The sequence below is a fragment of the Miniopterus schreibersii genome, assembly GCF_964146895.1.
Source record: "Miniopterus schreibersii genome assembly, chromosome: 14".
Classification (NCBI taxonomy): Eukaryota; Metazoa; Chordata; class Mammalia; order Chiroptera; family Miniopteridae; genus Miniopterus; species Miniopterus schreibersii.
The window spans coordinates 37,609,396-37,679,903 of record NC_138114.1 but is presented as its reverse complement, the minus strand read 5'-3'; the positions used below and the strand labels follow the sequence as shown (position 1 = coordinate 37,679,903).

The window sequence follows — 70,508 nt, the reverse complement described above, 5'->3', positions numbered from 1 at the left end:
AGTGGTGAATGTCAGAGTCTTGCTGGCCCCTCCCTTTGGTGGGGCACAGCAAGCAGGGAGCCCAGCCCAGGACTGTATTTCCAGAAGGACACACAGATTGACTCTTTGGGGCCCCAGGGAGCCAGTCGTCCCTGCCCCCCTCCAAAGGCATTCCTAGGACCACTCCTTCCCCTTCCCTCTCTGCCTCTTCCCACTGCCCCTTCCCAAAGGGCAAAGGGCAGCACAGCAGAGGAAAGCCATCTGCTATCAGCCCCACTTATCCCAGCCTGTTTACTCTGGGTCTGCAATTAACAGAGTGTCCTTCCCAGATCAATTAATAGTGGGGGGCCCAAAGAGGGCCCCGGGAGCCCCGGCAGGCCAGGTTATTCGTGGATAAAGGATGAGGAATTGATGGGGGCTACTCCCTAATTCTGTTCTGAGGTGTCCCATCAGCCACCCTTTCCTGACTTCCACAGAGGCACTCAGGTTTCAAGCAGTTCTTAGCTCAGAAAGGCTGACATGGGATGGCACTAGAAAGCCTGCCTCATGGTGTGCAGGTCTGTGCAGGTCTGTGCGAGCGCAGCTGGGGTCCTGGATCTGCCTTCATCTGGGCAGCCCCTGGATCAGGCTAAAAACATTGTGTAGACTAGTGGTGGAGATCATGGGCCTAGGAAGGGACTGGACCCAAGTTCATAGACTCATCCCTTCCCACTCACCAGCTGTGTGACCTTGAGCAAGTGACTTAATCACTCTGAGCCTTAGTCTTCCCCTCTGTAAAATAGGGATGATGGTAGGACAGACCTACATCAAGGGCTGCTGCAAGGGTGGAATGAGTTAGCACACATAACACAAGTAGCACGGCAGTCACTGGCCACAGCTTCAGGCTCCTTCGGGGAACCTAGGCACCCTTCTCAGCCTTATCCTCCAGGCTGCCTCGGCTCTCCCACCGGGCACCCTCTGCTATCAGCAGGCACTTGGAAGTCCTGTTTCCTCACTTGCCTGGAAAGGTTCCCGAGGTGCTGGTTATCCAATACGGTAGCCACCAGGCACACAAGGCTGTTTAAATTTAAATTAGCTAAAATTAATATTACTCAGCCATTTGAAAGGAATGCAGTACTGATACATGCTACAAGGTGGGCGGACCTCAAAAACATGCTGTTAAGTGAAAGAAGCCAGACACAAAAGGTCACATGCTATGTGATTGCATTTATAGGAAATGTCCAGAAGAGGCAAATCCAGAGACACAGAGAGTAACTTGGTGGTTTCCAGGGCCTGGGGGAAGGGGGAAGGAGGAATGGGGAGAAACTGCTTAATGTGAACAGTCCCCTTTGCGGGGGACAAAAGTGTTTTGCAATCAGATAGAAGTGGTGGTTGTGTAACATTGTGAATGCACTAAATGCCACAGAATTGTTCACTTTAAAATGGTTAATTTTGTTATTTGAATTTCATTTCACTAAAAAAAAAAAAAAATACATTAAAAATTCCGTTCCTCAATAACACTAGCCACATTTCAAATGCTCAGTAGCCACCTGTGGCTAGCAACTACTGAATTGGAGAGTACAGATACAGAAAACTCACTGCATAGTTTTAGGAAACAAACGTGACCTTCAGGTCATCAAATAATAATAGCAATAAAGCCTCTTGATAGTCCTAGCTGGTTTTTCTCAGTGGTTAGAGCGTCAGCCCGTGGACTGAAGGGTCTTGAGTTCGATTCTGGTCAAGGACATGTACCTCAGTTGCAGGCTTGATCCCCAGCCCCAGTCGGGCTCGTGCAGGAGGAAACCAATTGATGTGTCTCTCTCACATGGATGTTTCTCTCTCCCTCCCTCCCTTCCACTCTCTCTGAAAAGCAATGGAGAAAATATCCTCGGGAGAGGATTAAAGAAACAACACCTCTTTATATACATGATCTCATCTGACCCTCTCAACAGGATGGCATTATTATTTTCCAGTAAGAGATGGAGAGATTGGGACCCAGAGAGGGTAAGTGCAACCCCAAGGTTGCACAGGAAGTGACAGGCCAGGGACTTCACTGGGTCTCAGGCATCTGGCCTTGGGTCCTTCCTGCCTCAGAGATGATCTTGGGCCCCAGAAGTAACAATCAAACTCTCTGGCTGGCTGGCCTGCCCACATATCTCACTCTCAGTTTGCTCTCAGATCTGCTTTCTCCTAAATGGGCCCTGGCACCAGTTTAAAGCAGGAAAGAGTGTGAAAGTGTGTGGTCTGGAAGCTGAAGGGTACTCGATTCCTATTTGTTTGCAAAAACGGTGGGGAAGAGTACTTATTGCCAAGTGATTTGGAATTTTAACAAAAATTCCAGGAAGCCAGAGGCCGGGTAATGTGAGTGGAGGGGAAAGAATGCACCTTTTCCTAACCGGAGTTGCCTGGCCACATAAGTCGGTCAAGAGGGCATGGGCCTCTTTGTCTCTGACCCTGACTTGTCTGCAGAGCCCACCTTTTCCTGACCTTGGCATAATCCAGACTCACTGGGCAGTGGAAAAGCATGGAATCTGGGCAGAGCCAGAGCCTTGTTCAATTCCAGCTCCATCATTACTGCCTGGGTGGCTTTGAGTAAGTTACTTAGCCTTGCTGAGCCTCAGTTTCCTCATCTGTAAAACGGGGACTGACTGTGCACACCTCCCTTGGTTGCTGTAAGGATGAAACAAAATAACAGATGTGACTCCCAAACACCCGTAAAGGTGAATCGTTCCCATCAGGACCCCAGTGATTCCCAGCTACATGAAGATCTCTCCTCAAGCACAAGGCCCTGGGAAGTCTTAAGACTCAAGTCCTCATTAATAACAACACTAATAATAGCAGCATGTCAGACTGACTGAGGGAGATTATGAAATCCCAGATGGAGAGACGGCTGGCTGTCCTGCCTATATTCGGAATGTGTGCGGTGGAGTCAAATCCCTCTGGAAGAGTCCCAACTACTTGACCTTGGGCAAGTTCCTCAGTCACCTGATTTCTCATCTGTACGTGGGGGTGACAATAACGCCCAGCTCTCAGCATTGTGGAGAGGTTTAAATGAGATAATAAAGCACTTAGCACAGTGCCTGGACACAAATGTCTGCTAACATCACTATCAATCAGAGTACTGAGCTGGGTGCTGGGCAAGGTAAGGTGGACATGAACCCAGACGTGAACCACAGCCCCAGGCAGAGGGGACAGGCTGTGTAGAGATTCCAGAAGAGAGAAAGTTCTCACTTCAGCCTCAAGGAGGCCCATGAGCTTTGGAGAGTGGCTGTGACCAGCAGGGGAGGCCTGCAAGAGGAAAGTAGGCACAGCGCCCTCTGAAGCCAGCATGTCTCATCCTGGTCCCCAGACCACTGCACCAGAGCGACCTGGGAGTGACACATGTGGAACTAGAGTCCGCAGGTGGCCCAGCATTCTGAGTGTGTCTTTTATCCGGCTTCCAAGGTGATTGCTTCACTCTGTAAATTTGGGGACCTCCTTCCTCTCCTGGCTGCGAGGTGCGCCCTGTGATGCCAAGTCAGCCAGCCTACCCAGGTAGGTCCAGGAGGCCAGGGACAATTCACAGCAGCCACGGAACGTTAACCCCAAACTTCATCTGCCCATCACACCTCTAACAATTAAAGAAAAACAAAAATACATGGGGTGTACACAGGGTGAAGAGTAACAACTGACACAGCACAGCCACTGACAATTTCAGCAGATGTCCAATGTATCAGGACAGACGCAGCCAACCAAACAGAATGCCCAGAACAGCCATACAGGGCCCAGTCAGCTGCATGAGGCCCTGGAGAAAGCTTGCACTGGTCAGGGGCCACTATGGATATAAGAATGCTAGGGGGCCCTAGCCGGTTTGGCTCAGTGGTTAGTGTCAGCCCAGGGACTGAAGGATTCTGGCCAAGGCCTGTACCTCGGTTGCAGGGTCAATCCCCGCCCCCCGCCCCCCGCCCCCCCAAGTCAGGGAGCGTGTGGGAGGCAACCAATAGGTGTTTCTCTGTCTCTCCCTGCCCCCCCCCCCACTCTCTCTGAAAAGCAATGGAAAAAATATCCTCTGGTGAGGATTTAAAAAAAAAAAAAAAAAGAATGCTAGGGGTTAGGGCTCTGGGCCCCACCCCAGCCTAACCACACTCACTCCCCTCTCATCTGTTTTATCAGCTGAGTTCCCACAGGCCACATCATTTGAAAACAAGATCCTCTTACTTTAAAAACACCAGTGGTGAAAAGCATTGATCTATGAGCACTTCTCAACAGGGGCTCTATTGGCCTTTAGGGCAGGGTAACTCTTGGCCATTCGGGGCTGGGCTGGACATTGCAGGAAGTTAGCATCCCTGGTCCCTGCCCACTAACAGTCAGTAGCAGCCCAGTCTCCTGATGACAAAACCCAGCTGTGAAGCATTTCTAGCTCAACTCTCCTCATTTTTGGGGTCGAGCAGCTGAGACCCAAGAAGCCAAGCAACTGGCCCAAGGCCACAGCACAGGAGGGTGAGTGGAGAATCAGACAGCCAGAAAAAGTAAGCTGAGCTCCAGTCTCAGACCAAGCTAACCAGGGCCTCAGTTTCCCAGAAGTGGGCAGGAGGCAAACAGGGTCCCTTTTCAGAGGGCTTCTTGTGGGCACCCACACCCTGAACCACCAGTTGGAAAAGCTAGGACCAGGTAGCCCCTACTGTGGCCTGAACCCTCAGCATGGATCACAGAAGAGCCATTCTGGGGCCAAAGAGGCTGCGACCACCGTTGTGTCCCTCAGGGCAAGAACCCAGCAGTTCCCAGGCCGATGCCTCAGCTCTCTCCCAACAGAGGACAATTGGTCCATTGGCTTGGGTAGGGGGTAGTAGATTCACTGGGTGCAGCTCTGCCCAGCCCCTCCCCACCCGCACCCTCTCTTTAATGAGGCCATTGTTTGCCCAGGGATCCCCCAACAGCTGGCCCCCACCCCTACCACTCCTGCCCCGGGTTTCCCCTCCAGAGTCCTGCCCTCTGGAACCTCCTGGGGACTTCCTGACTTCCTCCCCTGGGGCCTCTCTGACCTACCCTTCCCCTTGCTAGGCCACTCACTTTCCTCTCCCAGCCTCTGTTTTTAAAATTAATCAAAGCTGCCTGGACTGCCAATCGACTTTTGTTCAGCATGAGAGAAGGAGAGCGTGTAATTCCAGCCAAAAGCAAAGAAATCTGCTGCTTTATTTACAGGCGAATGAACCATTCTGTGTTGATTTGGGGAAACATGGAGAATAGTTTATGAACCCTCGGTAGTGCCTTCACAGATCCTGGGTGGTCGAGAGTCACCAGAAAGAGGATAGCTTTCAGCTGAAACAGTTGATAAATCTGGGGTCTTGAGGCGCCCGGCCACAGCTGGACTGAGTGTGGGGGCCGTGCACTGGCTGCCTCCTGTGGCGGCACAAAACTGTTTGAACACTTACACTACAGCAGGTTTAAGCATCTTCAGGTACCTCTCATTCAACCTTACCAACAAATCTGCAAAAGAAAGTCCGTTTTCAGATGGGGAAACTGAGGCACGGGAAGCTATGTGCACCGTTCTAAGTCTCATCTGAGTTCCCACAGCCCAAGGCTAGTAAAGGCAAAAGCCTGGTAATATGTGCCTTTGACTCTGAGTTCAGGGCTTTCTCCTTTCCACAAAGAGGAGGCTTTGGGGCACCTCTACACCCCCCAACTGGGAAGACACTCTAGTTGTGATTATAAACCCTGTGTTTGTTCATCAGCTGACTGGCTCTCTAGACCTTGAGCTCCCTGAGGGGAATGGCCCAGACAACCAAAGTCAGACCTGCTGCAGCCTCAGTTACTTGAGTCCCAAGGAAGTATCTGCTCTCACCAAGGGCCCTCCTCCCCTGCAAAGCAGTCTGAGTCAAGGCTTAACAGGATGGAACTCCCCCAGCCACTTCTCACATGTAGGCAGGAATCCACAAGCCACAAAGTAAATTCTTGTGTTCAGTTCCTGGCTCTGCTTCTTGGCTGTGTGACTCTGGGCAAGTTACCGAACCTCTCTGGGTCTCAGTTTCCTCATATTAAATGGGGATAACAATGCCTCCTTCACAGTGCTATTGGGATAATTCCACACGATGACGTATGGGAAAGCACAGACATAATGCCAGGCACCTAGGACACCCTAAAAAAATGTGCAAAGATGAAGGGGCAGGAGGGAGGGAAGTCAACATGAGCTTAGAGGGCAGGTCCATCACCCCCAGCCTCTCAGGAAGCATGATATACCACTCAACTTACTCCACCCAGTACCCACCAGCTCTGCCCACAGTCACCGTATAACCCTCCTAGTCTCACCTGAGCCTCCCAAGAATTCCAACAGGGCCCGAAAAGGAGAAAGAAACCTGGCTTCAGCCTGAGCCCATCTAGCTTCAAAGACTCCTTTCTTCTGCCACTTCCTTCCACCACATATCCATTTGTCCATTCATTCATTCATTCATGCAATATTTATGTGACTGAAAGTGTGCTAGGAGCAAGTAAAACCTAGATGAACAAGACAAGGTCCTGCTTGCCCTTGTGGAACTCAGTCTACTGGAAAGCCAGAAATTGAGAAAATAAACTCAGTGAGTGATATGCTGAGCCATATGATGAGGGCTGCAAGGGGAGGTTTGGAGTTCCACAAGCATGCACAGCGAGGAAGCCTGGCCCACCTGGGGCCTGGGTAAGAACTTGATGCTAAGAGCAATCAGAGCAACTGAGGGTCCCCAGCTGAGGGTGAGGCTTTCAAGTTAGCAGTTGAAATGATCACTTTGCTCCTGCAGAGGGAAAACAATGAGACCAGAGTGCTGCCCAGAGCAGTGAGGCAGGACAGGAGTGAGCGGGGAGAGCATAAGTGCACTTAAGAGAAATTTAGGAGCAAGAAGCCACAGAATTTGGTGACAGTCTCTAAAGGCCACTGTCACACCAATCTTCAATAGTATTAACTAACAATTATATAAATAGCTCCTCCTGTGTGCACCATTCTAAACAATTTTTAAATGAACTCTGGTGCTCTCAATAATCCTCTAATGAACTATTGTTACCATCCTCATTTTACAGATGAGAAAACCAAAGCGCAGAGGTTAAATAACTTGCCCAAGGTGAAGTAGCATTGCTGAAATTAGAATCCAGTCTTGCTCTAGAGTTCATGCTTTTAACCAAAACATTGGACTGCTTCTCTGATAAGCTTTTAGCCGGGGTTGCCCACTAGCCACAGCCTCAGATTCTCAGTTGCGCTGGGGACCCAACAGGAGAGCATTACTCAGCCTTTACTCCATCCCTGTCCCTGTCCAGAGAATACCAGCAGTGCCGACCCCCATCCCACTTCCTTTTGCGCTTCCCACAGGCACTCTTAGAGCTAGACCAAGCCCCAGGCCCAACACAAGTGGGCCTCTGCTTTTGTTCCAGAGCCATGTGAGATCCAGTGTCCAGGCTCACAGAAGGGAGGGCTAAGGCTTGCCTTTCTGGCCACTTAAGTCAGTGACAATGAGCCTACCTCCAGCCCCTCCACTACCAGGCCCACTGATACCAGGGCCCAAAGAGATCCTGAGCAGGCCTTCTTGAACTGCTGTCGAGAGCACAGCACACAAGGGGCCTCTGGGACAGATGTTGACTTTGCAATCAACAAAGCGAAAACACTGGAAAGTAAAACAGTGCGTAGGTGTGATAGGAAGAGCAATGAATTGGGAGTCAGGAAAACCAAGTTCTAGTTTCCTCTTACAGAAAATGATGGGGGATGGGGGATGTTGGGGGACAACAGCAATGGGTCCCTGCCTGCACTAATAGTTCTCTTAATTACACAGATCACTCACCCTGGTTTTTTGCTGAGCACTCAGCAGCAGCTGCTAGGAAGACAGGTGTCCTGGCAGAGGAACACTGAGATTGTAAAAGGCAGATAATCCAGGAAACTATAATAAGGATAAGATTTGATCACACAGCTTCTGGCATCCCAGCTGTGAAATGGGAAGGATTGGGGGGGGGGGGGGGAAGCATACCAAGAGGAGCTCCTGGTGGTTAATTGGGCTCAAACTTAAAAAGCAAAGCTTAGCAGCCATTTCTGCACAGGGACCTCTCAAGCAAACGTAACTTCACAGCGAAGCCTGCGCTGAGCTCCCTGCCTGCGCTGTGTTTCGGCCTGAGCCAGCCCTTATGAAGGTTTCCCGGAATCCTATTTCAACCAATACGGTTGAGGCTTTCCCCATCTCATTAGAGCCTGACCAATCAAATTAGCGGTATTCTGACCAATCAGAATAGTGCCTTTTGGGCCACTCACACTGTGAAGACTCAGAGCTCCCAGGAACCAGGGGCCGGGACTTCTGTCCATATAAGCCGGGTCCCCTCTAGCTGAGGAGCACCTCTCATCACAGACTGAAGGCTGCACCTCCTGGGCTGGGCTGACACGTGCAGAGGGAAGCAGGGCAGCACAGAGCCGAGCAGCCCGGTGGGCACAGAGCAGACTGGCACAGAGCAGCGAGCACCCATCACAGAGCAGAGCTGTCCAGCCAGAGGGGCCTGGCCCCAGAGTTGCTCCACAGCCATGCTGTATCACAATTAAGCTGTTTGGCATTGAATAAAGTTTTCTTCTTCACTGTACCCCAAACTGGGGGTTCCTGTTGGCATTGAATCGGCACCAATGACCATCAGTTGACACAAGCTTCCTGGGAGTCAGGCAAGTCTGTGCTGGCAGGACCGCCTCACAGCAAGGGACAGAAGTTCCCAACCTCAGGTCAAGGACAAAGTCAGCCTCACCGCCATCATCATCCCAACCCTCTTCTTTTTCATTGTCACATTTGATCCTCAAGGCAGCCTCGTGGAGAATGGAAGTCAGAGGTGGTCCTCCCATTTTACAGATGAGGAAACAGGCTCAGGGGTGCGGGGGAGGACTTGCTTTACGTTGAAAACACAACTCAGATCTTCTGAATGCAGGCTTGGTGCACTGTCCACTGCCACACACTGCCTCTCCCGGGTGCTCTGTAAAGAGGCACGAATGGGGCAGATCTTGTGGCTTATGGCTCTGTTACAGCACTGGTCACAAACACCAGGCACTCTGCCAGGTACTTCTCTCATTCCTTATCTCAGTAAGTTTTCACTATCATATAGTAAATGAATGTTATTAACCCCATTTTACAGATGAAGAAAGTAACATTCAAAGTCCACCAGACATATGCCCAAGGACACACCGCTAGGAAATGGTCAGAATTCACCGCCAATCAGTCTGACTCAAAGCCCAGACTCTTCCTGCTGCACTGCGTTGCCTTTGTGTGCTCATTTCTCCACGTGGACAGGCACGGAGGCTCTTTCACGTGTATGCCTGGCCCATAGCAGGCTCTAGTTAAATGTTGGTTTGTAGAATTATCATTCCCAAGACTAATACCTTAAACAGAACAAAGAAGGCTAGGTCATACAGATAGAAATGACAATCCAACCAGGACATACAATCATGAAACTTTAAGCCCCTAACAACACAGCTTCAAAGTATATAAAGCAAAACAGATTCAAGGGGGAAAAAGGGAAAATTAACAAACCCACAATCACAGTAGATTTATTACGCACCTCAATCAAAAATGAATGGAATAAGTAAACCAGCAATTCTTAAACTTTTTGGTCTTACGACCCCTTTACACTCTTAAAAATTATTGAGGTTTTTAGATTAAAGAGCTTTTGTTTATATGGGTTTACACCTATCAATATTTACCATGTTTAAAATTAAAACTAAGAAAAATTTTACTTACTAATTTATTTAAAATAACAATAATAAACCCATTATATGTTAACGTAAATTTTGTGAAAAATAATTGTATTTTACCAAAAAAAATAGAAGAGTGGCATTGTTTTACATTTTTGCAAGTCTCTTTCGTGTCTGGCTTCACAGAAAACAGACTTTCATATCTCCTTCTGCATTCACTGTGTTGTTACATGTTGTTTTGGTTGAAGTATATAAAGAAAATATGGCTTCACACAGAAATGTAGTTGGAAAGGAGAGTATTTTAATAGCCTTTTCAGATATTGTGGATATTCTTCTTTGATACTACCAAAAAAATTGACATGTGGCTGTTCCTTAAATGTTGGTTGTAATGTAGAATCTGAAACCATATCAATAAACTTTTCTTACTCTATCACCTTAAAACCCACTGGTGTATCTTGTACTTTGAGTGGACCTCAGAATTATGGACCATTTTGGCCTTGTAGACCTCTGAAAGGGACTTGGGGACCTTCAGGAGAATCCTGATCACACTTGGAGAACCACTGACGTAGGCAATAAAAAAATAGAAAACTGTAGGATTTGATAACATGATTAACAAGTTTGAATGACGAGGTATCTACATAGGACTTTGCTCACAACAAACCAGGAATAAACATTCTTTTAAACAAACAGCCCCCTCTGTCAGCTGGGGGAGATGTGTGCCTGGACAGGCCGCAGACACTCCAAGGTGGGCAGATGCCCAGCATGCCAGGTGTCCCACTCAGCTGCCTGGGCCCTGGAACAGCTTCGTCAGGAATGGGCACCACCCTGCAGCGCCGCCTCCTCCCTTCTCAGGCTGCAGAGCCAGGATGACCAAATGGCCTGGCCTCAGCGGGAGAGGTTCCCTGAGCGGCTGCCCCAGGGTGCAGCCACCACCTGGGCACCATTCTCATGAAGAGCTTCCCTCCTGGCTCTCAGCATGGGTTCCAGGCCAGGGAGCCTCAAGGTTTCCCCAGGCAGAGCTGGGTGAACACTGCCCATCCTCCTGTTCCAGGAGGCTGCCAGCCTAATCCCTCTGCCCCTCAGAGCCCCTGGAGCTGCCAGGTACACATTCACTCCGCTCTCCGACCATCTGCAGTTCTTACATAACCAGCAGCAGGAACAAAGCCTCCGTCTGTCCAGACCAGGCACTGGAACTCCAAGAACAGCACAGGTGACCAGCTGCCCAGGGAGCCAGCACCTTGTACAACCACCTGGGGAGCTCCAACACCCCTCCCTCCCCTCAGCCACACCTCCCCTGGAGTGCCAAGCCGAGGGGGAGGCTTGGGGATGAGCTGGAGCGCAGGAAGCAGAATCCCAAACCGGAGCCAGGACCAAGGTGTCCAAGGGAGCTTTCGGAACACACACCACATTTTTACACATCCCTTGGAGATCTAACATTCCTAGGTGCTATTATGTGCTGGCGCTGTGCAGGGGGCTTTCTTTCCATGCATCATTTTGTTTGCCCCTCACAATAACTGCTGAGGAGGTTTCAGCTTACAAGGAAATGGAGAGTCCAAATGGCTAAGTACTTGCCCAAGGTCACTCAGTGAGTATGCACTTGGCTTCAAACCTGACTTTCTGTCTGCAGAGTCCAGACTCTTGCACGATTACTATACTGTGCTTTCTGACCCTGTGGGGACCAGACCTTCACCTCCTGAGTGGTCATCCACAGAATCTCTCTTGCTGGGGATTGGGAGAGGGAAAGGGGAGGAAATAGCCTCAGCTTGTTCCACCTGGACCCAACTGGGTGATCCTGGACATCAAAAGATATTCTGTCCCACCCCTAGTTCTGTCTGCTGAATTCTCTTCTGCCTCCTCTGCCTTGTGTCTTCTTCTCACGACCAGATCAGATGAAGCAGGGCCTATGTCTTTTGCATTTCTGTACCCCCTTCTCTGTGTGTAGGGGCTCCGTGTGTGGTGAATAGTGAGAGGAGTGGTCCTGTGCTCTCTCCACTACAAGGACAGATCCACGGGAAGCCAGGCGGCTGGGAAACATTCAGGAGGAATGGGAGGCTGAGGGATAAGGGAGCTATGGAGGGGGCAAGTGCGCCAGCACTGCTGCCTCCCAGGGAGCCAGCTCCCAGAGCACCCCAAGCCCTCCTACAAGACACCTCCCCATGGTACCCTCCCCAGCAAAGGTTGGGAGGTCAAGTCCCAGCCATTCTACCCACAAGCCTCTCAGCCAAAGCACCTCCCACAGGAAAGCCAATGGAAGGCAGGACCCAGACAAAAGAAAAAGACCCCAAACATACTCCAGAGGCTGCCTCCTCTCTGATGCCTCCCTGGATATCCTTCTCAGTTCCTTCCTTCTCCCAGCTCCCAGGGGAGGTAAACTCTCCTCCCTCTGCATTTCCTACCCTGGGTTGGAATTTATCTTAGGGCAGAGTGGTTAAGCCCTGGCCTTTGGAGCCCAACACCTGGATTTGAATCCTGGCTCCTTCACCTATTAGCTATGTGACCAAGGACCAGTTACCTCACCTCCCTGAGCCCGGCCCCGCCCCTCCCCCTCCCCCTCCGCCCCAGCCATTAAGCCTGCGGACTCAGAATCCAGACCTCCAGGTGCATCTGGGCTCTGACTCTGCAGCCGACTACCTGGGTTCAAGTCCCCACACCAGTGCTTACTTAACCTCTCTTAACCCCTTTCAGTACCTATACCTGTAAAGTGGGGTTATTAATAGTACCTACCCACCTTATAGCGTTACTATGTGAATTAAATGAGATAATTTACACAATGTGCTTAGAACAGACTTGGCTCACTGTAAGCCCCCAGTAAGTATCCACTTACTTTAGGAAGAGTAGTTGATACCTTTATCATTAGAAACAGTAGTTGATAAGGTTGTAAAGTGCTGTGCAGTGTCTTTGGCACTTAGGAAGAACTCACTAAATAGCAGTTACGGTTGTCTTCGCCCCGCTAGTTCAGGACGGTTCTGGAGGTGGGTTGGGGTCACATCCATCTGTGACTCTCCAGCAGCCAGCACATTGCCCAGCACCGAGCAGGAGCTCGGAAAATGCTTGAAGACTGAGGGGTAAAGAACTGCCCGCCTGCACCAGGAGGGTGTGGGGGCCGGGAGCCTCCTGCAGGGAGAAGGGAGACCCGAGGTGTCGGGGAAGAGAAAACAGAGTGGAGGGGGGATGGCCGAGACGGAGAGATAAGCGAGCGAAGTGAGTGGGAAAGGGAGCAGGAGAGGGTGGGGCGGCGAGAGATAAGGAGGGAGGAGGGAGACGGTGGGGGGCGAGGAAAATGCCGAGAGAGGCGAGGGAGCCTCAAGAAGAGGCGCGAGGCGAGACCCGGGCCGTGGCGAGGGCGCAGGCGATCCGAGAGGGGCGCGGGGCCGGCGCCCAGCGGGAGGTGCGGGAGCCGGTGGGAGGGGCCTGGGGGCTCCTCCCCGCCTCCCTGCTGCCCCGGGGCGGGGACCCGGTGGCCGGAGATTGGCTGGGGCTCGCGCCTAGGCCGGGGCTGGAGCCCCGAAGTGGGAGGCGCCAGGGTCCCATTTGGTGCGCCTCGGAGGGGAGCGAAATCAGCCACCCAGTCGGACGACTTCGGCTTCGGCGGCTGGAGGGGAGCGTCGTGGCGGCCGGAGCACGCGGGACAGCGGGGGGCGCCGCGCGGCGAGCGGCGGGGACTGCGCAGCCATGCGGGCGGGGGCGCTGGCGCTGCTGCTGGCGGCGCTGCACTGGGCCCCGGCGTGCGCGCAGGAGTACGACTACTACGGCTGGCAGACCGAGCCGCTGCACGGGCGCTCGTACTCCAAGCCGCCCAAGTGCCTCGACATCCCCGCGGACCTGCCGCTCTGCCACACGGTGGGCTACAAGCGCATGCGGCTGCCCAACCTGCTGGAGCACGAGAGCCTGGCCGAGGTGAAGCAGCAGGCGAGCAGCTGGCTGCCGCTGCTGGCCAAGCGCTGCCACTCGGACACGCAGGTCTTCCTCTGCTCGCTCTTCGCCCCCGTCTGCCTCGACCAGCCCATCTACCCGTGCCGCTCGCTGTGCGAGGCCGTGCGCGCCGGCTGCGCGCCGCTCATGGAGGCCTACGGCTTCCCCTGGCCCGAGATGCTGCACTGCCACAAGTTTCCCCTGGACAACGACCTCTGCATCGCTGTGCAGTTCGGGCACCTGCCCGCCACCGCGCCTCCAGGTAGCGCTGCCGCCGCCGTCCCTGCGCGCTCCCATGGCCTCGGTGCCCGCGAGCTGGGCCCCGCACGGATGCCACCCCCACCCCCTTAGCACAGCTCTGCGAGCCCCCAGAGGTGTCAACCCTGTACACACACACACACACAAACGCACCCCGGGGATCGTCTCCCACAGCCTTCCAGCCTTCCCTCCTCCCCCGTGGATGCCAGAGCAGGACCCCCCTGCGGCTCTGGACATTCCCACTGGTTCTCCCCGTTTCAACTCTGTTCCTGACAACCCCCCAGGCTTCCCTTGCAGCGCCCACCTTCCCAAACCGTTGGAATCCCTGGGGTGGCCCCAATACTGTCCCCTCATCCTAGGGCATCCTGATAAAAGCCTCAATCCCTCTCTCAGCCCGAGTTCTGGGGGTCGCTAAACAATGCCTTTCACCTCCCCCACAACCCTGGACCCCAAGGCACAAGGCAAGGATCCCCACCCAGTTTGGTGGGGACCTTGGGAGGGGAGGAGGGTGAGGGAGGGGATATAGTGAAAGACGGAGGACTAAGTGCACACTTGGGCTATGATTTCCATCTCCCTATTTTCTATTCCTGGGAACCCTAAATTTTCCCTCTCTCTTCCCAGTCCCCCAGACCGGGAGACCTTGGGCAAGACCCAATGCAGAAAAAAGAGCAGATTGCCAGGCTCTGCCCCTTCAGGGAGTTGCTTAACTTTGAGCATCGGGTTCCCCATGTGTGACATAGAAAGAGACCCCAAGTTCCTATGACATCCCAGGTTCTGCCTCCCACCCACCTCCCAAGTCCCATTACCCCTAATTCCTCCTTGGTCTCAGCCCCCCTTCACTGTGCGCCCCCCTCCCCCTTCACCCTGTCTGCCCAACTCCTTTCAGGCAGAATAGCCCACAGCCGGTGCCCAACAGGAGGGTAAACCCCTGCACTGAGCAGAAAGCTTTGCCTAGGAGGCTGAGTCTAAGGAGCCCCAACGCTGGGACTTCCCCATAGGGCATCACAGCTCTCCTTTTTTCCCATCTGACCTGGCTCCCCAGAACAGCTGGGCCCCAACAGGCCCCCCACCCATCAGGGCTAGCCTCGCCAAGGAACACACCACCGCCTCTCCTGTGACCGGAGTGTCGGAGGGTCTCAGTGTCGGGAGGAGGGAAGCTCCCCACCCCACGGGATGAAAGGGCTGAAAGTGGGGCAGGGAAACGGAGAAAGAACAGCTTGCACAGAGGCAGCATAGTCCCCAGCCGGGATCCCAGCTGGCTCCTTTTCTGGTTTTCTTAGAGCCCAACCATTAACAGTGCGGAAGGCAGGGAAGTCCGAGGCTTGGCATCCACCTGGCCCCTACCCGGCCCCTACCCTTGCACTCGGCCCTCCCTGGGTCCCTCTTTACCCCATGCTGGGGGCCCACCTGGAGACAGAGACATGGGGTGCAGAGGTCAGGTGCTACGTGGTGGCCCCAGGACCAGCAGCCTGAGTGTAACAGACAATACTCAGAATATTTCATAGAAAAATTAAGAGTTTGGGCTTCCTTTGAAAAATCAGAAATCCTGGCAGGGCTAAGGCTGCACACTCTAGAGGGGTGGGTGCTCCTCTACCACAGTCCTGGCCCTGCCAGCATCACTTGTCTACCCACATGCCTGGACCCTGTGTTCCTAGTGGGACCCCACAAACACCCCCACCCCAGCACTAGCCTGGGAGTCACAAACCCTGAGTTCTACACTCAGTTTTCATGGCTTTGCAGACTTGGGTAGCCACTCTGACCCTCAGTTTCCTTTTCTTTAAAACAAATACCTACTTCATAGACTGAGGATTAAATGAAACAAAATTTAGAAGACAGTGCACGTCATGGCTGCAGCTGCCAGGGCCGTGGGCAGTCGTGCCCACCTGGGCAGCTTTGTCCCTGCACAGCCTTCTCTTTTCATGTTCACCGCCACTCAGTGAGCAGGTCCTGTTACCACTACCATCATCCCATTTCCTGATAAGGCAGCAGGGGCTGGGCAGGGGCAGGCGGCTTGTCAGTGGGTGAGTCTGCACCCTAGGTGGTTCTTTGGACTCTGGTCCCCATACCAGCCTCCCTCGACCCCACCCTTGCTTCTCTCTTCAGTGACCAAGATCTGTGCCCAGTGCGAGATGGAGCACAACGCGGATGGCCTCATGGAGCAGATGTGCTCCAGCGACTTCGGTGAGTGTGGAGCCCACGCAGCCACCCCCAGCCCCTCCTCCTTGACCTGCACACATATGAACACATATGCACACACCCGTCACTGTGAACCCTAACCGTTTTTGTCTTATGGACCCTTTTTAGACTGATGATAACCATGAACCCTCTCCCCAGAGAAATGCCCCTCTTTTTTAACATCATCTCAGGGGCTTCAGGCCATGGTCCTCAGGCCAGGGCTCCTGCAGCCCTCCCTTGGCACTGTCCACAGAGGGGCCTCCAGGGCTGGGTTCTCTTTGGTGAGCAGGCTTAGCCCCGAGATGGATGGGGGCAGCAGGTGGGGAGAGACGGGCTCCAGGACAGAAGTGCAGCCCCCTTGTCCCTGGGTCCTTTGCTGAGCACCGATGCACTCTAGTCAGGGGAGCTGTGGTCACCTGCCCCACAGCTTCATCGTGGAGCGCCTCATTCCTGGGGCAGCTGAGCCAAGTCCAGTCAGGCCCTGGCTCCTGCGTGGACCACACAGCCCAGCTTGTGATCTTTGCCAAGTCGGCTCCTGTTTTGTGTCTTGGCCTCCCTGTCTATAAAAGAGAGAGCAACGAAATCCTTACTTCAGCAGGTCTTTCAGGTCACTGATCTGTTCGGAAAGAGAATACGGCTAAAGCAAGGGGTGGCTGTGTCCAAGAGAGAAAATGAGGAGGTAGGGGGAGAGGGAGAAAGAGGAGAGAATTTATAACAATTTCCTTCCCTGGGTAGAAATGTTATTCTCTGGCTTCTCCCTTGGATGCTCAGAGGTGGGGCCCAGAGGCCTGAAGAAGGGGGAGACTAGCCCAAGTGACTCGTCCCCAAGCTCAGGACTCTGTTCCCAACTGTGTTAGGCTGGCTGTGGTCACCTTGGAGTGCCCTGAACACTCTCTGACCACTCTCATCTTCAACCACACACCCCTATTACCCCACACCCATACACAAAACACATATACCACACATCCACACTCCCTCCCACACTGCAGTCTCACACAGATTACGGTCGTGTGTTCACACCACCAAGAGCTGGCTGTGCACAGCGCTTCCCAACCTTGCACTCGGTGATGTGGGGGTCATAGAGGGGTTTACCCCATGGGAACCAGCACGTGCTACAGGGCATGCCCTCCCCAGAGCCAGCTGTCAAACACCATGCGTGTGCACACACACACAGAGACTCATACCCACCATATACACTCCACACCACACACTCACAGACTCATACCCACCATATACACTCCACTCCACACACACACACACACACACACAGACTCACACCCACCATATACACTCCACTCCACACACATACACACACACACTCACACTCATACCCACCATATACACTCCACTCCACACACACACACAGACTCACACCCACCATATACACTCCACTCCACACACACACACACACACAGACTCACACCCACCATATACACTCCACTCCACACACATACACACACACTCATACTCATACCCACCATATACACTCCACTCCACACACACACACACACAGACTCACACCCACCATATACACTCCACACACACACATACACAGACTCATACCCACCATATACACTCCACACACACACACACACACTCATACCCACCATATACACTCCACACACACACACACACACACACACTCATACCCACCACATACACTCTACTCCACACACACACACACATACACATACACACACTCATACCCACCATATACACTCCACTCCACACACACACACACACAAGTTCCATTCAGAAATATCCCCAGAGATCAGCCTCCCTCCATCTCAAGGACCCCTCTCCACCAAACCCTCCAATTGGTCACCACACCTCCAATACTTCCCTCCCTGGAGAGCCCAAAAGCCCACTCCCCATTGAGAGCTCTCCACTGTGCACGTCCTGTTGGGAAGGGCGTGGGTTCTGGAGTCCACTAGACCTCCCTTCAATCCAGGCTCTAGAACTGGGGCAGCTCACAACCTCTCCAAACCTCATTTCCACCCCCCACCCCCACCTATACCTCTAGGATAACACGTGATAATGTCCGTGAAAGTCCAACACATGATAGGAGCTTCATAAATATAACATGTACACGCCAGGCTTGAAGCCTCAGGCATAAGCACCAACTGTGGGGCCACCAGCGTCCTGGGCCAGCCTGCCCATTCTCAGGCTGTCCTCTGTCCCCCCCCACAGTGGTCAAAATGCGCATCAAGGAGATCAAGATAGAGAATGGGGACCGGAAGCTGATTGGAGCCCAGAAAAAGAAGAAGCTGCTCAAGCCGGGCCCCCTGAAGCGCAAGGACACCAAGAGGCTGGTGCTGCATATGAAGAACGGTGCGGGCTGCCCCTGCCCACAGCTGGACAGCCTGGCTGGCAGCTTCCTGGTCATGGGCCGCAAGGTAGACGGACAGCTGCTGCTCATGGCCGTCTACCGCTGGGACAAGAAGAATAAGGAGATGAAGTTCGCCGTCAAGTTCATGTTCTCCTACCCCTGCTCCCTCTACTACCCCTTCTTCTACGGGGCTGCCGAGCCCCACTGAAGAGTGCCTCGCCCTGCCCCACCAGCCAGCTGTGCCTTGCCCCGGGACTCCCTGTCACCTCCTGCCCTGGCCCCAAGGCCCAGCACAGGCCCTAAGGGATGGGCATGGAGCCAGGGCTTGACCGAGGGGTTCTGCGGTATCTGGGGGCTTCCTCTCTTAGAAATCAGGCTTTCTCTTTTGAGGGGAAACCCTGAGGGTCTCAGAAAGTAGGCAGGGAGGAGAGATGGAGGGAAGGGTAGAGGAGCTATGAGCGGCCCAGATGGTTTCTGGAGTGGACCATGGTGTCAGCTCCCCTCTGCTGCTGGTGGGGCCTCGCCTTGGAGAGGGAAGTCTTGATATTAGGCTGAGCTACTTGGAAGACAGTTCTCCACCCCCAGTGCCCCTTCATGTGTCTTCTCGTAGCCCCCAAAGGAAAGGCATTAGGGTCACAGTGCCCTCCAGCCACACCTCCCCACTGTCCCCATCTCTGCCAGTTCCCTTCCCCCTGGACTGGAGAGAAGCCCAGCCTAGACCCCCTTCCACAGGCTCGCTTCTTGGGGTTCATTCCTCAGCCCCGCATGTCCCTTTACCTTGATGAAGAGTAAATTATTGCTACTGCTATGAGGCCACAGGTACTAGACTGATGCAGGTAGTGTTTGGTCTTTAATTTTTTTTTTTTTTTAAGTTTTTAATTAAATCAAAGAAAACAATAGTTGGTTTTGACCAGGTGATTTCTTTGTCAGGCACTTCCCCAGAGGTGGAGAGAGGCAGGTTCAGAAGGGACTTTTAGAAAGAACCCCTTGTCAGCCCATGACCTGTCCACACAGACATACTCAGGATGCCTAAGACAATGTCAATGTTTGTGCAGGATCCCCCAAGAGCACCCTAATAGTCCCCACCATTAATGAGGGATGGAGATGACCCTCTTTTGTGCCTGAGGACAGATAGAGATGCCAAGTTCCCCAGCTTATTCCCACGGTCAGAAGGCTCCCACGGTCCTGAAGAGTCTCCCCAACTTGGGTAATGCCTGCTCTGAGGAACCCAAGAAGGCTGGGCCACAGAACTACTCAGAAGAGCCAGAGGCCTGGAGTGTCACTCCTACACTTTCAGCACTCAGACACCCCTGCGCACTGGTCCTGACCTGTAGGAGACAAGGGTGTAGAACAGTGGCCTCTCAGCATGGGCCCTGGACCAGAGCATCTGCACAATGCAGAAGCTCAGGCCCCGCCTACACTGGCAGTATCTACATTTGACACATAAGGCTTCCAATCATCTAAGGAGCTTCAACAAAACACTGGACTTCACTTTAAAGCAATTAAATCCAAAGCTCTGAAGAGTGTTCAGAAATCAGCATTCTCGATGCTCCCCAGGGTGGTTTGCAGCTGGGGGGAGAACCTCCATCTAGGTATCTAGATAAGCCCACAGCTGAGGCAGGAGGAGGGCGAGGGGCTGAGTTTCCTCAGGCTGGAAGGGTGTTGGTCCTGCAGGCAGGGAGGGGATCAGCTAGGATGCCTGAGGGGGCTTCTTCAGGTTGCTCAGAGCAGATGAGGCTGCTCAGTTGAGCTGGACAGGGCAGGGAGGGGACAAGACTTGAAGTGGAGCCAACAGGCTATTACCAGTCAAATGTCCAGCATTTGGAAGAGTTGGTGCCCAGAAAGAGTCCTGGCCAGGGGGTGGGGGCGTTCATCAGCAGATACTGAGGGACAGGGCAGATGCATCCAGAGCAGGGAGCCGGGGACACCCTCAGAGGAGTTTCCTCACCAGCGAGGGTACAGCTGGGATGCTGAGTGCAGCCACAGCCTGCTGCTCCTCCAAGACAATGAAGCCGCATTCTCATGAGGTGAGACAAACCTTGGCTTCGTGGCTCTCAGAGGAGCGGGTTGCCATAGAGAAATGAGAAGGCCGGAGGGCCTGAATTCCGCTGGGGGCCCAGAGCTAACAGGTGGTCTGACAGCCTGCCCATAAATCACCTCCCCGGCCGTCAGGTGGCCTCCCCGCAGGTCAGGAGCAGCAGAGGCCTGCTTGTTCCTGCTCACCTCTGAGGAAGCCACCGCCACCCACCCTCGCCCAAAGCCTGCCGGGCCCACCTGGCTCCCTGAATCCGCCCCTTGTCTCCCAGCCTCCTACCCAGACCAAATGTTTACGGACACTTCTATGGTCAACCAGGACCAGGGATTATTTTTCCACTGAACATACAGGACTGGGCCTCTTCTGGCTAGAGCACAATACTGACCTCTGTCAGGTGCTGGCAGCCGTGAGAGGGAGGCGGCGGGAGAGGCTCCCTCAGCCCAGCCCAGGAAAGCACTTCTCACCCAACCCCCACAAAGGGGTCAGGCCTTCTCTACATGCCAGTTCTGTCCCCGATGTCTGCTGTCAGAACCCCAGCAGTCTCTTCCCTGGGACCAAGAAAAATCCTCCCAGAGACCAGGGAGGCCCTGGAGCCCACCCTTCATTTCCTTCAGTCACAGTGCTCCCTCCTGGTTGGTCTGGAGACAGGCAGTTGGCGCTGACAGCAAGCATGGGGCTGTGTATCGTGAAGGATTGCATCTGACTTCACGAAACAGCAACGCCAAGACTGGGGCTTCTCCACACTAGAGGTCTGGAGATGGGCAGGGGAAGATCCATGTCCCAGACTCATTCTGTCTTCCTGCTCTGCCAGGGGGTGGCTTCTGTGCTCAGTTACAAGATGGTGCTGCCTCCTCCCAACTTCTCAGCCACACTCGGGCAGCAAGGCAGGGAAGGGCTAATAGCAAAAGCAGTGCGTCAGCTGCCTCTGGCCCTTTTGATCAGGAAAACAGTAATTTCCCAACAAGTTCCACCTGGTAGATTTCCACTTCCAGCTCACCAACCAGACGAAGTCACACGGCCACCCCGAGTTACAAGGGAGCAGAGGAAGTCAAGTGTTTCAGCCGCGTACTAAATCAGAGTTCTGTGAAAGACCAGGAAGGATGGGGGATAGGCTGCTAAACACTCAGAATCAGGTGAGAAGAGGCAGTAAAACCCAGTTCTGGGTTCCAATCCTGTGACTTAGTGACCGTGGGACATTGGGAACATCGCCCAGCTTGTCTACTTCACAAGGTAACAATGTTAAATGGAAAAATGTATGAAAAGTACCTGGAAACAATGCCCAGCATTTAGAAGATGTTTATTAAATGGTAGTTAGCATTTTTATCAACCAAAGGGCTTTACCCAGCTCACATAATACGTGCTCAGTAAATCCCTAATTGACTTGTTAATCAACTAAGAAACCACTACTGACAGGAAGGCAGGGAAAAGACAGGAAGAGCTTAACCTAAAAGAATTGTCACTTACAGAAGGGGAATGGAACCTACGTTTGGACTTTTGCTTCAGAATATACATCCCCAAGCAGTGCATAAGCCAATGTAGGGGAGAAGATATATACCAGTAATCAATAAGCGCCAAGCCTATGCTAGGTGGCAGGTACTACTCAAAGCACTTTAGCATTCTAATTTAAGCTTCTCAACAGTCCTTTGAGATAGGTACTATATTAACCCTATTTTAATGATGAGGTGGCTGAGGCTCGGAGAGGTTAAGGAACTTGTTGAAGGTCACACAGCTTGTACATGGTGGTAGTGCTAGTATTTGAGCCAAGGACAGGCCAGAGGGGTACAGGCAGCCAGGCTTCTGCCACCCCCAGGAAGATTTCTGGGAGCCCTGCACCAATCCTACTCCAAGAACCCAGACAGTAGCTATGAGCCAGCCCCAGACTGTGGCTTTTCTCAAGACTCCCAGAGCAGCCCACCCTGACCCCCACTCTCTTCTCAGCCCCATCGGCATTCAGCCTCTTGGGTCCCACAAAGGAAGCTCACATCCCACAACTGTTTAGTCGGCTGTAATCCTAGCTAAAGTTCACTCTTTGGGAAATACAACGTGGGGGGTGGTTACTGCTGGAATGTGTGTGGCTGGGACCCAGTGTCCCAACCCAGACAGCAGGCTCTACTGGGGCCATGAAGAGAGCAGGCAGCCAGGGGAATCCGGAGTCCCCAGCCCCCAGTTGTGCCAGAGAATGGAATGTGCTGCTCTGGGTGTTAAAACAGACCAGCCAAGGAAGGGGGGTGCTGGGAGCTGGCGGAGTGGGGTGAGCTCCTACCACAAGGCTGCCTCTGTTCCCCTGGAGGCTGAGCCCACTTCGTTAGGCTCGGGGTGGGCAGGCCCCTCCTGTTAGCTCAGTGGCTAAGAAGCTCCCAGAGCTAGTGGGGGCAAGGCAGAATGGGGGAGGGTGACAGTCAGGATTGCTATTTTCCCAAAGTTTCTCTTATGAGGCAATGTATAGGTACCTGTGGCACAATTCACATCCCAGCCCAGGCTTACTAGCTATGTGACCTGAGGCGGGTTACTTAACCTCCCCAGTGCCTTCATTTACCCATCAGTTAAATGTAATAAATAACAGAACCCAGCTTTGGGGACTTTCATAAGATTTAAATGATACTGTGCTCAGCTTGTTGCCTGGCACAAGCGCTCAATAAACATAGCTATTATCGTTATCTTAGGATAGATAATGCTAGGATAGATAGCAGTAGGACAGATGCTGGAGCCAGGATCCCTCAAAAGGGTTGCCTGGAAGGTTCCATGGAGACAAGGGAATGAAAATGGAGCTTCATTTTGGTTTCAGCATCGAAGGTGATCAAGGACCACAAAGATCCTAGAAAGCACAACCAGCACAAGGTCTGCCAGGGCCACTAGAGGCTGCTCCCTACTACCACCAAACCACAAAAAGATGGACAGAACCCTCAACCCAAGTCAGGCTGTGGGAGTTGGCAGCCCATCCCAGATCTGCCCCAGCAGGCACAAGGGCTGCAGCTGAACCTGGCTCCTGTCCCCTCCTCCTGGGGGCTTAAGAACTGGAAGGAATCTTTTAAACAGGCCTCCAACTCTGCAATGGACAGTCTGCCTTCCAGGTCACCCCACATTCAGCACTCTGTCAGCCAACTGTAAGGCACAATCCAGTCCTGATAAAACCCTCCATGGTTCCATTTTCCAATGGTACCTGCCCTTTAAAGTTGTCCACCCGGCCAGGCGTGGCTCAGTGGTTGAGCATCGACCTAGGATCCAGGCGATCGGGGTTCGATTCCGGGTCAGGGCACATGCCCAGGTTGCATGCTCAATCCCCAGTCAGGGATGTGCAGGAGGCAGCCGATCAATGACTCTCTCATCACTGATGTTTCTATCTCTCTCTCTCCCTCTCCCTTCCTCTCTCTGAAATTAATAAAGATATATTTTTAAAAATTAAAAAAATAAAGTTGTCCATCCCTGGCATGCTGTCACGGAGGCCCTTCACATGCACTACATGCGATACAGGAGGGGCCCCCCAGCTTCCCTTCTGCAAGGCTGCCGAACTCAGCTGATGGGAACCATGTTTCTCATGCCCCGTATCCCATGCCCTTCAAGCTACTGTGCTACAGTCTGCATTTCACCAACATCTGGCACTGTTTTCATTTTCCCAAAATAAAATGACATTGACTCTGCTTATTCCAACTATACTCTGGCCATTCTCTGAGATTCTTTCCTGAATAACAATCTAAGATTATTCTCTCGTGTAAAAAAAAAAAAAGATTGCTGTTCTAAGCCACCCAGGGAAGAGTTGTTTGTTCTTTCTCTAAAGATTTCCAGGATGGTGGTAATGAGGGAGCATTTACTGAGTGCTTACTAGGTGCTAGGCACTGCACTCCTACCTCACATGGACTATCTCATTTAATCCTCACAGCGGCCTTACAAGGCCGATGGCACTATCACACTGATTTTACAGATGAGTAAAGCAACATAGAAAGGCTAAGGGCAATGTCCTTATGGCAACTCACATGGTGTCACCAATAGCTGATGGGAGAGCAGGACCAAGGATGGAGGCGGCCCACAGCAAGTGCTCACCCCTACCACCTCAAGGACACTCCCTGGCTAATACGGGCTCTAAGTGGTGGGGAACATGCATCCTCAAATGGACACTGTGTCACTTCCAAATGAGAGGCTGGAGTGGATGATCTCTGAGCAGCCTTCCAACTGACCTACCTTGCCCTCCACAAGAAGCACCAGCACAGCCCCAGCCGCCTCTTCCCTAAGCCTGTGCTATGTGCAATCACTCCTGTCCCCTTTTGCTCAAAGGCCCTATTTTTTTTCCATTCCTACATCTTCTGGCCCACCAGACTACTGAGGCTGCCTTAACACCTTTGTTTTTTTTTAGAGAGAGAAAGGGAGAGGGAGTGTGTGAAGTACAGATCAGCTGCCTCCTGCATGCCCCCTAGCGGGGATGGAGCCCGCAATTCGGGCATGTGCCCTGACCAGGAATCAAACCAGCAACCTTTAGGTGCACAGGATGACACCCAACCAACTGAGCCACATATGCCAGGCCTGCCTTAATACTTTTTAATGTGAACATGCTCATCTGTAAAAACTGCTGGGACAAGGTCCTGGCTGCTTCCCTGCCTCTCAGGGGCCTTCTGAAGTTGCTGGGGCTCTCCACACTAAGGGAAGTTCCTGAGCTTTGCAGAATCCCACCTAGACCAGACCAAGGCTGCAGCATGCTGCAAAGACACCCGGGCACCTCAGTCCAAGTTGCACATGCACAGGGCTGCCACCTAACCTCAACTCCCTAAGGCAGCGTCTCACACTCCTTTCTTCACTGCCCTAGGCCTACAGTCTGAAGACATAGCTCACATCCAGCCCTGGTCTGCAAAGTGCCATGCTGAAACTTTCACAACTACTACTTAACTTTCCTGGTACTCAATTTCCTTTCCTGTAAAATGAGGAGAAATACAGCACCTGCCTCATAGGGCCATCGTGAGGATTAAATGAAATAATGTGTGTAAAGCACTCACCACAGTGCCTGGCAGCCAGTACACCCCCCCACACACACTCCAGCTCTCAGAGAACTGCTTATGCCCCCATCTCAAAGCAGCCTCTCCAAGGTCTGATCCTTTTTTGCTTTCTCAGGGGGATTAGTTAAAAACTTTCCATTCTAAAGCCTGCACTGCTTAGAGTTTACTGAATTCTGGTCCCAACCAACCTCAGCCCCCACAATTTGGTCACAAGACAGAGCCTCAAGTCAATTCAACAAACATGTGCTGAGCCCATCCTGTGCAAGGCACAGCTTTCCTCCCCCTGCCCCCAGCTCACACCCAGCCTCCATGCCCGTACAGCTCTGTGCTGCACGCATAGCCCAGGCCTGCAAACTCAGCCAGCAGTGGGGCACTGGGGGGGCGGGGCGGCTCTCCAGCTTAGAGAGAGGGTGAGCGCAAGGACAAGGTCCAATACATAAGAAGCTTGAGGCCTTTTTATTGATAATTCTCCATATACACAGAAGTCCTTTAGTTCCTCTCCAGTGTAATAAAGCACAGGGTACTTAACTCTCATCTCCAAACAGGACAAAGGAGCTCAAGGAAGGGGGTACACCAAGGCCTACCTGGTTCCCCAGGGACTTTCACATCACCAGCCTGGAGCAGGCTCCTGTCTTCCCAGCCCTAGCTAGACTGGTTGGCCTGGCGAGAAAGCTGGCCTAGGATGGTCCTTGTCTCCCCAACCTGCCTCCTGGGTCCCTGCTTAGGGTATAGAAACATTTCCATCTCCTACGGGCTCTAAGTCAACTCCAGGGAAGCATCCTAGGGCAGGAGAAGCCCCCAACCTCCTCAGCCCATTCCCTGTGCCACATGTTCCCAGGAACCAAGCAATAAATAAATAAATACTTCAAAAAGGCAGGGCAGCTCCATAGGAAGGGAGGGGTGCCTGAGCCCGCTCATGGCTTAGAGACACACAAAGCCCCGAAGAGCACATAAATGAATATGAAATTGCTAGAGAGAGGATGGGACCCCAATTGGCCCATAACTGAGACTGTCCTGCTGGAGAACAGCCCTGGAACCTAAGACCCAGCTTGGCAAGATCATGCACTTCCCAGGCCCCCAAGGGTCAAGGCTTCAGGACCTCTGCTCTGCTTGCCTTGTCTCACACTCCGAAGGACAAGGGGCTGGGGAGGGGAAATGTAGCTCTGAGCCAGAGGAGGGGTGCCCGAGGCTCTGAGCAGGGGGAGAAGTAATCTAAGTGCCTGCCACCTATTCGCCAGGGCTGAGGACACCAGGGCAGCATGTGGGCTAAGATTCTATAAGTCAAGGTTTCTTCAAGGTGGGGCTGAGGCCCTTCGAGCTCCTAGGGTTCCCTACATTTTGCTCTAGTTAATAGAAGGACTCTGCCAGGCCCTCCTAGACACGTCCTCCTCTGGGGGAACTTGGGAACTTCAACCGTGTTTCTAGAAACACTTTTGGTCTTGTTAGCCCAAAAGTACTGGTGGGCAAATAATGAGATCCTAGTGCCTGGAGGGACATTCAAACAGCAGAGTTGTAGCATGGCACTCCCAAGCCCTTCTGAAGACTCTCAGAGGGAAAGGCTTGGCCCAGTATCCCGCGGGAGGAAGAATCTCTTTTCCCAGTTTCTGATCTCCTGTCTCAGCTTTGGAGAGACCCCTGATCCTCAGAGGTATGGCTCTCTGCTGCCCTCTAGCTTATATTCCCTGGCCAGGCGAAAGTCTACTAACAGCCCAGGACAGAGCAAGGCAAACATGCCAGACCCTCCAGGGGCTCCTCTCCCCTCTGGGGTTTGAAAGCAGCCATTAATGACCATCTGCAGGAGTGGGGAACAGCTCCAGAACCCAGCTGGAAACAGCAAGAACAGAAAGGGGAAGCCTACCTAGCATTTGGGCCACATTTGCCCAGCACACATCACATGGGGCTAGGGGTAGGGAGAGCGGGTTCCATTGCTGGCCCAGGGACTGTCGCCTGCTTGGACCCTGTCCCCTCTTCTCACTTGTTCAAGGTCTGGTTACACGAGGCACATACAAACACAGTTTCTCTCTGGGCTTCGGGGGCTGAAAAGGAGGAAGAACTTGGTGAGACAGTTCCTCATGCCATTTTGCTCATGACCCACCACCCCAGCCCCCAAAGCCCCACAGATCACCTACTGCCCAGCCCACATCCTCGCTGACCCAGCTCACTACCCTGCCCTTGGAGACTTTTCTTTTCATGGGATCCAGGGATTTGGGGTGTGACCAAACCAACAGAAGGACTCTCCCAGGTGTTCTATGCATTAGAAATTATTTTGCCACCAACACAACACCTTTCAAAATGTTTTTTAAATAAAGTACCAGAAAAAAAATTTCCAAAATGTTTTAACAGTGGTTATCTCTGGTGGTAAGATTACAGGATTATTTTTCTCTTCCTACTTCTTCTGTATAATTTCCAAAACTTCTAGTATAAGCATATGCTACTTGCATGAAGAAGGAAAAACAAAACCCTTGCTTCTCACTGTAACATATTACAAGGAACTATGTAAGACAGGCTCCCTTTCTAGAATGAGCATATGCATTTATCCTACGCGTGTGTGGTGCTCTTCCTCCTGCTCACCTACATGTTCTGTTTTGTTTGCAATGAGTATGTAGAGCTTTTACAGAAGGAAAAGACAGCCTTCTTTATTTTGTTAAAAGTATTACCACAGTAATGAGAAAATGAGTGAAACTCAGGATAGTGGTCTCCTCTGGGGGAGGCAGGCATGGCGCTGGGGAGACTCAGTGGTGTGGCTAATGCAGCTCTATTTTTTAACTTCAGTGAAGTAGTCACAGGCATTCATTATTACACTTCATAATTCAGATATATCATATATTCTTTTGCATGCATCAAATATTTCAGTTTTTTGTTTGTTAAAGGGGGATTGGGGAGATGTTACTAGGGGCCAGAGTAGGATCCCAAGTTCCCTTGACCTATCACTGACCCCTCACTCCTATCCCACAAGGCAGCACCTCCTAGCCCTCCCACTGCCCTGATCCCCAAGCGCCTGCATCACTCACCTGTGGCCCCCATGGAAGACTTGGGCACCTTGAAGGAGCAGCACCGGGAGCAGAAGCTGTTTCCACAGTTACTGCAACTCCGCTGAAGACAAGAGCCAAGGTCAGTGTGAGATGCATCCCCCAGCCCCAGGCACCTGCAGCCCCCAGCACTCCCTCCTGCCCACCCACTGATCCCATCCAAGGAACCTGGGACCACTGTGGGTCTGAGGAGGTACCCAGGTGGGGCAGGACTGAGACCCAATAGAACACCCTCAAGGAGACTTACCCTCTTCTTCAGCACTGAGAAGGTGGCCGAGCAGCCCGTACAGCTCCCTGAGAAAGAGGCAGCAGCTCAGCCTTGACCTAGCCTGGGCCTCTCAACACTCACCTGCTCCTGGGTCTTCTTAATGGGGACACTCAGGGCACCAGCCCAGCCCAGACTCCTTGGCTGGGAGCAGTGAGCAAGGAGGCAAAGTCCAGATCCAAAGACAGAAGGAAGGAACCATTTTCTCCAGACTGTACATGGCTGCCAGTCCCTGTACCACACTGGGGCTTAGAGGCCCCACTTGCAGGTCCAGCCGAAATAGAGGAGCATACAGCAGAATCTCCCCCCTGAAAACCACGTCAAACTGGCAGGGAACTGACAACAGGCATCCCCCTCAGAGGAGGCAGCTCCAACAACCTCAAATGAAACCTGCCTGAGGCAACCCCTTCCAAAGTATGCCCTTACAAACACTCCACCCACAGGTAAAGAGAGAAATGCCTCCTAAAACCCCAGGCCCTTTTTTCTGTCATCTGAAGATTGTAGGAGAGCAGCTCAGAACCAGGCACCACCAAGAAGATGCACAGGGTCAGAGATGCAGGCGCTGTGAGTGATGGGCAGGATGGGGCGAGACAGAGCTGGGAGAGAGATCCTGCCTAAACAACCAGAGACAACAAGATGACAAAGGTTCAGACAATGACAGAGTCGTCAATTGCACTTTAGAAAATGGCTGGGAGGGAGGAAGGAGGGTGTAAGAAAAGATGAAGGATGGGCAAGGAAGGGGCAATCGTTCTTTTAGAGGCCATTTCAAGGCAAGCAGGCCTACAAGAAGCTGTGCTCGCCTCCCTTCTCCAGGAAACTGAAGATGGAAAAGGTGGGCTGCAACAAGGACACAGTCTGACGAAAGGGGTACATGAAGGTGAATGAAGAGCATCAAAGGGAGGGAGGCAACTGAGATCTGAGAAGCAGGGGAAAGGCCACACTGGGCTCTATGACTTCAACAAGCTCCAGAAGCAAAAGCAAACCCCAACAGGAAGGATAAGAGGGCTGCACCCTGGGAGTACTCACTATGGGTCAGTGCAGGCATCTCCATGCAGGCAGAGAGGACCGAGCCACAGTAGGCATGCACTGTTCCCAAAGGGGAACCAGAGAGCCCTGTGGGCCCAGAAGGAAGCTGACTTGGGTCCTAGAAAAACTTGAGAGGGGATAAGGCTACTGGAGGAGGTTTCCAGAACTTGGAGCCCAAAGCCTTCCGTGATCTGGCCAGACAAATTATCAGCTTCAGGGAGCACTACTGTGCCTCCTGGCCCACCTGTCTGGCCAGGTACAGAGTGCCGGGCCTCACCTTCACACAAAGACCCCAAAGCTATACTGGCACCTACATGTGGCCCCTTCCTCTGTCCAGCCAGAATCCCCTGCAGCTCTTGTTAAGGGTCACTCCCTGTGTTCAAGGAAAGGAAGGTCCTAGCTAGAACAAGGAGAAACTTGAAGCCAAGGTGCTAAGGTACATTCTGTTGCTGTCAGTCAGGTCATTACCCCAGCAAAGGAAAGGAGAGAGAGCACAGCAGGTGCTGCTGGCTGGGGGTGCCAAACCAGGAAACAAGCTGCTCCAAGATTCTGTCCCCAATGCTAAGAATTTGGGCCAGGCAGCCTGCCTCTGCTTCTCCTTAGCAAAGGTGGCAAGGGTATGGAACTGTGGAAAGGAGCTACCCAAAGACTGACACTCCGGCCCATGTCTGGGGATTCCTCTATACTGGATGAGGGCCAAGCACCCCAAGTCATCTACATGTTCTAGTGAAACACACATGTACCCAGACACAAGCCTGGGTCCAGGGAGGGCTCTGAGTGCTGTCAACAGCTCAGACAGGTGTACAGAGGAGGAGAGCACCCCTGTTCCCTTCCAACATCTACCAACTTTTCCTGCCCCTATTCTCAGCAAAGGTCCTGACTCACCACGTGATGATGCCATGAGGGTGATATAGCAGGGAGGAGCCTAAGATGGCATGGGGGCTGCTGGAGCCATGATGATGGAGCCTCCAGGACAAAGGGGGCTCTTTCCATCAGGACTCTCCCACTTGGAGGCCACAGAGAAGCTCCTGAGCGGCCTGTACTCATTCCTCCCATGCATCTCCTTCATACACTGATAGCCAGAATGGAAGGACCCGCAAAGCCGCTCACCTCACCTTGGTCTGCAGGAATCAGACCCAAGAACAGAGACAGTACACCTGCCCGCACAGAAAAGAGCTTGAGAACATCTCCGGGAAGGTACAGTGAGGGGTCTAGAAGAATGGGGAACTAAGGGGATTAGGAAGAAAAGCATTTTCTGTCCTTGCCATCTTCATAGGAACCTGAAAAGGCTCTTGCCCACCCTGCCAGGGATTAGCTGAACCAAAACCAAATACAGGAATGAGACAGACATAAAACCAGGGGCAAAGGGAGGCTGATGAGTTAGAAAGAACACAGGAGCCGGGTCAGATGACCTGGGTTTGAGTCACAGCTCCACCATTAACTGGCAGGAACCTTTGGGCAAATCACTTTTTTTTTAAGTGTCTTTATCTTTATTGTTGAAAATATTACAGATGTCCCCTTTTTATCCCCATTGATCCCCTCCACCCCACATCCATCCCAACCCCAGGCCTTCCCCAGATCAGTGTCTGTGTCCATGGATTATGCATAAAGCATATAAGTTCTCTGATTAATCTCTCCCCACCCACTCCCCACTCCCCACCTTCCCTCTGAGATCCCTCAGTCTGTTCCATGCCGGCAATTCACTCTTTTCACCTCAGGTTATTCACCTGTAAAATAGGAACATCTAAGGCCCTTTACTTAAAATCCACAGATATAAGTGAACCACTTGCCAGAGCTAAAGTATTAATTTGTGTGCGGTGTCACTTGGGACTTCTGTAACCTGGGTGGTTCTAAGCCCTTAAAAACTGCCTGTTCCTGTCCCATCTACCATCAGGACTAAATGAATCAGTGCACTGAACACAGAGTGCTCCAGAGAAGTCAGCAACCATCATAAATAAAAGAAAGGTATCTTGCATGACTAGAGGACATTCACACAGCAGCAAGAAACAGCAAGTCCAGGACCTCTAACCCTGAGAAAACAACTGGTTGCTGCAGGGGCAGGAAGGCAGCCCCTAGATGTCCTGGATCCAATTCCTCAAGGTAAATCCCAGGGGCTTCCCCCAGGTCACAGGCCCTAGAAGTCACTACCACCAGAACACAGAGTCAGCCACCCCATCGTCCTCCCTGGCAGCTGATACCAGGCAGAAGCAAGGTTCTTCTTCAGGACCTGGGTGACTCCCGAGTCACCAGCTTGCTAGGCTTCAGCCATAACTCTACCCATCTTAGCTCCTGCTCTCCTGATCTGAGCCAGGATTCTAAGCTGTGCGACCAGTCAAGTCCACCCTTCTCCAAAGCTGCCTTCCTTTACCCACCCTAGCCCCCAGGAAAACAAGGGCTGGCCAATCTGTGAACTTGGCTGAGGAGAAGGGACCTCGGGGCTCTATCATGCCCAGAGGAAGACAATGTTTGCTTTAACTTGCTTCCACCTGGACAGGAAAGATCCAGACAGGCTCCTAGGCACACACAGGATGGACAGGGGCCTTGCATATCAACAGTGCCCCTTAAGCACTTACTATGAACCAGCGAGCACTGTGCCAGCGCTTACTAAGCACTGTCTCATTTGAGTCCCAAACAACCCTGTAAGGTAAGAACCATCATTACCCTCCTTTTACAAAAGGGGAAACTGAGGCACAGAGAAGTTAAATAATTTGCTTAAGGACACCTAGTGGAGCTAGGAGTTGCACCAGGCAGGCGGACTCCACACTCTGTTCTCAGCCATTACGCTGCACTGTCTTCTGAGGTTCCACCTGTTTTGGGATCACACCTCTCTTTGCAGTCCAGGGGTGGCATTTCTGGAACCAAGTTCCTTATCTTCCCACAAGCTAATGCTCAATAAGAGGGACAAGAAGGAACCCACACTCACTCTCTCAACCATCTTGCTATGTGTTCCCAGTGTCCCATGAAAACCACTGTACCCCTCGCTCTTGTCATAAACCAGTACCCACAATTCCAAGACTTTGGCCCTGTGGCTATGGTGCCACCTCCCTATCCCTGTCCCCTGGCCATACCGAAGTTGTTGGTAGGGTACCGCTTGCGAAGCCGCTCTGTGAGCCGTGACACCTTGCTGCGCAGCACTTCATTCTTGCTCAGGAACCCATTGTCGTGCAGGGCCAGCTCATCCTCTACTGGACACGGGGCACCCTCATCATCCTCCTGTGGGAACAGCTCCTTTCAGTCCTGCCCACCTTGTGGCAGGGCTCCAGGGCCTGCGTGCAACGGCACCCCAGCACAGCAGACCCCGCGAGGTATGGTCACAGCCAGCTCGGCCACCCTCCCCCTGCCCGGTCCCCGTCCACCTCATCAAGGCTCCTACTTACCAGTACCACCAAGTGGGTCTCCTGCTTCCCGAGGTGCAGGGAGAAGAAAGAAAACAGAGAGAGAGCAAGAAGAAAGCTGCTATCAGGGGGACCCCCAGCAAAAGGAAACACTGAAGTGCTACTCTGAGTTCTGCTAAGCATATCCCAAAGGGTGACATTAACAAAGGGCCCCATAAAAGGATCCCAACATCATATAAGTTTGGGAGAAGCTGTGTACTGTTTTCAAACTGGGTGAAATTAATTAAGAGGGTCATTATTTTAACAGAATAGAACAGGAAAGAAAAGATCCCTTATGATATATTCATTAGGGAACTTTACACATATTACAGACATAAGCATGAACTGGGCCAAGATGTATGTGTGTTCCTCACTGTGGCTTATGATCAGAAATGCTGGAAAGCATCACCATTCCAGATTCAGAGTCTACATCATATATGACAGCCTCAGACAAATCTTCTAGCAGTTCGAAAGTAAATGCATACATGGATCGGGCTGATGTAAAAGTGAATAGAACAGGTGTAAATCACAGACCCAGTGAAAACTCACAAGGCCCCATTTCTTATATCTCAATTTCCCACTTTACAGAGACATAAAGTATTTCCTACTGTAAGAAAACAGTAACGCAAATGTAACAAAATGACAACTGCCACTAGAACTCAGTGACTGGGGAACATAAGGAGTGGTGGAGACTATGTGACTTGTCTAAAGGGCACAGTCACTCTTCAGCTACATGGACCACTGCAGACTCAGGGCTACCAGGGCTCCTGAAAAACTGAAAATCCAGAGTTTTGACTGAAATCTCCCCATTTTTAAATACTGGCTCAAAAAAACTTTTAAGTTTTGTATGCCAAATAAAACACTGCAAACTATCAGCTTGAACCACTGTCTTAAAATCAGAAAGACTGTTTAACTTTCTCTGACCTAGCACTTGGCCATGCAACCACTTTCTCCAACCTCCCCTCCCTGTCCCCCAAAGGGGCATCTTTCAGACCTAATTCTGCGTAAGAGCAGTCGGAGACACATAACAGTGCCCTCCCCCAAATATGCCTTCCCCACATCAAAAGTGCCAAGTCCACAGTCTGCAGCCAATCCCCAGCAGGGCATTCCCCAAGGCTTCCAGAGCCATCCCTGCCCTTGGCACCCAGGACAAATCACTAGGTCAGCAACAGGGCAGGCAGAGGTTCAGTGGCAGCCTTTCAACAGTGAGTTCTAGCTCAGAGCAAATTTCAGCTTCTTACTTGGAAATAAGAAAATTTCAAAAATCCAGACTTGGGATGTGAGAAGCCACACAGCTCCAGGACCACCCAACTTCTGGCCCAGTCAGTAGGGGGTGCTGGGGAAGGGCCACCCACCTCAATCGCATCTTTAAACTCCTCATCAGGCTCAGCCTCCTCGGCCTCCTCCACACTGCCTGGCGTGAGGTCCTGGGAAGAGAGACTTTATTACAAAAGGAGAGGGATAGCAGCGCTGGCCCCTAAGGCAGAGGCCACCTCCCATGAGCCAGCACCCAGGGTCTCCCAAAACTTCTATTCCTGCCCCAGAGGAAATGGCACAACTGCAAGAAAGAAGGAAGTCAAAGGAAAGAGGTACTCTCTGACCCAGCAGGGACAGGGAGGTAGGACCAAGACCATGATGGACCTGCAGTGGCTTATAGCACAGGGGTTGGGAGCATGGCTCTGGAACCACAGGGCCTGGTCTGAGTCCTGGCAACACCACCCTCCGGCACCCACTCTGCCTCAGCCTTCTCCTCCTTGAAGGAGAACAATCTTATCCTCAGAAATAACCTGCACCTAGTGGGGTTAATAGCTATGAAGTACTTGGAACAGCAGAGTAACTACTCAATAAAGCACAGTGGCCATTATTATTACTATTATTATTATTAAGCACTTCAGAGGGATGAGTCCTGGGAAGAAACAGGAATCACATAGAGGGAGCTATGTGGTATGAATAAGCTGGTAATAGGAAGGCGCCAGAACCTGCCCACAGCAGGCTCTGCCCTGATGGTGGTAGGCGCTCACCTCTGTGGGCGTAGGCGAAGGCGTGCAGTCTGACAGAACACCCTTCCCCCCAGCATCCGAAGGCACTGGGCTCTGGAAGGCACCCTCTTCCTTGCTGGGTTGCATCCGCCGCTGCAGAGATGCCCTGTACTCAGACACCACTACCCAGAGCAAGGAGAGTGGGATGGGAGGCAGAAACAGGGTGGAATGAGTGGTGTTTTGGGGGTATCCATTTCTGCTGCTGGCTGCCTCTTCCTCCAGCACCCCACTCTCTGCTACAGGAAAGAGTCACCTTCCTAATTCTGAACAAGTCAGCTAACCTAAGCCTCATAAACAAAGCAGAGATACCACCCTATGAGACTGTTGTAGAGAGATTAAATGTAGTAAGTGCTCGATAAATTAGGAATTCTAAAATTAATTACCCAAACACACCAAGGAAAACAAATACAGCAATCAGCCAAACATATGTACAGGCCCAAGTGTCTGTGACTCAGGGCCTCTCCAGACTGCCTCATTGCTTTAGAAGGCAGACAGCAGACGGGGACTCTAGGGTCACACAGATATATAACAGCAACTCCAGGGGGCTGTGTCCCAGGAGTGGGATGGCAGCACTGGGAAAGCATCCCGCCCTCACCTCCCAGAAGCTACAATATCACATAAGCATTGATTCACCTGCCTCAGAAAGGCAGAGGGACCCCTACGGTAGCAGCCTCCCCGGTGTCCGCCAGACATCTCAGAGAGGCAGAGCCCAGCAGAGCCCACTTAATGTGGTGCTGCCCCCTTGTGGAAGGAATAGCAAACAGCCTATCAGCGGTAGAGACAGATAACAAGGCTTTCCAGGGCTTACCTCGGAAGAACTCCACATTCCCTAGAAAGAGTGTGCTGTTTAAAAGGGCAAGGACCCAGCACAGCGGCAGCAGATACAGCATGCAAACCGTGCCCAGAAGAGCCCCATAGAACCTGGATCAACAGAGGAACCACAGGATCGGAAACTCATCAGAAGGAAACAATTTTGACCACACCCATGAAATAGCTCTGTACAGTTAGTAAACTGACAAGATCTGCTAAACAAACAAGTGGACAATAAAGCAAGGTGGAAGGCCTTACAACTACCAACAAGTCACTGGTTGCTAACAGCGGGCACTGATGAGGCCGCCGTCATGGCTGAGGCTGGGGCCATGTAAACTGGTTCAACGCTCATTACTCCTCAGGCTCTAGACTCTGAAGTCTAGAATAAGACAAACTTGGCTTTGAATCCAGCATAGCCACTTCTCACTGTGTACCCTTAGGCAAGTCCTTTGGTACTCTAAGTGTTATCTCCTTCACTCTACCTCCTAGAGTTACTATGAAGAATGAGACAATACATGGCAAGTGTTGAGCACAGAGCCAGGCACGAGGGGAAAACTAAATAACTGTTAGTTGTCATTATTACTTATATATAAAGGGCTTAAAAAACATCCCTTCCATTTGATCCAGTAGTTCCATCCTTTAATTCATTCTAAGAAAAAATTTTCAAGATTAAAGCTAAACCCATACAAATGTTCACTACAGGGTTAGTAATAAAAGTAAAAACTCACTAAATGTATAACAAAATGGTTCTATAAATCACAGTATATTCACTATCGATATTAATCTGGTATTACAGTAATTCCAAAAGCCATGTAGCAACAAAGAAAACTATTTATGATATATAATGGCAAGTGAAAAAGAAAAAAAAGAGAATCTCACATACACTATGAAGTTACAGAATATATGCATATAACGAACTCTTAAGTCAGTCTAAACATGGTGTCAGCAGGTATATCAGGGTGGGAGATTACATAGCAAGTTATTTTTCTATTTTTAAAATATTTTTACCATAGACAAAAGCAGTGCGTTCCCACCTACAAGCCTATGTGCAGGTCTGCACACAAGAGCTTCAGGAGCTCTTTTCCCCTGGGCTGGGGCACTGGGACACTCGAGGCAGCTGGCTTTGCCTGGGGCTCATTTGCAAATTCCTCCAGGGCAGTGGGAGTGGGAGTGGAGGGGCCACTCACTGTGAGGACACGGTGGGGTTCTCCCAGCGCAGCACTCGATAGGCAGCTTCACAGGTGCAGCACAGGCGGCGCAGGAAGGCCTCCAGCTGGATCAAGCTGCAGACACAAGGGGCTTCTGTGAGCTGCACGCCCTGCCCCACTCACCCAAGGGGCCTGACAGAGCTGTGGGGCGGCAGAGCCTAGGACTTCACAGGCACAGCTAGCTCGGGATGGCCAGCCTCTTCAAACCCTCGAGAGTGGCCAGAGAGCTCAGGAGAACATTCATACATTTCAGTCCCCTTTTTGTAATCCCTGTTGAGATGGAAACAGGACAAAGGTTTCTCCTTTGGTCTCTTTCTAGCTAAAGCTATGAGACCAAGTTACTTATCTTTACTTAACTGGGCTGCCATTTTCCTCTATTAAATGAGCAGGGTACCCACCTCACAAATACACTAGAGCTGTGAGGATAAATGACAGGAGGTAGACAGATCAATGTGTCTCCACCTGCTGTGTAAGGCAGACTCACTTGGAGAGCTTTTTTTAATGGATGCACTCCAAAAGCAATAGCACAAGGTTGTACAATGAGCACCCAGATCTTGGTTTCTGAAGGGCTCCTTGGATAAATGGCTGTTTCTAGAGCTAGGGCAGGAAAAGCATAAGATGAATTTGAACATCCTATTGTCCCATAAAGTAAGGAAGCACTCAAAACAGATGGGGCCATAGTGAAAGAACACAGGAGCCAGTTCAAAAGAGATCCTACTGGCAAAACCCAGGACAATTTGAGATGAAAATAAATAGTAAAAGTAATGGATTATGACCCATTGAGTTAAATTTTAAAATCCTGAGTTCATATTGATAATAACTAAGAATTACAGTAGAATGCCAGCTAATAATGACAATTGGAAAATTACTTTTGCAACCATCATAGGAATAAATTGGTGAAGGCAGATCCATCAATGGACTTAAAAGTAACGGGTAAATGTTTGATGAGCAACAAGGTATTTACTTGTGTATCTCCCTCAGATTACTAACTCTCAAGAGTAAAAGAGTCATCTTACCGTGGAGAAACTTTAACCAAGGAATCAAAGTTAGTATCTTCTGTAACTAGACAGACTGACATCATGTACCTTCTGATGCAATCCACTAACAATGACACAATGTCACTTGTCACTACCAACAATGCATAACCTGAATGTAATCATGAGGAGCCAAGCAACCCCAAACTGAGGAAAATACAAAATAATAAGCTTGTTCTATAAAAATGATGTCAAGGTCGTAACAAAGACTGAGGAACTGCTCCAGGTTACAGGAGATAAAGGGACATAAAAACTAAATGCAGCCTGTCAGGTGTGGCTCAGTGGCTGAGCATCAACCCATGAGCCAAGAGGTTCAATTCCCGGTCAGGACCCCATGCCCAGGTTTCAGGCTCCATCCCAGTAGGGGGCATGCAGGAGGCAGCCAACTGATAATGTTTCTCTCTCATCAATGTTTCTCTCTTTCTATCCCTCTCCCTTCCTCTCTCTCTAAAAATCAATTAAAACGTATTTTTTTTAAAAACAAACAACTAAATGAAATGCATGATTCTGGATTGGATCCTGGATCAGGGGAAATTTATATAAAAGAGCTTATTAATACAACTGGTAAAATGTGATTATGAACTCTATATTAAACAATAATGTTAATGTTAATGTTATCAATATAAATTTTCCTAATTTTGATTACAGGACTGTGGCTATATAAGAGAATGTCCTTGTTCTTAGCAAATACACGCTAAAGTATCTGGGGTGAACAGGCCTGATGTTTGCAACTTACTTTCAAATGGTTCAGGAAGCAAAAAATGATGTGAAGAGAGACAGATGCAGCCAATGTTGCAAAATGCTGATAACTGTTCTATCTGAGAAAAGGGCATATGAGAGTTCTTTGTATTATCCTTGCAACTCTTCTGTAAGTTTTGGCTTGTTTTGTTTTTTACTTTCACAACCTCACTTTAATAAGTCATATACGAGCTTACTAACTATAATCTATACCCTAATAAAAACTGAAACTATACATTCCAGTTTAGCTTAAAATCTTTCCAAAATGAAAGATTTCTTTAAATTTTTTAAAAAGCCAGATACTCAGGCCCCACTCCAGATAACTGGTTCAGATTTTCAGGGAGGGGTGACTCTGTTTTTTTTGGCTGCCCAGGGAGGGATGAGAACCTTGCTGTGTCAAAAGAGCCCAATTTGGGGAGGGCTCACTAAATGGCAGCTGCCACTGAAGTTATATTAATATTATTCAACAATCTTAAGGTGCTTCCTCAGATGTACCAGCTCTGTCACATTCAAGAAATTTCCCCACAGTGCAGTGATGATGACTAATATTTACTGAACACTTCCTGGGTACTAGACACTTGTTTAATCTTCAAAGCCACCTATGAGGTAAGCCTATGACTACCTCACTTAAAAGATGAAGCACCTGAGGCACAGGAAAGCTGAGCAACCTGCCCAGTGTCACACAGCAAGTAAATGTAGGAGCTAGGATTTGAACCCAGGCAGTGGCTCCTGTACACACATGCTAAGACAAGACCTTAATCTGTCTCTCTAATGGAAAGAACACAAGCTGTGAAACCGGCTGGATCTGGATTCTCATCCCAGCTTGGTCAGTTTCCAGCTGTAAAAGCCCTCTTCCTCACCCACAAATGCAGGATAATAACAGTAGCTACCTCCCAGAACTGTTAAAAAGATGAAAGGGAATAACATCTGTGGTTTGCCTAATACAATGCCTGGCACACTCAGTGTTTGGGAGGTGTTACTGTGACTGTCCCTCACTCCCAGCCCCTTCCATACTCACAAGCTCTTCACCTCAGCCACAGCCTCGGGGCGAGACAGGCGAACTCTCTGCAGGTCCTCCTGCCTCACGCTATGATACTTCCTCCGCATCAGCTCAGACTCGGGCAGCCGTGCCCGGCAAACCTCCTGCAGGTAGCCCAGAAGAGCGGGCACTGAAATCACCAGGGCACCCACTGAATACCATGCACCTGTGGGACCAATAATACTGTAGGTAAACAGGTAGCAAGGATCAGGAGTCTCACCCACCCAGAGGTCCACATGCTTGCTCCCTCACCTCCTCCAAGGCTCTGCCCAAGAGGCCTTCTTTGATCACTCCATAGGAAACAGTGTCTCCCCCCTCACTCTCCAGCCCCTTACCTCAGCTTTATTTTACTTCACAAAACTTATCACATGACAGATTATAGGTGTAGTTGTTGTCTCTTCTACAAATCTAGACTCTTGAGGGCTGGGACTTTGTCTATAGCACCAAATTCATGTTTTTAATATTTAAAAAACTATATTAGCAAACAGTAGGTGGCTCAAGCCTGGAGTATGGCCACTGGGGGCTCCCGATGACTGACATTCTGACCTTTGGGTCACTGGGCAGATTGGAAACCTCTCCTTTGGCTTTGAGGATATCCTAGAACACTGTGGACTAGAAAATGTTGAGGCTGAGAGAAAATCCAAAGGATCACTGGTACCCCCGAGGCAGGCTAACAGAGCATTGGGCACCGAGTAAATGCTCGTTAAATATCTGTCACATGAACTGATTTACTTTGGAAATATGTTCGGGAAAACCTAACAGCCTGGAAATGATATCTGAGTTGAATCAGGCAAAGAAGAGCCCCACTGAGAACCAACAGGAGGTCTTATGTGAAATGGGTTTATTTTCAACCCACTGAGTCCATCTCTCCATAGGAAACAAAGGAGACACTTGGGAAATGAGGGTTCAACAAAAGAATGACTACATGAGTAAAGGACCCAGCTCCTCAGAACAATCTGTCCCACGTCCTTCACTCATTTCCCCTGAGGGGGTCAGCTTGTTTTTGCAGCCATCTGCCAGTTGCAACAAGAAAAAGCTGGGTCACGGCATACTTTGTCATAAAAGGTCCCCTGGAGACATCACTACCCAGGACCCATACAGCCACCCACCTGTCCACACATGAGCCCACCTTCCTGGTCCCCTCACCCCATGTCATGCCCCAAATGACCCCAGAATCAGCTTGGAAACCAAACTGGAAAGAGCATTCAGACAAGAAGGAAACAATAACAATAACAGCTATATAGAAGATCCCCTGACCTGCAGAAAATACGATGCAAGCCCACTGTGGATACCTAAAACCGTGGATAGTACAGAATCCTACATATACTACGTTTTTTCCTATACAGACATACCTATAATAAAGTTTAATTAATAAATTAGGCAATTTCATGGGTAGAAGGTTTGTTCTTACTGTAGAGCTTAGCAACCTCAGCATACAATATTTTTTCTTTCCTTAAGTCAAGAACTTTCACCTTTTCACTTAAAGGAAGCACTTCACAGCTTTTCTTTGGCATATCCAAATTGCCAGCATCACTTTGGGGCCATCATTTAGTTTAAAAAAAGGGTTACTTGAACACAAGCACTGCAGTCCCATGACAGTCAATCTGATAACCAAGAGGTCTACAAAGTGACAAGTAGCATATACAGAGTGGATATACTGGGCAAAGGGATGATTCCCATCCCAGGAAGGACAGGAGCAGGATGGTGAGAGATTCCATTAGGCTACTCATATTGACACTCAATTTAAAACTTATAAATTGCTTATTTCTGGAATTTTCCATTTAATCTTTTTGAAAATATTTTTAAAACCCATTCTAGCACACAGTAGGTTGACAGCGGACAACTGAAACCATGGAACGTACAACCATGGGTAAGGGGGGACTACTGTCATGTATTGGCTGCTCACTCTGTGTCAGGCACTGAGCTAAGAATTATACATAAATGCTCTCATGCCCTACAACTCCCCTCTGAGGAAAACACTGTTAATACCCTCCCTTTAGAGATGAGGAAAATTAGGCATTAGGGCACACCAGCCAGCCAGGATTCTAGCCCAGAGTGTCTCTCTCCAGAACCTGTGTTCTGACATCATATAGACACAGAGGGAGGCCAACTCCAAGGCAAGACCAGTGGCTCTTTCACCTAGGGTTGCTTTTTGGAATTCCTTCCCACATTCATTCACAAAACAAAAAACAAAACCAAACCCTGCCCCTGGAAGTTCTTACCCTCATTCAAAGTGAGGAACAAGACGTTGAGGCCCAGGCAGGTCAGCAAGGAACACAAAGGCGTCTGCCACCTACAACACAGAGAGTTCTAGTCACTAAAGACCAGCCAGTTGTTCCTCCAGGTGGGAAGGGGAGGATGAGTCATTAAAACCAGGAGCCAAGAAGAAGGGGCCTGGAGCTCAGGGTGTCAAGGAGAAATGAAAACTGGGTCTCTCACTTGGACAGATGACTGAGAGAGGAGTTAAAGTCACATATTAGGCCTGGGGTGAGAAAAGATACCCTCTTAGAACTAGAAGACCTGTGGCACTTGCACCAAGGAGAAGGAAACATTCATAACATTATCTACTAAGAAACCTAGTTAGGAGTGCACCTTCCCTTTCTACCTAAGACTGCATTTCCCTGGCTGGGGCTGAAACACCAAAGATGTCCCGCTGGAGCACAGTGGAGCAGACAAACACAGGCCAGAGCAGACTGGCACAGAGCAGAGCCGACCAAAGCCAAGCAGAGTGGACCAGACTAGCGCAGAACAAAGCAGACTAGCACGGGGCGGGCAAAGCAGAGCCGACCAGCGAGAAGCAGGCAGAGCTGTCTAGCCAGAGAGGAGCCTGGCCTCAGGGCCGCCTCATAGTCTGTTGTTTTCACAGCCTTGCCGTACCACAACTGAGCTGTTTTGGATTGAATAAAGTTTCCTTCTTCACTGTACCCCAAACTGTAGATTCCTGTTGGTGTTGAACTGGTGCCAACAACCATTTGTTGACAGTTGTTTGTGCACATCCACACAACCCCCTGGGGTGCTAAAAAAAAAAAAAAAAAAAGAAACCTAGTAAACACAGTTTAACCTGTGTTTTGAAAGGTCCTATTCTCTTCCAAAGGTGCGAATGACAAACATTCTTCTTCAAAATTTTCCTTTATTTTTTTATTGAGATATAATTTACATGTAACATATTCTTTTTTACAGTTTCATAAGAACATATATATATTCACTGCACAAGATTCATCTAATACAGAAATCAAGAGAGCAAAATATAAAGGATTTCCTTGATCCCATTTTTAACTTTCTCTTCTCACTTCTGCAATTTTGAGAGTTTGTTTTAAACCTACATTAATTCAAAAAGAGAAAAATATTTTAATATATTAAAAAATGAGGACAAAGCCAAGGTGTAGCATTCTCTCAGCAAATATTCCCTACATGAACAGGAACAGATAGAAGCAAACACAGACCCAGCTCCCACCATCACCACCTAATGGCAAAGCAGAAGCCTCCAAAGAGGGAAGAAAGACCAGAGACTCAGGCTGCTGAGGACAAGCAAACACTGCTGGCTTAGTCCCTGATACAAGACATTTCATATGGAAAAAGGAACACTGATGTAGTAATGACATCACTGACACCTACAGTCTAAAGAACAATGTCAGTATATTTAAGGCTAGCCATCAGAGGAGAAAAACAAATAGAACCTAAATGTTTGGGGTTTTTTTGCTCTAATTGGGATATTTCAGAGTTACTAACTTATGAGCTGCTTTTCTTTCTTAACAGTTATAGCAAGGGAATGAATGACCTCTCTCGGACTGTATCTTAAAATTTAACACATTCCAACTGTACCACCCTAATTAGGCCTCCAGACCATCTAGTGGCAGCTACCAGGGTAAAAGCAAATTAATAGTCAGGTCTAAGGCCAATCTCATTTCAGAAATAAAAGCATCATACAGCCCCTGAAATCACTTTCATTTTAAAGCCTCTCCCATTCTATCTGTCTTCACTGACGCTTCAGACATGGAGATCTACCTACTGGAGTAGCCGATCCCAGAAGAGAGGAGTCTTTTAAAAATCTACTGCAGCCCTAGGCTTCAGACCTAACAGCCACAGCTCAAGATTAGGTCCCTCTTCAAAGTCAAATCCTCTTTACTAAGAAAAGAACAAACGCACAAACTAATCTACCAGCCACTTTCACAGACCAGTGCTCCCTCTCCCTGGGGGGCACGGAGACCACAAGCTCCTAAGGGCTTTTTATGCCCAATGCTTCTCTTCCATCCAGCTTTAATCAATCTCACCACATCCTCAGATTTCTAATTTCATAAAAGAAAAAAACCCTAACACATTAGTGCTAAGAAGCACTAATAGGCCAGTGGCAGAAAAGAAGGGCAGAATATATTTAACTTTTGCGGTTTGCAAAAAAAGGGACAAAACACACACATGTATACACACATACATACATCTGCACTCATACATGTGTACACCCACACCCATAGTAGTAAACACAGCCCCATGCTCTCCAGAACCCACCCCCTCCCCAAAGGAAGACTGAAATTCATCTCAGATAGTTGGTCATGGTGGGATTATAAAATGAGCCCTTCCTCATACTATCTCACCGTTACTTGCACCAAGAGTACAGTGATTTAACAGTAGAGAACACTGATCTGGAACATTAACTAGCTCATCTCCAGAGATAATGCCATAAATTAAAGGGGTTCTGGGAAGAACAAGGAAAATTAGAGATTTGGTCAGAAAGTTAAAAATAAATCTCCCACTATTTTCACACTGAGGTAAGAATGATTACTCAACAGCACCCTTAGAGGTTAACTCCACTTACTCTACCTACTACCTGTCTCTCTTGAGCATCTTAGAGGGTTGGAGGTCCTTTATGAGAATCTAATAAAATTAGAAGCTTCTCCCTAGACATGCACACATGTGGCCACATACAATTTTTCATTCAGTTTCAAGAGTTTCACATGCCCCTTAAAGCCCATTTCACAGGCTCCAGGGCAACAATGCCTGCTCTTTAGGACAACCAGGTTTTACGCACTCCCACTGAGATGCAATATTAAGAACACAGAACCTTTATTTAAAAAAAAAAGTTCTTTTAAATTTGAATCTAATCCAACCTTTACATCTAACTTGCAGTATGCACCATGAGGAAGCAACCAGACATATCTGTGTAGGAAGTTCTCCAGAATAGTGAGCTGAGTCTCTTCAGCAAGTCAATGTCATAAAAAAAATCATTTTAGATTGAGAAAGACTTAGGAGACATAGTAACCACAGAGAATGTATAGTCTGGACTAGAACCTGATTTGGCCAAAAAAAATTATAAATGGCATTCTTGAGACAACTGAGGAAATCTGAAAATGAACTGGGTATAGGAAGATATCATAGGATTACTGTTAATTTTGTTAGCTATGATGTTACTTTGATTGTGAAAAAAAAGTCCTTATTTAGAGACAAACAGGAGTATTTAGAGAGTGAATGTCACATATGTGTAATTTAAAATACTTTAACATAAGATATAAAATGAGATGAAAGAAGAAAAAGAAAATTATGTAGAACAAAAATCAAAGCAGAATAGGAACAAAAAAATTTGAGATCCATAATCCTACAGGATTCGTGAACATGGTACCTGCTTATTCATAGGTATTTGTATTTCTTTAACTTACGTTCAATATTATATTCTATTTTTAACATTAATTAAGCTAATATTGGAAGGGAGGAAAAAGCCTGCTCTAGATATAGAAGACTCAATGTTCAAGACTAGCTCGCAACCCTGAGGTACGAGCTTATTCAACCACAAAGAAGAAACCCTGGTGAAAGGCCAGATGGTTCCCAGTGCCTGCCTCTCCTGGGCTGGGCCTGAGACAAAGGGTGGACCTGGAATAAGCCCAGAGGCCCAATGGACCTTCACTAGGGCAGAAAGGACAGCCCAGCCACTGCCTAAATAGCCAGTGCAACTACAGAGCAGGAAGACAGGAAACCCAGCAGGTCAGAGCAACTCTACAAAGTCTGTACCTGAGCAAGTACCGGACACCGTCACCTGCATCCTTCAGGGGTTCCAGGTAGATCTCCAGCCTCTTGTAGGACAGAACCAAGTTGAAAAGATCAAATGCCGGCGACTTGGCAGGGGACTTGGCAGGGGCAGGTGGAGACTCCAGGGGAGCCTCAGGCATCACACTGGGGCTGGCCTCAGGCCCACACCCCTCACGCTCAGATGACTGCATCCTGTAACCATAATAATTCCTGACATTTGCATCACACTTCCAATGCCCCACACACTTCTACTTGCATTATTTCATGTAGTGCCTACAATCAACCTGTGAGGGAGGCAGGACTACAGGTGGAACGTCCATTTCACAGAGGAGGAAACTAACAGCCAGCAAGGTGAAATGAATTACCCAGATATAAAATCCTGCTCTGCTGACTCTCCATCTACTGTTCTTTTTCCCACAGACCATCAAGAGTATAAACTGTCAAGACCAAGCACACATAGTTGCTGAAGGGAGGCAGCCTGGGATCTCAAGAGAATTAATGTCCTGAAATATTTTTCCCCCACTTCTTACCTGGTTAACTCCTATTCCTCCTTCGGGTATTTGGCTTAAATATCACTCCCTTGCTCTGAGAAGTCTTTGCCAACACAACACCTCCAGTCCAGACTAGGAGGCCCTCCCCAATGCTCTCAAAGGATTATGTACTCACCCTAACAGCATTTATCACACCAAAGTAACACTCCTCGCTTTCTTCCCAGGCTGCCCCTCTTGACTTTGAGCTCCACCAGGTCAAGGACTATGTCGTTCATTCACCACTGTTTCTGCACACAGTGGGCGCACAGTGACTAAATGAACTGTCCATCCTCAGGACCTCAGTGCTTTCTTCTGCGCCTCCTCATTCCCTAACCCTTCCCTCTCCCTTCCGTTCCCAACAAGTCCTGGACCATCCCTGCCCATTACCCCCCCCCTTTTCCTCCCTTGAACCCCACGGAGCAGTCATCACCTTCCCAAACGCCCCGTCTCCCTTCTCTAATGAGGAGAGCCACAGGAAACGCTCACCCTCTTTCCTAATGTCAAAGTCCTACACAAACGCTAAACAGAAAACAAGGGGGCGGGACCTCGGCGCACAGCAACATAAACCAGTCCCAAGCAATGGGATGCAATCTAACGGCAGGAGTGGGGGTGACAAAGGAGTGGGGGTGACTGGGAGCCCGAAATCCCCGCAGGCTGACACAGGACAAAAGGACCCTGGGCGGCGCGAGGTAGGAGTCCGGGAAGGGTGAAGCAGGTCAGCGCCGGCAAGGGCCTGGACCACCACGTCCTCAGCCCTAGGAGCCTGACAGGGCCCCGCGGCCCAAACCAAAGAAGGCCACGCCCAAGGTCGCCGGGCCAGCAGGTGGCGGCCCCCAACTCCGCACAATCGACAGAAGCAAGGGAAAGGGGAGCGGGTGGCGCCTCACCTTCTCGGTCGCTGGGTTGGTGGAGGGAGGGGCGGGGACGGCCTGGGGGCACTGATAGCGCCGCTGGGCCCCGGAGCGGTAACTCAGGCCCGCCCCACCCCGACAGCGCGCCTCTCTCGGGTGCCGCTCTGAAGTCGCTCGTCCGAAAACCTCCGCCTCCCCCGCCGCCGCCGACGCTTCCTCGCTGTGCGTGCCCGTGACGCAATCGCGTTCGCCCCGCCCCCGGCGCCGCTCCCGGGTTTAGCTCCGCCCGCTCCAGCGCAGGTAGGGGCTCTAGTCAGCACTGCGCCTGCGCCTTTTTCCGTCCTCAGCCCCGCCCTGGCTCCGTTCTGCCCCTGCGCAACCATGATTGGAGCGGCCTGCGGAGCCCCGGGACCCTGCTCTCCCGCGCCCTGCCCCTCGCCGCGTCCCCGTCGCTCAGAAAGCTCCCGGCAGGGAACTGTTGGCAAGAAGCCAAACTGAAGAATTTCCGTATGCGTCTTCCTCCCCCGTTTAAGTCCCCTCGGAACCGTGAGCCCACGAAAGGCAGAAACTGTGTGCCCCGTCGGCCTAGCGGGGAATGCAGTCCCGTTCGGCCGCTCCCGAGCAGCTGCGGTGCGAGGGGCTCGCGCGAGCCTTTCCCAGCGCCGACCGCGGCTCGCCCTGTCGTCCAGTTAAACGCGCTTAAAGCACACGCCCGATGGCTTTGCATTAATAACAACGCTAGCGCCTGCTTAGGGTTTACCAGCCTCCAGGCACTGGACTAAGCTCTCTATGGTATTGTCTTAGCTAGTCCTCCAACAACCCTTTTAGGGTTATCGCCATTTTACAGATGAAGAATCTGAGACATGTTAAGGAACCTCATCAGTGTCACTCGGCCAACCTGCAAGTGGAAGCATGATTTGAACCAGCTGACTCTGGTGCACCCAATCATACCACCCCCCATCTTAGTCTTAATTTATTGGCCTCATCCTCTGCTGCTCCTCTTCAAGAGTCTCTTAACTTTAGCCTACTGAACCCCTCCATTGCTTGGGCATGGCCTCGCTTGTGCTGTGAGCTTGGGGAGGAATGTCCTTCCCCCACGTCTGCTTTGGTCCCAATCCAATCCTTTCATCTAAGCAGGAGTCAAATGTCTGTACCCCTTCCCTGATTGCCCCAGCTGGAAGCAATCATTTACTCTTCCAACAGCCAGAATGTAGACAGATAGACTCCCACATACAGTAGTCCCACTTTATGGGGGTGTGGGATGGGGGATATGTTTCAAGACCCCCAGCGGATTCCTGAAACCCCAGCAGATAGTACCAAACCCCTATATATACTATGTTTTCTCCTATACATGCCAACCTATGGTAAAGTTTAATTTATAAATTAGGCACAGTAAGAGATTAACAATAATAACTAATAATAAAGTAGAACAATTATACTGTAATAAAAGTTATGGGAATGTGATCTCTCTCAAAATATCTATTGTACTGTAAAAGGAAGCACTTTACAGCTTTTCTTTGGCATATCTGAATCACCAACGTCACTATTCTTGAGTTTGGGGGCCATTATTGGGTAAAATAAGGATTATTTGAACATAAGCACTGTGATACCACAAGTGATCTGATAACCAAGACAGCTAAGTAACTAATGGGCCAGTAGCATATGCAGTATGGATACACTGGACAAAGGTATGAGTCACATCCCTGGCAGAACAGAGCAAAATAGCACAAGATTTCATCACTACACTTAGAATAGCACACAATTTAAAACTTATGAATTGTTTATTTCTGTAACTTTCCATTTAATGTTTTTGGACCATGGTTGACTGAGGGTGAGTGAAACAGTAGAAAGTAAAACGGCAGATAAGGGGGGCTACTGTATACCACTAATTATATTCAGAAATACCCCTACTTATTAAAGGAATGGGCTTGGCTTTGTGGCCCAGGTTTGTCTGCTGGACACTGCCTCTTCTATTTAGGATGAGTCAAGAGGAAGTATAAAAGGAGAAATGTTTTCCTCAATATCTTAACTACCTGAAATCTCATTATCAGTAATTTACTCCAAAGATAAATTTCAGTTTCTCCTCCTTGGGTCTGCCTGGGTCACTGACCTCAGGCTGGCTGTGGCTAGTGGTATTATTGGTTCTCCATTTTGGCAACTATAGAATTGAGGGATATTATTCAAGAACTCTTAGACATAATTTAGGGGGATCATTGGAAGATATAAGAAGCCTCTAAAGACCAGAAAGGAACAACAGTCATGGCCAACTTGACTTCAACGAACAAAAGCTTCTGGTAATTAAGAGATTGGCCAGCTGTACACAGCCTTCTAAGGTCTGACCCTGATGTTGCATAATCAAGTTCTCTTAGTTCCTTCTTTCCTTTCTCCAGCATTCTGAGTCTTCATTCTTTGCCTCAAATCCTGGTGCCCCTGATGTTTTCCCATGGATAGCAGATAGGTGGAAGAAACTAATGGAGAAAATAAAATAGTAAAAGAGGATAATTAATACCTTAAATTGACATTTTTCAGAGATTAGTCTTTGCATCTATAAGTAACCATGTGTACAGCCCACATAATTGACTCATAAACCTCACCATGGCCCTTGGAGAAATTCCAGAAGGAAATGCTGGATAGAACAACCTAGAAAAATAGGAATGGGGAGAGATGGGAATGTCTAAGCACACCTTCCTCCACCAGATGGCTCCCTCTCCTACTCTTAAACAGTCCTTGGATTTCAGAAGCATCTCTAAACTTGAGTTCCTGGCTGTAGCCTCTCCTGCCACCATTTCACAATACAGGCCTACCATTGCACTTTGCTTTTATTGTGCTTCACAGATGTTGCTTTTTTTTTTTTTTTTTTTTTTTAACGAATTGAAAGCAAGACCCTCCACCAGCAAAAAGATTACGACCAGCTTTGTTGTGGTGGTCTGGAACTGAACCTGAAATATCTCTGAGGTATGCCTGTATGCCAGATCTTTTCATGCTTCTAGCTATATAAGTTATCGCTTACTGTGTAAAAAAAATATTTCAAAACTTAGTGGCTTAAAACAATAATAAATAGATATTATCTCACATGGGTTTTGGCTGCTTTTGGGTGGTTTTGGTCAGGAAATCACAAGCAATTTGGTGGGCAGTTTTGGCTCAGGGACTTTTAAGCAGTTGCATTCAGATGTTGTCCAGGGCTGCGGTCTGTCATCTGAAGTCTTGATAGAGCAGGAGGACTGGCTTCCATTGGCTTCCTCACATGGCAGACAAGTCGACGCTGGTACTCTCATGCTGACCGGCTGGCAAGGGGTTTCAGTTCCCCTTCACTTAGGACTCCAGAAGGCATCTTGAGTGTCCTCATGACATGGCGGTTGACTTCCCCCAAAGTGAGAGATCCAAGAGGGTGCAAGGCAGGCAGCCAGCCACAAGGTCGTCTCTGATATAGCTTCAGAAGTCACACTTTCCCAATATCCCATTGGTTTCATGACTCAGAACCATTCGATGTCCCAATGCATAATGGGAGGATTAATTAGAAGAGCATGACTACCAGGAGGTAAGAATAATGGGGCGATCCTGCAGGCCATCTTGGATGCTGGCTACTAAGTGCTGTCAGCTTAGAATACCCTTCCCTCCACCTGACCTCCTACACTCACCTTTTAACACCCAGCTTGAATGTCAGGGCCTTTGTGAAGCCTACCCCAAATAATTCCTCATTTCCTCCTCTGTGTTTACATAGAACTATGTTCCATCTCTATTAAGCACCTATCACCTTGCATTTTAACCTGTCTCTTGAATGTAGTTGTTTCCCCCATTGTGCTCTAAGTTCCTGAGAGCAGGGAGACAGACCTAACATCTTGGCAGCCCCAGTTTCTGCCAAGTTTCTCCCAGTTTCTTGGCATAGTGGATACTCAATGAATGCTTGCTTGCTTTAAAATAAATGAATAAAGCGTAAAATAACAAGTGGTGGTGAGGATGGGGAGAAATTGAAACCCTTGTGCACTGTTGGTGGGAATGTAAATGATGCAGCCCCTATGGAAACTATGGCAGTTCCTCAAAAAATTAAACATTAATTAAAAATCAGCATTACCATATGATCTTGCCATGCCACTTCTGGGTTATACTGAAAAGAACTGAAAGCAAGGTCTCGAAGAAATATTTGTACAGCCGTGTTCATGGCAACATTGTTCAGAATAGCCAAAAGGAGGAAGCAGCCCCAGTGTCCATTAGGAAGGAGTAAATAAACAAAAACGTGGTGTGTGCGTACATACAATGGACTCTCATTCAGCCTTAAAAAGTAAGGAAATTCTGACTCGTGCTACAACATGAATGAAACTTGAGGGCATTAGTGGTAAGTGAAATAAGCCAGTCACAAAAAGACAAATATTATATGACTTCACTTTTATGAGGTACTTAAACTAGTCACGTTCATAGAGACAGAAAGCTAAATAGTAGTTGCCAGGGGCTAGAGGGAGGAGGAGGGGGAGTTAGTGTTTAATGGGCACAGAGTTTCAGTTTTGCAAGAGGAGAGTTCTGGAAGCGGACCATGGTAATGGTTGCACAATATAAACACAATACCCCTAAACTGTGTGCTTAAAAATGGGTCAAGATGGTAAATTTTGCCACAGTTAATTTTTTTAATAAAATAATGGTGGATAAACAAAGTGTGATATATCTATTCAGGGGGTTATCATTCACCATAAAAAGAATGAAGCCACAACATGGAGGAACTTTGAAAACATTATTACATGTGAAAGAAACCAGACACAAAAGGCCATATATTGTGTGACCCCATTTATATGAAATGTCCAGAATAGACAAATCCATAGAGACAGAAAGTAGATTAGTAGTTGCCAGGGACTGGCAGGAAGAAAGAATTCAGAGCGACTGCTAACGGGCACAGGGGCTTTTTGTGGGTTGATGGAAATGTTCTGGGATTGTACAGTCGTGATAGTCGCAGGACTTTGTGAATATACTAAAACTGTTGAACTGTGCACTTTTCAACTGAGAATTTTTGTTAGGTTGCATAAAGTTTTATGTTACATGAATTATGTTCAATTTTTAAAATTTATGATTAATGAAAAGTATTTGACTGGTATGTGTTTTTAGATTCTATTTAATATTTGGATTTTCTCTAGTGTTTAAACTTAATGTTTGAATATGTTTGGGGATTAATAGGTCACTGCCTTTGCTCTGAAAAGTGTTCAGTAAATACATCTCTATGTTCTTGTACCTGGGAAAGAAGTACTCATGAATAATGAGTTTTCCAGCTGTGAAACACTGAGTTGCCTGACAAACACAGCAAGGAAATGAATGCCTGCAGTTACATTCTTACTCAACAGCTCTTGGCAGCCATGAAAACAACCATTCATCAAACACGGGCACAAAAAAAGTCTAGCAAAGCAAGGCAATGAAAACCTCAGCATTAAAACCTTGTGGCTTCCTGTGAAAGAGAGTTAACTGTCCACCAAAAAGTCCTGTTTCTCCTTCATAGCATAAAGTTGTAGTTGGGCAGCAGATCCCAGCCCCCTTGCATATTGATCAGATCATGCGACTTCCCAAAAGAAATGAGTGGAAGTGATGTCACTTCTAGAACAAGGCATTAAAAGTTAGAAATCTACTCCTTCCCTTCTTCCAAATGGCAGCTCAATGCAGAGGAGATGGCTGGGCTACAAAGTGGAAGGAGCCTGAGTCCCTGAGACATCACATAATTGAAAGCTTTCCACTAACCTGGAATATCCACAATGGACAGTTATGTGAGAAAGAAGTAGATTTGTATGCAAACAACAAATAGATTTTTCTTAAACTAAGCTACTGAAATGTTGGGGTGTATCTGTTACAGTTGCTAAACATCGACATTCATTCATCCCAATAATGACTATTATATGCCTTTCATACAAATATAGAGATGAATTCTGGAATTCTTTCCAAAAAGTATTCTAATTCTAAATTGGAGAGCTATATGGGAAAATTAATGGGAGAAAAAACTTGAATAAATATGCCACCAATGGAAGGACAGTAGATAACCCACCAAAAAAATCCTTGAATAGACCACTTACCATTAAAGAAATGGAAAGAATTAACAAAAACTTCCTAAGAAACATCAGTCCCAGATTATTTTGTGAACAAATATTATCAAACCCATCCATAAAATTATATAGTTAATCTATTCCAAAGAATAGAACAAGATAGAAAACTTCCCAATTAGTCCTATGAGTCCAGAATTACCATCCCTGATACAAATGCCAGATAAGAGCACACACACACAAAGAAATTTCATCTGGAATATAGTCAATTTTAAAAGAACACATCTACCATACAATCGAGCCATTCCACTGCTAGGTATTTACCCAAGAGAAATGAAAGCGTATGTCCACACAAAGACTTGTACAGAATGTTTATAGCAGCTTTATTTGCAAAAAACAAAAAACTTGAAACAACACAAATGTCCATCAATGACGAATGGATAAATAAATTATGGTATATCCATTCAATGGAATAATACTCAGTGATAAAAATGAATGAACTGTTGTTACCACAATATCATGGATGGATCTCAAAATAATTGAGTAAAAGGAAGTCAGACACCATCCCCTCCCTAAGGATAAAAAGCACATAATGCACTTTCCACTTATATAAACTAATCTATAGCCACAGGAAGCAGATCAGTGGTTGCCTGGGTGGGAAAATGAGAAGGGAAAAAGAGAGAAATTACAAAAGGACACAGGGAAGCTTTGGGGCATTACAGACATGTTCACTGTCCTAATTATGGTGATGGTTTCACAAGTGTATACATATGTCAAAACTCATAAAGTGTACATTTAAACTATGTGCAGTTTAACATACATCAACTGTATCGTAATAACTGGTGTGGTTTTTTTTAAAAAAGGGACTATCTAGGCAACCACTTCATCTTTCTGAAACTCATCTATAAAATGCAGTTATTATCGACGCTGTTTATCTGTTCATATGAGGATGACATGAAATAATGAATGTGAAAATATCTTGCAAACCGTGAATACAAGAAGTAGGGACATTGTGTAATCTTTATGACTATTAATGCTGTCACCAACAATAACTCAGTCATTATTCTCATCGCTATCACAGTCACTCCAAAAAGACCCCATCACCTTGGTCTTCTGATACCCTGCACTTAAGATCACTGAGGTCATTTGTCAATTTAACTTAAAAGAAAAAAAACAAACGCACTAGTTCCTAGGGACAGATGGGAGGAGAAGGCGACCTGTAACACGGCTTACCAGGGAAGTGAGGAAAGACATGCGAAATACCCAAAATCCGCAACAACTGGGGAAGCCAAGCACGCAGCTGCCCCGTAACTGCCCCTGTGCCTGGGCAACTTTTTATTTGAATGCAATCATGGAAGCTCCTGCAAACATGCCATGAGGGGCACCTGTGAACGTCCACTACTGACCTGAGAGCTTGCGGTCAGTTCATCTCTCCGGATGGACTGGAACCCCAGGGAACAAGATGAGAACAGGGAAGCCTCCCAGGCTGAAAAGAGGCAGAACTGCCTGGAGCACAGAGGCATAATCCGGGGCCTGCAAAAGGGAACAGAAAGAGGGTAACGAAGGACCTTGGATTCTGTAGAGAAGGTTCAACCTTCAGGTAGGTGACAATAATTTTTAACAGTTCTGTGCCGTCTTTTCAAGAAAGCTCAAATCCAGATACAAGAAAGAACAGTCGAGGGATCAGTCCATGGTGAGGCTGTCATTCCCCAGGTGGGGAGAGAGCCAGGGGAGAGCAAATGAACAAGTCTGAGCACTTGTGTGGCTCAGGCTCGGCAACTTACTAACATTATCTTATGCAGTCCTCCCAACAGCGCTGTGCTGCTGAGAGCTGAGCTGCCCTGCCTGCCAGGCTCTCTGCTCTGCGTGCATGACCTCACCAAGCCCTTTCAGCCGCCCAGCGAGGTAGGTACAGTATTACTCCCATTTAGTAGGTGGTGACGCTGAGACACGAAGAGCTTCAGTAAATTGCCTAAGACCAGACAATTAGTAAGAGATTAGGCTCACCTCTGACATCACAGGGCGAACTCACTTAACAATTAGAGACTGGGGGACGCAGAAGGAGACAGCAGAGTACAGGACAGGATTGCAACAGACAGAGAGGTTAAGTATCCAAAAGTTTGGGACCAGGTCAGGTGGCCATACCTCTGGCACTGGTCTTGAGAAGGAGGAGTGTTGGCTGGAGGGGTAGATTGCACGTTCCTTCTAACATCTGGCAGACAGAAGGGGGACTGTCTCCAGGGACTAGGAGAGTGACCTCAGCACAGTGAGTTGATTAAGCATAAAGGTAACTATCCAATTTCATTGTAAACTGGGAAGAAAGAAGCTGACGTAATTCAGATTTGTAATAACTGTCTCTGCAGTCTTCCCTTCCTGCCTTAGCTCGCTCAAGATACATAACTATCACAAAGCCCAGCGTAGGTCTCGGTGGAGACTTTGGATGGTCTTTTGAAGAAACAGTTTGTGTGCTGGGAACCCCTCGGAAACAGCATGGGTGGTTACACAGACCTGAGTTTGAATCTTGTTTCTGTCACGTAGTCAAGGGCCCCGGGGTCTCCACGTCTGTTAAATGGGGGTATTTCACATTTCAGGGGCTTGTGTGGATGATCAGAGATGTTACATAAGGTATTCATCATGTTCTTGGCTGAGTGCAGGCACTTCATGAAGTTAGTTCCCTTTCTCCCTTCTTCCCAACCTTGACTCAGAAGTGCTTTATGACCAGGGCGTCAGAGCGCCCCCTTCAGGACTCCTGAAGTTAAGGGAACCAGCATCCCACCAGGGGAAGACAGGTATGAAGCCAGAGGGACAGCCTCTGGAAGCTTGCCCCCCTTCACTTCAGCGCTGGGGAAGGAACTTCACACACTTGGTGCCTGTAAGATCCCAAATAGCCACCCAGTTCAAAGGAAGGATCATGCAACAGGGAGCACAAAGGGGCTTTCAGATTAGGAGCCAGACTATAATTTCCACAGGCTGACAAGGTTGGTGTGGTGGTTCACACCCTCCTGCTGGCTGTGCCCAGGTGCTCTCCTTGGATTCTGGCCACGTCCCCAGCATACCTTTCCTTCGCCCCACAGGGCCCAGAGAGTCTCAGACTCTCCTTCCCTCTTTCCAGCTGCCCCCACTAACCCTAGTCTCTCTTGTTTCTCTCCTCTAGACTGGCTGTGACATGGCCACAGCAGCCCAGTGTTCCCTCCCTTCCTCACTACCCTTGGCTGTGTGAGGATAGATCGAGCACAGGCCTGGGCAAGCCACTTCACTTCCTAAGCCACTATTGCCTCATCGGTATAAAAGGACCCCCGTTTTGCCCTGGCCGGTTTGGCTCAGTGGGTAGATTGTCGGCCCGTGGACTGAAGGGTCCCAGGTTCGATTCCTAGTCAAGGGCACATAGCTGAGTTGCAGGTTCTCCCCGCTCCGGCTGGGGTATGTGCAGGAGGCAACTAATCCATGTGTCTCTCTCACAGGATGTTTCTGTCTCTCTCCCCGCCTCCCTTCCACTCTCTCTCTGAAAAAGCAATGAAAAAAAATATCCTCCTGTGAGGATTAACCCCCCCCAAAAGGACCCCTGTTTTAAGGGTTTTACTATGATTTCTATAGGAAGCAGAGCCAAGGAAGTAGCAAAGTTAACTAATGTGAGAAAATTTGAATGTTCCAGAAAGGCCACAAAATTCTTATAGTCCCTGACTATTCATATGGACATTTAGAAAGGATAAAGTATTTTATTATATTTATCAAACATAAAGGGTTAGAACTATATTATTATTCTTAATAAAGAGCAGCCTGAATATACATACACAAGTGTATGTGTGCACATCCCTGTATGTTTGATTAGTTACAAAAATTAAGGTAGGAGAGTTAATCGTTAACAATGGTTTATCTCTAGGGCATGAGATTAGGATGATTGAGTGTCTTGTCTTTTTACTTTGCATACTTCTGAACAGTTTAATTTTTTAATGGGTATATATTGCTATTATATTTTAATGGATATATACTGGTATTTAGACATAACTACTATAACAAACAAAATGATAAAAACATAGTGCTAACCTGGCCTTTCTCTCATATCCCTGCTCTTTCCTTATATCCCTGAAAATATTAGTGTTTTAGCTCTCCTTTCTCACCACCAACCATCCCACCCTCATCCCTAGAAAAGCAGGAAAAGTAATAGACATAAATGTGCAAATCCCTTGGATTCCTCAGACTCAAATGGGCTCAGTGATATTCCTGAGGAGCAGTATCTTATTTCAACATGCCCCCAGCATTAAACAGGAAATGTCAGATTAGTCCATTCCTGAATTATCTGCTCTCCAGGTGGGAAAACCAAACTCCACCTAAACTTCAGAGCCTGCCAGAGGACCACGAGGGCTTAGCAACCAGCATCCAAGGGTAGTGAGAACATCTACCTTCCAGTCCCAGTCCTGCCACTGCCTGTGTGACCATGGATAAGGCCCTTCTCTCTGGGCTCCACTTTCCCTATTGAATGGGAACGTCAATGCCAACCTCTAAGCCTGTTGACAAGATTATATAAGGTAATGCAAGTAGAAGCACATTTTCAATTGCAAAATATTTCACTGAGATAAAATAGAGCATGGGGCTTGCCAGCCGTTGCAGAAAGGGAGGCCACTTTTCATTTGAGTGAACTTCATGTACAGACACAGAGAAAAATGGAGTAAGGGAGGGTCCTTGGAAGCTGGTGGCATTTTCCTCCACCCTGGAAATCCAAACCAAGAGGAGGGTGTGTGTGTGTTTTGTATGTCGGGGATGGTGCTTTCAAAGAGTGGATGTGGAACACACACAACATCAAATCCCTGCCTAGAGCTATTCCATGGGTTTTGAGGCCTGTCAGTAGAATCCTGTGTCCTGGCTGCAGACTTCAGGCCCAGGGGCACAAGAGGGAAGAGCCAGCAAGGAAGCCTGTTAACTGCCCTCCCTCCCTTTCCAGGGCACCTTAGTCAGCAAGCTGTGGCTAAATGCGGGGGGGGGGTAAGGCGTGTCCAGGAGCCAACACCAGAGCAGGCACAGTGCTCTACACAAAAGAACCAGAGCCTGGGCTCCAAGGTACCCCATTCTGCCCCTACTCAATTCTGTGACATTAGGCAAGTTGCCACCCCACCCTGGGGTTCACCTCCCCTTCTGTAAAATGATGGAATTGAACAACAGGACCCTTCTGGCTCCAAGACCATGCATCTGCCCATCAGGCAACGGAGCTTCCCAATCAGGCCCTTTGAGAGCTGGGAAATGAGTCCCGAATTCCCTCTGGCCTCAGTCAGGGACAGACACAGTGTTTTCCCCCCCTCTGGTTCCTGTGTCCTGCCCCAAATGCACTGGAAATCTGTGAACTCATTTTTATTTCCCTTCCAGAAGGAGAGGGGAAGCTGGGAAGGCAGACAACAGGGCAGTGTGGCGTAATGAGAAGATGGAGGGAGGCAGGGGGACCTGGCACAGAGGGTGACTGCAGGGGGCCAGGAGAGAAGACACACACACAAGATCAGACAAACCACACTGTATTCAGAAAAGCGTATTAGTAATCACCACTGAACTCTTAAATGAGGCACGTCGGTCCCCTCTCCGTACCGGCCCTCCCCCCTCCCACTCCCACCCTTTTTTGGCCTTTGTAGAACGCTGGAAAAATCCTCTCCTGGGTCTGAAGTGGTCCTAGCCTGTGGGCTGGGGAGCAGCCCACAGTGGTCTTGGACTAGATTGAGTGCTGGAGTCGAGAGAGAGGCCAAGGAGACTGCCTCCAGTATTCTAACGTCCTGGGCCAGGTCAGGTGGCCATTAGTAAGGCACAGGGCCTCAAGGGCGAGGAGGGGATGGGTGTGGGGCCATCTTACACATCCTTCTCACATCTGGAGAAGCAGCTGGAGGCCAAGCAGAAGGCACATCTAGAAGAGTCCGTGAGCACTGGAATGTTCTAGGCACATCTGGATGCATAAGGTACCATGAAGGCCAAGGAGAAATCTGCTCCTGAGTAAAATCACTTGACCACAGACAGAGCACCATGGGCTGGGGGCACTAAGAAGACATCCTCGGGGGCCTGGATCTGAGCTGAGACGCAGCTTAGATGGTGGTCTAAGAAAAGAGAAAAGGAACACAAGCTGGAGCCAAAACCCGTTGTTTAGGGTACACAGGCACACGACTCAGTTCCAGGTGTTTGGAATCTTGTGCCCAAGTCACAGCACAAAGAGAATCAGGATTTTCTTATGTTGAGGCAAAACGAATCTTCACATATCTTGGCTCTTGCATTGGATGATGTTGATGGGAAGCTGCTGGCCAGAGGTCCTTCCTTCTCCTGGCTGCGAAACCCAGGCCAGAATGGTATTGCCCTTCCAGGGAAGCAGGCCCTGGGAATCTCCATGGCCCCTGCAACACGGAATCCTGCAACAGAAGAACCAAAGTCACTGGGTTTCCGAGGCACTCCCAAGCGTCCCAGCCATGCCCACCCCCAGGCTCTGGCTGGCACCACTGGTGGGAGCTGAGGGGCCAGTTACCCGCCTGAAGTGTGGAGCAGCATGCCAGCCTCTGAGACACTCAAGGGCTCAGTGGCCTGGGATTTCCCAGAGGAGAGAGAACAAAGATAACCACAGTTTTTACAGGTACAGAGTTTAGTTTTGCAAACGATGCTCTAGATATGGATGGTTGCACTACAATGTGGATATTACTTAGTGCCATTGAACTGTATACTCAAAAATGGTTAATTTTGTTATGTATGTTTTACCACAATGTAAGTGACTTTTTAAATAACCATGTTAACAGTACCTAACATGTATTGACCCCCTACTATGTATAGTATAGCCTGGTCCTGAAGAGGCCAAACTGCCAGAGTTCAAATCCTAGCTCCACCCTTTGCCAGCTGGGAGCCTCTAGGCAAGTTACTCAACCTCTCTGTGACTCACTTTCCTCATATGGAATAAGAAAATAATAATAGAACCCACCTCAACAGGGTTGTTGAGAGGACGAAATGAATACGTTTAAGTGCTTTGAGCAGTGCCAGGCACACAGAGGGCTAGATAAATGCTATGGTGACTGAAAAAAACTCACGTAAGTACCTCCCACCCCCACCCAGATCCTCACAACTACAACAGAGAAATCTAATACCTCTCCACCTAAGCCTTAAAAACATGCTCACAAAGACACATTCTGGCACCCCCTACTCTAGTTTCCAATCCAGAGAGGGGGGAATTTTTTCAAAGAGCAGACCTTTGAAGGATTTAGCAAAAAGGTTGAATTGTCACAACTCTTTGGACATGTGGTTATTAGTCATCCCTCCAACTTGCTCTCTGAATAAAAACCCTCTAACTTTTAGTGGAGTTCTGTATTTTTATTCAAAGGCCTATGACCCCTCCAGAAAACCAAGATGTGTCATACCTTACAGAGGCTGGGCCAGCTGTTCACCCCAGCTCCAGAGAGCTTTCTTCTCTCATTGGTGAGTGTGACCGCTGTCACAGTCAATGCCAGGATCTCTTACAGGTGTCGTTCCTTTGACTGGGAAACCATCTGGATAACTTTGGCTTCATTTCCCGAAGAATGTAAAGGAATGTTCAAATCCACCAGTTCCCAGGCCTCTCTCTGGCGTGTCAGGAGCAGCTATTTTCCCTCAGGGAATGGGCCCTCCCTCTACTAGAGAAAGTCCCTGGGAAAGAGGGAGCACCCCAGATTTTCAAAAAGACCATAGCCAATGGGTTGGGCCCCTTAGGAAGAAATGAGAACCCGGAATGTGGGGGAACCTTAGTTGGCAAAATCTGATCCAGGCCCAGGGACAGTAAACAGTTATTACTCTGTCTTGTTTTACAGCAGGACTTCTCAGAGCCTTTGATATGCTAGCGACTTTCCAAGAAGGAGGGATAGCACCTTTGACAAACCCATTTGGCCTGGAAACCCTCTTTTAGAGGGTAACTCCTGAGCCAGGATCCCAGGGAACACCACTGCCTTAATGTAAACAGCGCTGGAGTGGGAGTTGGGAGACAGGGTTCTAACGTTATTCTGGCTTTTCTTACGAGCCAGCTCTAGGGCTTCATCTGTAAAACTGAATGGGGCTCACCCTGACATTCCCTGGCAGTCTTATGGGATCCCTAATGCAAGAAGATACTGGGAGGTGGGAGCGGAGCAGAAAAGCCTGTGAGAGTAAGGCTGGGAAGGTGAGGCCTGGGAAGCTAGTGTGCGTTTGGGTCTGGCCTGCATGAAAGGAGACGACAAAGGCCAGCAGGCAGAGGCAAGACCGCAGCCCACAGGCCCAGACCATGCATCCTCGCCTTCGGAGACGGGCTCCACCCTAAGACATCAAAGCACCGAGGGGTAAGCCGGGGAAGGCGGTGCAGCACGCCCGAAAAACTCCAAACTAAAACCAAACTCCGTCGCTCATCCCGGGACCAGTGGAGGCCTGTCCCCAGCTCTGCCCGCGGGCTGCGTGCCTGCCTTTTACAGCACTCAAGGCTGGAAGAGGGGCCAGGGAAAAGGGGTGCTCGTCCCACCGCGGGGCGGCAGGGAGGGGGCAGGGGCTCAGCCCGAAGACTGGTAACAATTTGGGAGCCTCCCCCGGATCTACGCGGCGCCTGTCCACGTCTCGCTCTCGGCCGGCAAGGGGAAGAGGAACGGCGAGGTCTAGCCTCGGCAGGGGACTGAGAGTGCGCGTCTGCCATGCGGCGGTGGCCTTGCGGGTCCTGGAGACCGCGCACCCTGCGCAGGGATCCGGGCTCTGGGCGGGGCCGCCGCCGTCGGGTGTCCGGGTGCCTGGGCGCGGTGGCGGCGGGAACGCGGAGCGGGGGAGGGTGCCAGGGCGCACGGGCGCGGGGCAGCAGACAGGGCCGGGGCGCTGGTCTCCTCGGGGTCCCCCGCCCCGCGGCGGGGCGTCCTCACGCCACCTCCTGCTCGCCCTGGTAGCGGCGGCAGCAGCCGTAGAGCGCCGAGAACAGGTAGAGAACCAGGCAGAGGCCACCGCAGACCGCGGCCGCCAGGAAGGCGTGGTAGGCGCAGGGCATCTGGTAATCCTTGAGGTTGCAGTAGCTGTGCTTCTGCGTCTGGTCGATCATGATGGCTGTCGCGGCGCCATAGAGCGCGGCCGCCAGCAGGTCGTGCGCCACGTTGACCAGGAGCCAGCGCGAGCCCAGCACCGGCACCAGCTCGTGCTTGCCCAGCAGCGTGAGGAAGTAGATCCCCAGGGTCAACAGCCAGAAGAGCACGGACACGAAGAGCGCGAAGTGCACGGGCCCCTGGTACCGGCTGGTGGCGATGGTGATCCAGAAGGCGGCGCCCGCCAGCAGCTGCAGCAGCCGCAGCGCGCCCAGCGGGCTGCGCAGGAAGGCCCGCTGCAGGCGCACCGCGCCTCGGGCCGTGCGCGCCTGGGGCGGCGGCTGGCGCGGCGGCGGCGGGAGCATGGCCCCCGGGCGCGGCGGCGGCGGCGGCGGTGCCCCGAGCAGCGGAATGGCGGAGCCGTGCTCGCGGGGGCGGCCCGGCCGACGTGCCCCCGGCGACAGTCGCGGCCTCCCCGCCGCCTCCTAGCTCTGCGCTCTTTCCCCTGCTCCCACCCTTCCTCCCCTCTCTCCTCCCCTCAGCCCTCCTCGCATTCTCTCTCCACCCCTCCCGGCTCTCCACCCCCACTCGCTCCTCCCGGCTTCCTGCCTTCTCTCTTTTGGCCTCGCTCACCACCCTGGGGCCACCCTTTCCCGTTGGCGCCGGACTCCAAGCTCGGATTCCTTGCTCCTCGGGGCTGGGCGGAAGGCACCGCACCCCCAGCCCACCGCAGGCCTTCTGCTCCATCCAGCTGGGGCGAAGTTGGCCACGTCTGGGGCCGCCCTGCCTCACCGGCTCCCCTCCAGCCTTGGAGGGAAAGCTGTTTTCTGGAGCGTTCCTCCAGTGTCTGGCTGGGCCCTGACCTCTCTCCTTCTCCTGTTTAGCGCCACTGAGGCCTCCCGGCCCTTCCTTGGCGCTGGAGGGGAGCTGTGCTGGTCTTGAACTGACATCTGTTCTCACCTGGTGGTCAGTCGTATCCTGCCAGTGCCCACCTCAAACTTATCCTGTCCAAAGCTGGGCTCAGGCTTTGTCTCAGCCCTCCTAGTTTTCCATGTCAGAAAAGGGACGTGACCCACCTGAGGCTCCACTGGCCCACATACCACAAAGTCCATTTGTTGTAGGCAGTTAGACAGACATGAGCAGAGCAAGGACCTGGGTCAGGTACAAAAGGTCACCAGGGAGAAAAGCCCTGGGTGCCTAACAAGGAGCAAAACTGGGAAAACAAGAACCTCGCCCCCAGGGTAACCTTTCCTTCCCTAGCGATAGCTTGTCACACAGTCTAGACCCCACCCCCCATCTCGCACCCTGACCTTTTCCTCCCTAAAAATAACAGCTAGGCCTCAGTTGTATTTTAGCTCCAGGCCCAAAAAAGCGGCAAAACCAGACAAGTGGCTGCCTCAGGACCAGCTGCATTGACTAATGACCTCCTGCCCTGGCACCTACCAATCAGTAGAGACCATGACCCGGAAAGAGCACACCTGGAAAGCTGATGAATATTCTATTATGACCCTCCCCTGAGACCGCCCCTAAGATTCCCACCTGGGGGGGGGGGAAGATGCCTTCAACACAAAGGACCCAGCCAGCCCTCTCTGTGACAGGAGCATGCCTCTGCCATTCCTTTCTTTCCCCCTCTCCTTCCCCCACAGACACACATCTCCTAAATTCTAAGAGATTTGCAACCCCGGGAGCAGTGGGCAGCGGCAGCTCATCCCAGGCTAACCCCCTGAACTGTCTCCAAAGGCCCCCTTGTCCCTGACTTCCCAGCGAGCCAGAGCAGCCCAGCCTGGGCTCTCCTGTGGCTTCCTCTATGCCCTTCCTTGTGTCACTGTCCTAAGTGTGTTTTTGCTGAACAGCTAGACAACATGGCCTGTAATGGGACCTACTGATGCTTTACATTGTTGTTATTACTATGCTTTACATGTATTCTCATTTGAGCCTCAAAACAACCCAGGTGATATATACAATTAGTTTCCTCATTTACTGAGGAGGAAAATGAAGCCTAGAGGGGTTGACACCACAAAACCGGTCATTGCAGCTGGTCTCTCCTCTCTCTCCTTTGATCCAGCCTTCGCGTGCTGTGGCATCTTTCTAAAACACAGGCCCGGTTGTTTATTGCACTGCTTTCCAACAGACCGGGGGACAGGGCTTTATCTCTTCTACGAGCATATTTCATAACCTAGCCCCAACCGACTTCCCGTTTCCTGAGTTTCCGCTTCCTTTCTTTGCCCATGATCCCAACCAGCATGTCAACCCTATCAAACGTCTTAAGTTTCCCAAATAAGCTCAGAATGCCCTTCATTCCCAGACCTCACCTGGCTGGCACACTCCTATTTACCCTTATCCTTCAATGCCCAGTTTAAATGCCCCTCCCTTTGGTCCAGCCTCCCAGACTGTTGATTGCTGGCTCTTCTGAGCCCCCACTTGGAGCATGGTCTGCAGTAGTTCTGAGTCGGCTACATTGTAACCACTGGTTATTCGGCCTTTCCATCTTTGCCTGTGCCTGGCACATAGGTGACTCAGTAAATGTCAGTGGAGTGGATGGCTGAGTGGCTGCAGAAACAGCAATGGACCTGAGAGGGCCTCTTACCCTGGGGACTGTGTATGCATCAGAGCCCCAGTTAATCTTATTCTACAGAACTAGTCTCTCATCTCCTGGTCATGGAATGAGTCCATGACCTCTGGCCTGACAGAGCTGGTCCCTATTCCAGCAGCCTGGTTCCCCTTGGGGGAGAAAAAGTATGTGGCTTCTCAGGGAACTATTGCCTCTCACTGCCAACACAGCCCTACCTACCGATACTGAGCAAGCTCTGAATGCATATTTTGTTTTATTGATTGATTTCAGAGAGAAAGAGAGGCATCAATTTGTTGTTCCACTTATTTAAGCATTCATTGGTTGCTTCCTGTATGTGCCCTGACCTGGGATCAAACCTCAACCTTGGCATATCGGGATGATGCTCTAACCAACTGTTACCCAGCCAGGGCTGAATGCATATTTTAAATAAACATATGGTGACTTATAACATTCATATCTATGTAAGGCATCATGGTGTAGAGGCTCCTGGTGCAGGCCCTGGAGGAGACTGCTTCATCACTCGCTAGTGCTGGGACCTCTTTGTGCCTCAGTTTTCTCACCCGTGAAATCCTTTCAGCAAATGGATATTAAGTACTTATTAAGTGCTGGGCATTGTTTTAGGGGCTAAGGATACATAATATATATGTGATCATTATAAATTGAATGCTCACTGTACACTAGGCACTATGATGAGCCCTTTATATTAATTGTTCTACCTAAATCTTACAACAGCTCTATAAAATTACTGCTGCTAGCTCTGATTTGCTGATGGGGAAAGGAGGGCTTGGAAGGTTAAGGAAGTTGACCGCGTTCACAGAACTGATAGGTGACAGTTTAAACAGGAGCCTGGGTGTGGCTGACTTCAGGTCCACATTCAAAAGTTCTTTTACATACTTTCCTATATTGTGTTCTCAGTTGCTCTTATGGGGACCCAGAAAGGTTACATGACTTGCCCAAAGAAACACTACCAGTAAGTGTCAGTGTGGGGAATCAAACCTAGGTCGTTTGACCCCAATTCCAAAGCTTTTCCCTCAGCATCCCTTAACTCCCCTGGAGGGACATCCTCAGTGCCCACAGGGTGCAAATCTTGAGAAGGGCTGGGGCTAAGACAGGCAACTAAGGGCCAAATCTGGGTGCTTGACTGATGACAAACGATCGCTGTTAGTGGGGAACCTAACGGAATAAACATTTAGAGAATCCTCTCTTCTTAAAAAAAAAAAAAATCTGAAAAGTTGAGGGTAGGGCGCCACCTGGTGGGCATAGACCTTCAGCCTCACCAGCCAAGTCCTACTCCTTACAAGGAAGTCAATGCAGTGGCTTTGGGGAGATATTTTTAGCCTCTGGAATCCTAAAGACATTCCAAGGGGTGGTTCAGCAGACTCTCTGCAAAAGTGTAACCATGCACAAAGATCCTGATTCCTCCAACTCAACAAATACGGTCTAAGCACCTGCTGGATGCAAACAATCTGGCTGTGGAAAGAGAAACAACTGCCCTCAAAGTGTCTGCACTTTGCTGGTAGGGGAAGGACAGTTGTGGACACCAAAAAGAGGGAGAGATGAGCACTATAAGGAAAATACAAAAGGGAAGAAGAAAATGTGTGCGATACGAAGGCTGGGGAAAGCTACAAGAATGAAGTGTCATTTGAGGATGGATAGAATTTCGACAAGCAGAGATGGGGAGTGGGTATTATGAGTGAGGCAGTCCACCGTGGATTCTGAGCGCCCCCGGATGTTATCACTGGGTATGCCAAGAATGCAAGGCCATGACTGCTCTTTCCCTGGCCGTTTCTGTGTTGTGTTTGCAGCCAACAGCTTTGAGGGATGAAGCAACATCTCCCGGACAAAGAACAGGCCTGCTTGCCGCTCACTATAAAAGTGGTTTTGGTAAGAGGGGACAATGGTGGGCTTCCCAAGTTTGGTACTGCTCATCTATGATGCAAACCCCTGCATGTGTAACATCCACCCGGGCCCCTCTGTGTTTCCCCATGAAACTTGGAACAAGGGAAAGAGATGTAACTGTGACGCTCACGCTGCCTGTTGTGTCAGAAGTGGTAAGTCTTTTGTCTCTGGCTCAGCAATCCGTGTCTTCTGTCAATAAAACAATAGCAGGCCAGCTTATTAGTTTGTAAGCAGTGTAAACTCCAGCCCCTCACAGGTGTTCTAAGGAGAGGGAACGGTGTGAGCAAAAGCAGGGCCTAGGTTGTTGAGGGAACAAGAAGCAGTGATGCTTGATGGATACTCTAAGCTCCAATGTCCAGAGGAGAAGGCAGCTTGTAACAAGGAGGAACATTTGCCAACCCTGAGATGCCATGATCAGCTCTTACTGTTCAGTTAGTTCTGTTCTGTCTTCAGTCTCTGGGCTACTGTAAACATTCTGCATATATGGACTCAACTCACACTGGTTTAACACCTGTTATGTGCCAGGCCCTGAGCTGGCACTTGACACAAATCAATTAACAGCAGAGGCAAAATACATTGTGAGAAAGATGGGTGCTAACCTGCAGAATCTTGCCTTGAATCTTATTGTTAAATCACTAAATAAGCATTTCCTGAATACCTACTGTGTACCTGGAACCTACTATGTACCTACAATTATGTACCTGAGCTGGAAGAGGCCTTAAAGGTCATTTGCTCCAGGCCTCTCATTTTAGGAAGTAGTAACTGAGGCCCAGAGAAGGTAAGTGACTTGTTCCCAGTCACACAGCTGGTTGATGATGTGAATGCCAAGTTTATAACTGAGGTATCCTGAGTCGACCCAGTGTTCACTCTGTGATGCCATTGGGACAGCACCCAGACAGGAAGTTCCCTGAGGCTACAGGGCAAGGGGCTCTGTGCAGGAGCTCTGTGAGTCAGGCCAGCACATGCCTCTCACCTGTAGGCCAAGTGGCTCATGCCTCCAGCCTGTTTCTGAGGTGGCTCCCACCAGGTTGTGGGAATAGGGACCCCTTGGGTGGTGGGTGAGGTCCCCTCTGGGTAGAGGTGGGTGGGACTTTGGATGGTTCTTGAGCTTGTTAATCCAGCCCCCAAGGAATACCTGGCCTTTGCTGAGGCCTAAAGCACCCTTGGGTAAAGGCAAGGGCCATGCGATGGGCCTGAGCAAGTGGTGAAGGCACTCGACTCTGGCAAAGTTTAGCCCTCGCTCCCCAGGGGAAGCTGGCCAGGACAACACCAGGAGCCACAGGTACCTCCCGAGGCTTATCTTCATGTGAAGTCACCCAGCACGCTGGCCGGCAAGGCTAGGTCCCTAAGACTAAGTAACTAACTGTGGGCAACCAAGGTAGGTGCCCCTGAGACCATGTCATTAAGCAGCTGCCCATGAGGTGCTCAAGGTTACCTCCTGCTGGGCCCTGTGATGGGGATGTGCAGACCACGGCAGACCACGCTCCTGGAGGGAAGGAGGGGCCTCACCTATGAGGTTAGGCAACCTGAGCCAGGATGGATTGAGTCAGTCTCACCACTCTGCCAGTCAGCCTTGGGTAAAATTGGCAGTAGCTCAAGAGTATTAACTAACATTTGCAGAGCACTCACCATGGCCTGGCACCATGCTAGGTACTTTCCACACTTATTTCATTTGCTTTTCACAATAGCCTTGTGAGATAGGGGCTATTAAAACCACCTCCACTTTAAAATGAGGAAACCGAGACACAGGGAGGTTATGTGATTTATCTAATGTCACATAGCTATTGAAGAATGAAATTCAAATATTTGATTTTGAATCCAGGCTTTTAATCACTGCTTTTAATTATCTGGGACTTCGCTTTGATCCAGGCGCCATGACATCAGAGGACTGCACCTTAGTGGTGACAAAGAAAATGGTCCCAATTTTGTGGAGATACTCAGCGGGTAGGTGTCCAGGGAAGAGGGCCATGGGAATGGGTGTGTTTGTTACAGGCTCAAGACCTGCACTTGGAAAGCTTGACTGTATATGCTGTTTCCATTTCTCATCTTGCTATGGGAGGGGCCCCAGAAAAGGGGGATTTGTTCCCTTTAACTCCTCAGCCCACTCACTGCTGGAACTTTAAAGTAGGAGTAGTGGACCCCAAGAACTGGGCTGGACCCCAAGGTCCCCATCAATTGTGAGTTGATTGTAACTAATAGAATGGCATAAACAACACTGTACATCTTCTAAGTTCTGCCAAAAAAGGCTTCTGCCTTGTTCACTCGAGTCCACACTCGTAGCCCTGAGCCAACACGAAAGAAGTCTGACTACTCTGAGACCACCATGCTCCAGGTCACATTGAGGAGCCCCTGAAGCACTCTGGTCAGCAGTTCTAGCCTTCAGATTTTCCCAGCCCAGGCACCAGGCACATGAGAAATCAGCTTTCAAATGATTCCAACCCCCAGCTGTCCCGTCAACCTCAGTGTGCCAGAGTTCCAGCTGAAGTCCTGACACTGTGGAGCAGAGACAAGTCGCTCCCACCGTGCTCTGAATTTCTGTGTATCAGTTGTGTTTTTCATTTTCTGTATTTTATGATGTTTTGATATCGTGGGACCTTGCAGAGCCAGGGAGGGCCCGGATCTAATTCCTAGAGATAGCAAACAACTTGCCCGCAAACACACTTTTGACATGCAAACCAACCGAACCTGAGCACAAACTCCGAACCACCTCCTCTACACTCCAGTGGCCCTTACACACCAGGTAGCAATATTCCTCTGCCCTAATCATTCCAGGGCCCGGTATCAGACAGCTGGAGACAGTCCCTATGTCCCAGAGCCTACTCTATTCAAAGCAGCCAATCCTAAACCTGTCGAGCCTGCTTACTTTGCCTGGCTGTTTCTTCTCACAAAAACTACAGTAAAAACTCAGGCCCATGTTTTCTCCTGCCAGCCTTACCATTCTCACTGTATCAGTCAGAGTCCAATCAGCAGACAGAAACCACACAGGGACTTGAACAGGGAAACTTCAATATAAGGAATTATTTACTATAACAGGGGGTTAGAGTGCTGAGGGACTGGGAAATAAGAAGTTAAAGAAGAGAACCCTGAAGAATAAGAAATGAATATATAAGGAGTAGCCACTCCCTGGGGCTGAGATAGACCCTAATGAAGGCCAGGATTCAGACCTCATTAGAAAGGATGTTGCCGTGGCTCACTGGGTGGCAAAGAAGTCACTGAGGTGCTGTGCTTGCTGGTAGCACTTGCTGGAAATCAGACATCTGGGGTGCTGGGGGAAATCATGCCCAGGATGCTATTGCATGCGCCTCAAAAGTTAGCGCAAGGCCACCCAAGGGGGTGCCAAGGGAAGCTGCTAGCCACTGTGTGTTGCTGGCTGCCATGTGCTATAGGACCCAGGTGCTGAAGAAGCTGCCCACACTGCAGGAGCCTGGCACATGGGAAGCCAAATGTGCTTCAGGAGTGGGCACTGGAAAAGCAAGCGGAAGGAGCCTGGTGAGAGGCACAGAGCAGCACCCAAGGGAGAAACTCTTTCCTCCTCTAGTGTCTCAGTAGCTCCCTCTACTGGCAAAGCTGAGCATTGCGCCAGCTAGAAAAAGAAATATTTATAGGGCTGCTCCAGGATCAGATAATGGCACGTCCATCCCTTTGGAGACTCAACTTCCATATGCAACCTTCTGTATACTTTTAAATTTCCATACAACAATGAAACAACTCCATATTTCCACCTAATGAGATACAGCTATCTTTCTTACCAGTGAAGGAGTTCTC

General features: G+C 49.7%; 3 protein-coding genes across 7 annotated transcripts; 1 reads left to right on the top strand and 2 right to left on the bottom strand.

Annotated features, from left to right (window-relative positions):
• The first annotated feature begins 13,183 nt into the window (after positions 1-13,183).
• SFRP5 (secreted frizzled related protein 5) lies at positions 13,184-19,807 on the top strand. The gene is made up of 3 exons (XM_081157553.1): positions 13,184-13,784; positions 15,884-15,961; positions 18,146-19,807. Exons 1-3 carry the CDS (start codon positions 13,283-13,285, stop codon positions 18,490-18,492), a joined length of 927 nt encoding a protein of 308 aa, XP_081013679.1. The 5' UTR covers positions 13,184-13,282; the 3' UTR covers positions 18,493-19,807.
• Positions 19,808-25,741: 5,934 nt separating this feature from the next.
• ZFYVE27 (zinc finger FYVE-type containing 27) lies at positions 25,742-47,487 on the bottom strand. 5 transcript variants are annotated; one of them, XM_081157548.1, is made up of 13 exons: positions 47,296-47,487; positions 45,861-46,070; positions 42,086-42,156; positions 39,843-40,029; positions 37,032-37,127; positions 35,843-35,955; positions 35,017-35,156; positions 34,351-34,422; positions 32,999-33,019; positions 32,690-32,834; positions 28,578-28,624; positions 28,313-28,394; positions 25,742-27,337 (listed from the first exon to the last, which is right to left on the bottom strand). In XM_081157548.1, the coding sequence occupies exons 2-13, from the start codon at positions 46,067-46,069 to the stop codon at positions 27,273-27,275; spliced, it is 1,248 nt and encodes a 415-aa protein (XP_081013674.1). In that variant the 5' UTR covers position 46,070; positions 47,296-47,487; the 3' UTR covers positions 25,742-27,272. The 5 variants fall into 5 exon arrangements, with proteins under 5 accessions (XP_081013674.1, XP_081013675.1, XP_081013676.1 ...); XM_081157549.1 differs by lacking the exon at positions 32,999-33,019 and having other exon boundaries at positions 47,296-47,478; XM_081157550.1 differs by lacking the exon at positions 42,086-42,156 and having other exon boundaries at positions 47,296-47,467.
• Positions 47,488-58,753: 11,266 nt separating this feature from the next.
• Positions 58,754-62,779, bottom strand: MARVELD1 (MARVEL domain containing 1). Its single transcript, XM_081158398.1, has 2 exons — positions 60,632-62,779; positions 58,754-59,641 (listed from the first exon to the last, which is right to left on the bottom strand). The coding sequence occupies exon 1, from the start codon at positions 62,635-62,637 to the stop codon at positions 62,116-62,118; it is 522 nt and encodes a 173-aa protein (XP_081014524.1). The 5' UTR covers positions 62,638-62,779; the 3' UTR covers positions 58,754-59,641; positions 60,632-62,115.
• Positions 62,780-70,508: the final 7,729 nt, after the last annotated feature.

Excerpts from the sequence above, each read along its gene's own strand:
- SFRP5 (XM_081157553.1), top strand. The coding sequence starts at position 13,283 with ATGCGGGCGGGGGCGCTGGCGCTGCTGCTGGCGGCGCTGCACTGGGCC. Across the intron at positions 13,785-15,883 it reads GCCCGCCACCGCGCCTCCAG|TGACCAAGATCTGTGCCCAG; the intron begins GTAGCGCTGCCG and ends TTCTCTCTTCAG. Across the intron at positions 15,962-18,145 it reads GATGTGCTCCAGCGACTTCG|TGGTCAAAATGCGCATCAAG; the intron begins GTGAGTGTGGAG and ends CCCCCCCCACAG.
- ZFYVE27 (XM_081157548.1), bottom strand. The coding sequence starts at position 46,069 with ATGCAGTCATCTGAGCGTGAGGGGTGTGGGCCTGAGGCCAGCCCCAGT. Across the intron at positions 32,835-32,998 it reads AGACCCACTTGGTGGTACTG|GAGGATGATGAGGGTGCCCC; the intron begins GTAAGTAGGAGC and ends CTGTTCCCACAG. Across the intron at positions 27,338-28,312 it reads GTCTTCCATGGGGGCCACAG|CCCCCGAAGCCCAGAGAGAA; the intron begins GTGAGTGATGCA and ends CCTCCTTTTCAG.
- MARVELD1 (XM_081158398.1), bottom strand. The coding sequence starts at position 62,637 with ATGCTCCCGCCGCCGCCGCGCCAGCCGCCGCCCCAGGCGCGCACGGCC.